Source organism: Aplidium turbinatum, chromosome 9, assembly GCF_918807975.1.
Source record: "Aplidium turbinatum chromosome 9, kaAplTurb1.1, whole genome shotgun sequence".
Classification (NCBI taxonomy): domain Eukaryota; kingdom Metazoa; phylum Chordata; class Ascidiacea; order Aplousobranchia; family Polyclinidae; genus Aplidium; species Aplidium turbinatum.
In genome coordinates, this window is record NC_137480.1 from 10,251,025 (window position 1) to 10,323,113 (window position 72,089).

General features: G+C 38.1%; 2 protein-coding genes and 1 non-coding gene across 3 annotated transcripts in view; 2 read left to right on the forward strand and 1 right to left on the reverse strand.

Moving 5' to 3' along the window:
• Positions 1-606: 606 nt before the first annotated feature.
• LOC145776670 (gamma-aminobutyric acid type B receptor subunit 2-like) lies at positions 607-29,618 on the forward strand. The gene is made up of 18 exons (XM_082587901.1): positions 607-720; positions 1,260-1,397; positions 10,299-10,463; positions 11,463-11,528; positions 12,130-12,315; positions 12,388-12,516; positions 14,014-14,124; positions 14,912-15,047; positions 15,151-15,304; positions 15,684-15,816; positions 16,211-16,318; positions 16,747-16,869; positions 20,545-20,652; positions 24,160-24,296; positions 26,679-26,829; positions 27,168-27,229; positions 27,803-27,902; positions 29,526-29,618. The coding sequence occupies exons 1-18, from the start codon at positions 607-609 to the stop codon at positions 29,616-29,618; spliced, it is 2,214 nt and encodes a 737-aa protein (XP_082444027.1).
• A 10,381-nt stretch (positions 29,619-39,999) lies between these two features.
• On the reverse strand, positions 40,000-40,103 carry LOC145777809 (U6 spliceosomal RNA). The gene has a single exon (XR_014290381.1). It is a non-coding gene; the product is annotated as a U6 spliceosomal RNA (small nuclear RNA).
• A 9,184-nt stretch (positions 40,104-49,287) lies between these two features.
• The window catches only part of LOC145776671 (4-galactosyl-N-acetylglucosaminide 3-alpha-L-fucosyltransferase FUT6-like), a 40,997-nt gene continuing 18,195 nt past the window's right edge, over positions 49,288-72,089 (forward strand). Inside the window, exons 1-3 of the mRNA XM_082587902.1 lie at positions 49,288-49,532; positions 61,889-61,993; positions 64,250-64,323. Of these exons, the coding sequence (XP_082444028.1) occupies positions 49,290-49,532; positions 61,889-61,993; positions 64,250-64,323 (422 nt within the window). The 5' untranslated portion in view covers positions 49,288-49,289. The remainder of the gene's footprint in view (positions 49,533-61,888; positions 61,994-64,249; positions 64,324-72,089) is intronic.

Sequence of the window (72,089 nt, forward strand, 5' to 3'; positions counted from 1 at the left end):
TTTCTTTCAAACGTTAGTGGTAAAGTTGCTTTTATAAATATGCGTATTTGGTCAGATCATAAATCAAACAGCTTGAAATGACAGATAAACACGATGATTTTCCTCTTAGCAAATTGTCGCACCTTTAAGTCACTGTGCGTCATGGTTTGAACACAATTCAGTTAAATGATTGCATTACATTTTTTACATGCAAAGAGTGTGCTAACTTATCTAATATATCACAAGAAAGAACTAACATCATAATCGGAATAGAAGAGAGGTTAAACTAATTTGTGAAAAGTTTGCGCATAAATCAGATGTGTTTGTAGACTAACTGTATCTTTGCTTGGAGATACAACGGGTCGAATGCTTGGATGCTTGATCAAGGGTCGAATGCTTGATCAACGGCCCCGCTTCTTGCTGTATTGCATTACCTTTTGCGCTCCGGTCGACATTTCCGCTCTGTTATTGCAAAACCACGTCTTCTCAACATTTGTTTAGAAAAAAAGTAGACTATATACGGTAAAAAAATGGAAGACAGAGTATGTACAAAGGCGAGATCAATCATCCCAATTTTAAAAGTGTAAAGATAGCAAGCTCATGCGCCAATGAGTGCATCCAGTAAATATGGATCGGTCTTTGGTGTGTACAGAAGATGTATACCTGTTTTGGTTGATGCATTTTCTGACATCTGCTGGCATCGCCCATGACAAATTTTTCAACAACGTACAAATCCCAGAGGTAAAGCTATTTTTAATGTCCACGTCAGTTTAAACTCTCCATAATAATGTTAACCATCTGTGCTTCCTAAGTAATTTTGAAAACCACAAGAGACCTCAAGAAATAAACAAGACAGGGCCCACAATATAAAAACTAAACTTATATTCAGTAAAAGTGTCAAAAACTATACTCTTTGGCTTGATTTACACCAGTCATACAAAACTGAATATAGTCCACAACATGAAAAAAGTCACTTGAAAAATATTTGCTTCATTTTATTATTGACATTAAGAATAGGCCTACAAATTTGTATTTTTTTAGCAAACTTAAACAAATTTGCGTTGTTTTCATACGACGTTGATATATGCTATAGGACTCTAAAATTGTGTGACTGATGTGACCTTGCCGTCTTCAATGCCACCAACCAAATCATTTGATCCCAAAATAATATATATACACAATTAACCCTATTTCAAACGTGAAGCGATATTTTTCTCAATTGAAAACAAAACTACCTTTTAAGAAGAATTTTGATCAAATTATTAATCTTTCAATTCCAGTGTCGGCCAGCAAATGGAATACAAAGTTATTTCGAACAAATCCACAGACGTTCCGAAACTCTTGCTGTGATTGGTCCATCGTGCTATGACGTAGCAAGAACGTTAGCTCAAGCTGTCCAATGGTGGGACCTGGTCCAGGTAAGATTTTCAATCAACACTTTGGAGAATATGGATTGAAGTAACGTTCCAAATTTCTATTAACATAATTTAGTGTATACATAATGTATTTGTAATTTAAAAAAGTAGAGAAGATGTAAAACATAACGAATGAAAATTGACTTGAATCTTATAACAGACGACCTTTTTCTGTAAAGATCGACAAAAATCATCACCTGCAAAGAAGATGGTTCCTGCAAAAAATTGTTTTTATAGAAAGCAACAATATATTTTTTCTTCGCTTAGGTTGGCGAGAATCTGATCATACATTTTTCCTTAGGAATTTCAACCTTGAAAAGATACAAAAATACTCTTTTACCAATTACTTGAATTATGGTTGCTTCTATCTCGTTCCTTAAATTTGCATAATAAGCTTATTGAAAGGAAATGTGAAGAAAGTGTTTTTTTTATTTTAGACTATAGTTAGAACTTCCACTTTCTTGGACGAAAATTTCCTTCAAGGTTTGGAAACAAATTGCTAAGTGGGTTAGTTTAAAATGAGGTTTGCTTGCATTCAGTATACTCCAACTGCAACAGTTAGTTACTGTTGTAGCAAATCAACCGTTTTTCACGTTGATTTAACGTCAGCAGACGTTGAGTCAACACAAACAATGGTTGATTTGCTGTCTGAAATGTTATGTCTCATCAGTACAGCATAGGGAAAGCATCGGCAGATATAAAAAAACGGTTAAAATCCCTGGATTTTCAATTGTAGGTCGATTGCCCTTATTAAGTTTTTATCGATGGGCCTATGTTCTCAGTGGGCCTGAGCGGCAGCCTCGTTGGCCATTTCTCGACATTTGTTGCAGGATTCATGCTTCCAGCTAGCACAGCCACAAAATTCTAAAACAAACACAAAATTCCGATTCCAACAGCGCAGAGATGAATTCAAATAAGACTCAAGGCTTCAATATTTTTACACTTTAATCGCTATCTGCTACATCTGAACGATGATATTATTATAATACACGTAAAAAATACGTCTTTTTTGAATATTTCTTATTTTTATCATAATAACTGTGAGTGACCTGCAAAAAATTTAAAATGCTTTTGTGTCTCACAATGCGGATGCATTTTAAGTTTTCATGTTTTTTAGACCATGAAATTAACGTTGTTGTGACTTGCCAAGAAACCATTACTTATCAAACTCGTGTGACTGATCGGATTTGATGGCCTGAAAACCTTTTGTCGGTAGCAGTTTATCAAACTGATTCATTTGTCTGAGATTTGAAAATCGCTAATGTATATGGAAGCACATGCCGCCATTCATTCGTTATCTCTTTTGTTAAAATAATTTGCGCAGAAGTAAAACGAATTGGTTTTCAAGCAACGCAATTCTTTGATTTCAAATCAACGCTTGACTGCGTTGAATAGTGAATTTATTTCAGGAAAAAATTAATTAAAAACTTCATCAAACGCTGTGCCATGCAAAGACATTAATTATTTACAGGTAGCGTGTTAATCGTGCTAGCATGAGTCGTTCCTAATTAAAAATCATAAATTTACTTGCTCGAGCAATAAAAGCTCAGAAATAAAAACAGTCAGTCCTTTAGATGGTATAACATCGTTCGAGACTCTAGCACGCACAGGATGTCCAGGTCCACAACTTGATGTTGAACACAGGAACGATTTGATGCAATTCTACCAAGAGTGCATATGTTGTATGTTGATAAGATAAAACTTTTCGGTTATTTCTATTACTCAAAACCTTTCCTTCTGTTTTTTTTTTCTGTACCGACATCAATACAATGGATGGAGATGAGAAGCAAACCAACAATTGATACATTTATTTTGTCTGTTCATAACCAGTAGGCTTTCACTAGCGTGTGGTTGGCCCTACTAGATTCACTGAAGCCTCATTAGCCTGCTGACGCACGTCCCAGTGTTTTCAAGTTTGCACCGCGTTGAAGTGAAATTGTTTTTGCAGGGTTGTGGAGTCGGAGTTGGAGAAATTTTGGCATGCCTGCAATCGGAGTCGACCAGTTAAAAGCCGAGTAGTCTTTGTCTTGTAGTCGGAGAGGCTTTAGCGTATCAGGACTCCGGATACGCTAAAATCGCTTTAATTCCGGAGTCGAAGTCGGTTTGTTATAAACCGAGGAGTTGAATATTTTTCGCCCGACCAAAGTCGATAGCCCTTAATTTTTTGACTTCAAATTGTTATCAATTTCTCCTATTGCGTTGAATAGCATAGCTTACTATTCAAATTGATGAATACCTGTTTAAACGATTATGTGAAGAAGTCAGTATCAAACTTAACATAATGCTAAACAATTAAGACAATTGACTTAAAACTGCTTAATAGAGATCTGTATGGAAAGTACTTGACAGACGACTGCTATAAGAAAAAATCCCATTTTTAATATCTTTTTCAGGATCACATTTTTTGCAATTTTGCAACCGAGATGTAGCTTGTAGCCTTTACAAGAGTTTTCCATTGTAGAATGAATTCAAAGTCTAAAAGTCTACGTAAATTCGAATTTGGCAGCCCTTTTACTGCATTTTTTTTACACATATAAATGGTACAGGTCCCTTATTTATATTTTAACATAACATAGCTTGCTATGTTTACCCCGTGAAAGCTATAGATATAAAATTAGCACTTGTAAAAATATATTTTATTAAAAAAAAATCTAAGCTTGTTTGTATCCTGTTCTTCATTGATAGGCATTTCTCTGATGGCAAGTGACTTTACTAATTTCGTTGTCAATATCAATTAGTGTGATGCTATTGTTTAAAAACTGAACGAGATTTTTCTCGAGATATCCAATTAGCAAAGCGATGCGCTCCTCTGATGACATGTTGGCTAGATAAGCATCAGACAATCGCTTTGTATTAAAAGCAAGAAACATGTCCATTCTTAGCCTTCACAAGTCACTCCTTTATTAAGGCAAAAAATTTAGATAGAAATTACCAGTAGTGTAATTTTTAAACGAAGAACAGAACGCAGAAACTACCAAACGAGATAAATGGAAATTGCAGGTGGAGAAAGCAGCATGCACTACAAATAAACCTTCAAAAAATTTTGTCCCAAGTAAAGCTTTGTCAAGGTGGGCCGTTATAAGTTGCTCAAGCGTAGTTCAGCAAACACAAACGAGAGTGTTGTCAATAGTCTCAAAGCAGTTATAAATAACATTGCAAACTGCCAGTGTTGTACGTTGACGCCGTCAACTTTTTGTTGACGCTGAGGCTAGCGCCGTCAATTTATTTTTCAGTTGACGGAAGTGATAGCGCCGTCAACTATTTTGCCGATTTTAAGCGTCAAGCGCTATGCGTCATTTTTTTTCGTGGAAAATCTCGTTACACAATAAGAGTTTCACAATGTATTCTGGCCAACGCGACTCATCCGAATTACCGGCTTTTGCGTTGGTTGGAATGGCTCCCTGGAATACACGCGGAAGAAGTTTGCGAAATGGTGATCACCCATGTATTGAGAACGAGGGATCAGAGACAGAAAGCGAAAAATCCATGAATGGCATCGTGGACGTTGAAGATACTTTATTTCAAGAGCTCTATGCCCCTGAAAAGAGCGATATTGGTGCAGTGGACCTCGTTAAAATATTTATACATGCTAAACTATCACAGCACGCTTGGAACAGTGATACCTTTCCGAGTAGCCTAAACGTTTTCAACTTGTTTTTGAAATACAACACACCAATACCAACCAGCGCTGCTATGGAACGCATGTTTTCACTTGGAAAGGACAATATGCGTCCCAAACGCAGCAGATTGTCAGACAAACGTTTTGAAATGCTTGTTTTTCTGCAAGGAAATAACTAATAAGCAGGGCCCGCAAAAGTCAATAAAGTCAAATTTTTTTAATGACCTCGTTTATCCACAAATCAAAGAATAAAGTTGTTTTCAGCACCTAAGGGACTGTTTCTAAGAAGTTTATAGGTCAAAATTGATAATAAAGTCAAAATTTGTCAAATTATGGCTTTTAACAAACTTAATTCTGTGTTTCTAGAGAGGAATTTTTGTCAAAATCCTCGTTAGAAGCATTGCAAATCAGGAACTGCGACACAATTAAACCATATTAACCCATAAAAGCAAAAAATATGTCACAATGACCACGGATCAGCAGTAACTTTTATCGCAAATTGTCCTTTGTTTATTCATTGTTACGTCGTTATATAATTTTTATAAAACACTCCCTCTTCACAAACATGGTCTTTTCGAAGATCAACAGTTTTGATTCTAGGAATAGCCTCTGACATTCTGTAATACAAAAATGCCTAAGCAAGCTAAATCGTCTTCTGTCTTCAGCAAAAGTTAGATTAGTGGAGATTTTCCTATTGCTATAAAACACAACGAACTTTTTATAATCCATAAAACACCTTGACTTTTCGACAAAGTATTACGTTTGGGTCCGAAATCGACAAAATATTATGTTTTGGTAAGTGGTATCAATTCAAGAAAGAACTGTACCCTCTATAAATAAGCAATTTCGTTAGGTCAAAATAAAGTCAAAATTTGATAAAAAATAAAGTCAACAAATTTTTTTTTTAGGCCAAGTCAAATTAAAATGGCCCTACTAATAAGCTAAGCAGCTAATTACAATACAGTCTCAAAACATAATAGGCCTACCTGCTCTTTATTTATAGCTATTGTTAGCCTAAACTTGGTTGAGCTATTTCCGTTTTATAAGACGCTGGCAAAAAATAGCGCTAGAAATTAGCGCTGACGCTGACGCCGTCAATTTCTTTAAGAGCTTGCGCAGTACTTTACGCCGTCAAGTTTTTAGGCAATTCGCGCTGACGCTGACGCCGTCAATATATTTCAATGACGCGTACAACACTGCAAACTGCTTAATTTGTTTATTTGCGTGGCTGGGTTTGCTGAACAGTTCGTGTCAGTGCCACGTACAGTAATTACGCAGGAAGAACTTTGAAAACAACAGGCATTTCTCCTCGTGAGCGGTATGTGGACTAATGTGCCTATAGGTAGGTTATGAAATTTGGAAATACCGTAATTATGTGATCATAGCCTGTCTATGACTGGTAAGCGCAACAAAAACATTGTAAAATTTGCAACAAGCTTGGGCTTACTGTTTTCATGTTTTGTAAATGCTTTCAACATGAAAACGTATTGTGGTAGCTAGTCCGGTTGAAGGGATAATTCGGGGCCAGTACCTATCAAATTCTCAGGCCCCAAATTTAGACACTTTTAAGAAAAACGCACCCTATATAAAAAATACAAGGTGGTTTATTCAAGTTCCTTTGAAATGGTTGAGGGGCCCCTAAATTATCCTGGGCCTGCTTCCAAAAGTACCCTCTGAACCTCCTCGTCAACGCTACTGGTCGTAATTGAGTTTTAAACATTAAAAAACGTCATTATGGTTGACATAAATGGTATGAAAAATAAAATGAAACTGGCCATGCTGCATAATTGATGGCGTTTGTATGAGCATGTACTTTCTGAGCAAGTGTGTTGTTCATTAATTTTAATTTGGCAATTACCTAATTCTAACATGCTTACTATTCCCATAACATCTGCTATTTTATACGCTAAGGGTCCTGACATCATCAGAGTTAAGCAAAGAAAACTAAAGGTTAATTCTGGAAACCGAAGAGCAATTTATTTTCAAAAAAGTTACATTAAAAAACATGGAATCCATCAGATACTCACTTTGGAATTATAAAATTTCTTCTTAGATTATTATATTAAAAGGCCACTGAACTTAGAGTTGGGTTTACTTATTACAAATATTTCGCAAGCTTAGTTTAAGAACGCCTGTCTGAGTTCCATTTTTTTGCCAATATGAAACTAAAAGTTTTTTTGACAAGCAAACTTTCGAAATGAAAACGAAATTTAATACGATATTTTGTTTTGTGGCTGTCAACAAGAGTAGGCTATTAAACATTATGTTGTCATCTTAGTGGCAGTACCACTAGGCCAAATCAAAATGTAAAACATAAACAAATTAAACTCATTAGTACAATATTCAGAACACAAAAGTGCTAAAAGACACGTAAGTGTGGTGATTTAAGGCAATTTACTTACGACGTAATTGCTCATCTCCACACGTAAAAGCAGAGAAATAAAAAAAAAATATCAGGCTACTTCATATACATAACACTAAAGAGAAACTCGCAACTCGAAGCGAAATCAAGACAATAGGGTGTAGCGCTGAAACGAAACAATAAAGGTATTATTTTGCCAGAAACAATTTGCAAAATAGGCTATTGTTGTTTTGACTATTCGTAAACCCGAACAATTGAACGATCTTCGGAGAATGTGGCTCAAGACCAATGTAGAAACGAAATTGTTTTATTTCCAAATTAAAAACACTTTTTTCTTTGCTGAGGAAATTTTGTGACTGAAATCATACACACACAAGCAATATTTGGTTGAAACCTAATATTTTTAATTTTGAAGTATTTATGTCTCGAACTGTCCCAACCTACTTGTAAGTTGTAAGTTACAAGATGGCGGGCTGTGAAAGTTGCTTTAGCATCAAACATTTGCTTGACCAGGTGAAGCAACCGAGCGATCGATCTTTGAAATTAGTTGTGCTTTGTTTGAGCGCATTAGCTTTTTTTATCTTGAAAAACCAATAAAGCGACTTAATGGATTTTTTTCGACAGTAATGATCAGCCAAGGGCATAAAGCCAAAGCAAACTTGAAGAGTTAATCTTTTTGTTTAGCAAATGTCGTTGTGGGATAACTGGCAAAACCCTAGCCTTAATTTCTCATTAAAATTTAATGTAAGACAGATGTAAATGAAACAAGACTCTTGTTTTCTAATTCGCTAGTGCTGCTACATGACAAATTGTTGTTTCTACAGCTTAACTTAGGTTCTTCTTTCTCCATAATTTAATTTATTCATTGTACCGTACCAGTGATGGACAAAACGGGATAGATTATACCTTGGTGAATGCAAAACTGAAAATTCTGGGATAATTTTTGAGAGTTTTTTTTATGATGCAGGTTTTCTGAGCACACAGAAAAAGTGTTTTCGGAAATACGTTTTATCCAAAAAGTTCTTGCGGTTCTTTTGGATGTGTGTCTGAAGCCAGAGTACACTAGATTGTGCCGCTAAAAGGCACAACTCCTACGGTTGCTAGATTTTTGAATATAGTAACAACGCTTTTTGGATTGAGCAGACTTACTGTAAATCGAAATATATCGCAATCGTTAGATTTTGAAGATGATATTGTATTGTAGCTCCTTCCCCAAAGAACCCAAGTGTCAAACAATTTTGGACAAAATTAAGCAAAAATATTATTCGCAGTGTTGTGATGCAACGTAATATTGAATATTAAATACTTCGTTTGTGGCATCTGACAGAGAAATTCAAACTCATTATCACTATCATTTTAACGTGAAATAGTAATTAAACTCAATAATTTGTATGTTATAGCAGAGTTAATAGTAAATTCAATGCGTGCAAAGTAAATAACTTTGTTCCTTTTCAGATGCAATTATGCGGTACCTTGCGTAGGCTGTAAGTCGTACCCTAAATGTTAGAATGAAAATTTGGGGCAAGATTGTGCGTTTTGTCTTTAAAGGTTTTTAGTAGTAAACTGATGGAGGAGATCTGCCTGACCATCTAAGCTGCTACTATGCTGCGACGATCCTTTGTTCATTACTAGTTGGTCTAACTGTACTGTCTAAGTAGGAGAAGGGAAGGTAATTTGATGCGGAAGGTAATTTGATACACCCCCCCTACAGAAATGTACAAAAAATATTAGACAAAAATATTGTCATTAGGTGGAAGATCTGTGAAAATAATGCCTACAAAAATTGCACCATGCAGCTAACTCGTGCTTTTATGGCATAAAATTGTAAAAGTCTGTTTTTTGAGTATTTTCGTAAAATTTTTAACTCATGATTATTTTCGTCTGGAAAATTAAAGAAAAGCTCCTGAAAGATGAAACCAAACTCATTTGACAGTTCATTGATAAGGCTTCAAGGGCTTGTCACGTTTTTTCTGCAATGTGCATCCAAGCATACAAAAATCAGAACTTTATAACTTTTTTTGAAAAAGGTAAATTGATACATGTGGAGAAGGTAAATTGATACAGTATATTAAACTCTTTTTTGTGACTGTAATAAATGTTGTCATTGATCTAGTTGATTTAAATAAGTTATTCTTTATTAACAAGACCTGCTACTTTGGAAAACAACAATTATATGGGCTTTCGTAGGCTTACACGCTATCTGCTTTCAAAAAATGAGAACAGCGCAAAGCACCCCCCTTGAATAAGAACTCCAGCCAATGATCTTTTCCATGTCCATTCCGCTGCAGAAGCTTCGCCGCACACATGGTCCTCAACAGTCATCCTTGCACCCAAGCACGCCAACCACATATTAAATTTTCATTTATTGCTTTGTTGTCTAAAGGGATTTCTGTATTAGTTTTACTGTATCAAATTACCTTCCGGGTGTATCAATTTACCTTCCGTGGAAGGTAAATTGATACATTTGAGTGACGTTTTTAAAACTTCAATTAAAAAAAAAGTAACAAAAATAGAAAAGTGAAAATGTTTTTAAAAAGTGTGTAAGGGATCAGACTTTCATTTCAGCTTAAAATCAATAGTTTGTGTCACGTAATTTTCAGTTAACAGGCAAAAATGTTAAAAGTGTATCAAATTACCTTCCCTTCCCCTACCAAAGGATCGGTCAACAATCTCAATAGTGCAGACAGACCAATTGTGCGTTTTGTTTTCAAATGAATACAGTAATTAATTGCTACAAAGTATAAAAAATCAAGGCTATGATAAGAACCAACAAATACTTTACGAAATTTTTATCTTGACAACCGACACCTGATCAAGATGTCACTGCGTGTCAGTGAAAATTACTTAGCGTGTCAAGTGTAGACTCTGACTCTGGCCCGATTCCTGGCCTAGACTTCGGTAAATGCTTGCGTTTCCCTTGCAGCTTTCTTTCAACTTAGATGATATTGAGCTTTCCAACCACAACATTTATCCGACATTTGTTCGAACTATACCAGATATGTATTCACAGCTGCTTGCTGTTGCTTCATTCATTCGCCACTACAAATGGAAAGTTGTGGATGTGGTATCAACTCCCGAGTGCTCAGAGGTAGGCTAAATAATAATAGGAAGTGGTAGCTACAATGTGTCATGATTGCATGAGCTAAATCATTTTCTATTTTTTATTATAATCACTGTAGTTAAATCATTGGACAGTTGATCAGGCAGTCACACTCTAATGTGAGGATCCCATTTTCAATTGTCTAACTCCAAATGAACAAGCTCTCAATGTCTATAATAGATTTTCAAATGTTTTTCTACCAGTGATAGCCTAAGTTTAAAGCTTTTGAGGGATTGAACAGCCTGTGATTAATTGTTGTAAACTCCTGTAAACGGACTATTTTTTGACGGTCGACTGATTACAATACAAACTGGGCCTATATGATTGTGTTACATGTGAGATTATTTGATAATAATTTTAAAGAAATAAAAAGGAAAAATTTACAAATTACGTAGTATTTTATTTCCAGAATTACAACACTTTTTTGTCCATAATTGAACAAAATAATATAAAGATCGGTGTTGGCTTTATTTTTCATCACGACTCCGACTTAGCTCAGCTAAACGTGAGTGAATGTTCGAAGTTTGTTATTTTTTAATGTGGAGATATCCTACTTGTCTATATTTCTTCATGCAGGCTCGTTGGCCTTTGTAACGGCATTCATTGCATAGCTTAAGATTAAGACAAGCGGCCAGGACCAGAGTTTGATTTAATGAGTTCAAAAAAGTCTTAATGGAGACTCTTTCATAATAGACAGGCAAGACACAACAGTACCACAGGGTTGAGCATTACAACAGTATATTTTTAATATTTACAAATAGTTTAACAGTCAAACGTTTTCGGCTTGCATTGAATAACAAGACTTATACATTTATGCAATGTATTGTTTTGACAATTGCTTTTTCTCAGCTTGTTTGTTATATGGCGTTATTGAAACGAATAGATTGACTTGAAATGGCTACTCAGTTTATCTACTGCATGTAGGTTGCTCAATAATAATTTTTCTTGTTCATTTTAAATTGTTTCTAAATTATTCGGTTTCAACAGAAATCAAGAAATAATATTAAAGTTTTTCTCGGAACAAGCCAAGAAGCCCGTCAATTGTTCTGCAAGGTACAATTGATTTTTTTTTAACTTAAAAAGAACTTAAATTATGTTTTCATGGAAATGCCTTTAAGTTCCTAAGTCTTTAATGTACGATTGGTAGTCGGATTCCTAGTAAAATGTTTTCAGAAGTGTCGCAAGATAAATAAATGTTGGGTCAAGGACGTAGCCACGGGGGGGAGGGGGGCTTAAAAAAGCAACTCCCAAAATTTGATCTTGTTTCTCCATAAAATGGGTTTTCAGTGCTATTAAAACGTTTTAATGACATTGTATTACATGTTGAATGACGTTTCTTAAATGTTTAGGCTGCATTCATTAGCTATATTTTTAAACACACTCTTTGCTTAAAAATTTTAAAAAGTTCCTTTACATTACCCAAACAGTTACTTTTGCTCCCCCTCCCCTAAAATTTTCCTTCTAGTTACGTCACTGGTTGGAATAATAAACCCTTCATATTTCATAAGGTTGATGTACAATGTTAGCGTGTTCGTACTGGGCCAAACTTTTTTCACCCAAGCGATTTTTCGACTGTAATTAATATAGTCCATGCTCAATATACTGCAACATTGAAATGTTGGCATGTTTTTGTGACGTTAAATTTTGATTTCAGATTCATACATTTTATCCTTCATTGTCTACGAGTTCGAAAGTCTGGATATTTTCTGGAAAATTTCCAGACAAATGGTGGGAAGTTGATCAAGGTTTCAATTGCAGTGCAAGCGAATTGTATTACGCTACGTCGTCTCACATTCTTGTTGACGTGCAAACTTCAGGCCTTCCTGGTAAAAAAGTTCAGGTAGATTGTACATTCTTTTTTAAATTCTAAACCTATTCCAATATTTTAACAGTCACCACCTTATTTTGGCAGAAAAAAAACTTCAAAAGTTTTCTTTCTAAAAATTCGGAAAACTTGCGCAGCAGTTCCAAAAACTCTATCAAATATTTCGCTTACGATACTCTATTGGCTACGGGTATGGCTTTGAAGAAGACCTTGAAGGTAAGAAATATAAAAAAAAACATGCGTTAAAAATATCACTGTAGAATACATGGCGGTTTTAGTAGATCCACAAGAAAGGCTCGCTGTGGAATAGATTGCACAATATTTGTTTGAGCAGGTTTGGTGTTGCTGCTTGGTAATTAGTGAAGATTTAAAAATGTACACAGCTGGTGACGAAATTTGTCTGGGTGAAAGCCGACTTTCAATAAAATGAAAGTTTAACTTAGTCCCTTAAACTTCATCCAGTCTCAAAATATTTAGGCTATCATTTTTACTGTAGAAGCATGGGTTTGGTTAGTTTAGCTTTTAATCTTTATCCTCGGACTGACAAAGCCTTTGATTGGTTATTCCTGGTAGTTTCGCATACTTGTGGAGGCTTTTGACGCGGGGCGAGTTACCGAGATTGGCAGAGTGAAATTTTCGATTGTTGAAATGTTGTTCTTGGAGAATTATTTCATTCACTGGGTGCCGCTGGATGGAAAGCAGTCATGAAGTGTGTTGCTCAAGCGCACACCCCAAGAGCCAAACCAGCGCGGCGTGATCTTGAGTCGAGCGCTTAACTACTGAGCTAACAGAACCGTTCCGCTGTGTGTGTTAGTGTTTTGAAGTATTTTTTTTGTGGTAGTGGGAAATGATTTAAAAAAAAAAATGTAGCTCTTCGTAGGGTTACTGCTTCTACAGTGGAAAAGTAGATTACTCCCATTAAAGCTGCAGATAAAAACCAACACCACCTCAGAACAGTGTCTTACATACTTACCAAATTTTAAAGGGTTGTTTTTGTCAATGCATGAAACTCTGTAGGTCAATATGAGCGTTAGAAAGTCATTAATAATGAAAAAGCGAATTATTTTAGTTGACAGAGTTTTTAATAAAACCAGAACAGCTTCTGCAGCCTCTTTCCAACTAAGAAAAAAGTGAATATTAATTATTAATTGGCAAATTACTTATCGAATAACTCTAGAGAACTCTAATCCGCCTAAATACGAAGTTAGTCTTATCCAACCGCTGTGTTGTATGGAAGACCATGGTCATTAAAAGATGAGAAACCCTAAATACCTCGATTTTATCTTACTGAATATCACGCTTTTATATTGTTGCCAGTAAAAGTGCTATATGGCGCGCTTGGTTATGCACTTATGCAGGTCGCGATATGCATGCATGACATAGCCAACTGCTTCCTTCTCCTTTGTGTATTTCTGAACTGATTGCTATTAAATGAAGTGTTGCATATAGCCTGGTTTTGTTGTTTAACCACAATGGTTTTGTGCTTTCGTTAGTTTTGTACGCAAGATCATAGTGACAATAATAATGTAGCCTAAAACTTTATTTCAATTCCGATTCTGTTTGAATAAGAACCTTCTAATAGTCTCAATAAGGGTGAAGCAGCCTGGGTATTTAATGAATAGTACCTGTATTTGAGACATTAAGTTCTTGTGTGGTAATGAGTTTGAACTAAACTTGCAAAAGATTACAGCCATCTAAGATAGCTTTGTGTAGAAGAATGCGACTTTTCATTGTCGCTCAGCAATCAACCAAACGGATGATGCGACCAGATTCAGAAGAAGATTTCTTTGTGCATTTGATGAAATTTCTTTCCATGGACAAACGGTACTTGAAGTCAAATGATATTTTAAATAAATTTTAAATCCTAGTACTCAAATCAAGATTAAATACTAACAAATTCAAACTTGTTTGGCGAAAGCTCTATAATAAACCTGAATTCTCGTGTGGTCTTACTCTCAAACCTTTACTTTTAATATTGTATTTGTCTTGTCAAATAAAGTTTGATTTTATCACTTCTTCCAATAAAAAAGGGACAGTGGAAGGTTGTTTTCCGGTAAGAAGCAATTGATGTATGGCACGTCTTAAAATGAAAGAAAAACGATCTTTTGTCACTAAACAAATCCACGTGCTAGATCTGCTACTGTGGTTCTTTTGATAGTAACATTCTTTTTGTAATTTACACTAAAATGGTGCATGTTGTAGGTAGGCTATTAAAATTACTACGATATTTGATTCTTCAAAGTAATGAGCAAAATGTACAAAGCTAAACCTACAAACGTTTTAAACCGTGTGTGCTTGGCTATGCGTATACGTCGCAAACAGGTGCAAGTGGTCAGATCTGCTTTTGTTATCTGACAATAACAATCTTTTCGTTTTGTTCACAAAATGAATCTTTTATGGTTTTTCAACGCTGATTAGCGACTTGTTACTTATTAGATTTTTCAAGCTTTTCATAAAAAATTTAGGCGATATCTTATGAGCTACTTTCTGTTAACAAGTAACCTAGCTAGTGCAGGGGCAGCACTCGGGTTTACCTGTAAAAAAAAGCGTTTTGTCTTCATTCGGTAACCTATGCTGACGAAACTTAAATACTTTTTTGATGTTGACATAGGGGACTGTATCTTTCAATCGTGGTGAAAGAAATGGGACTGTTTACTGTCGGCAGCTTGTCAATGGAAGCTACATAGCGGTAGGGCGCTATCTAACGGATAACGTATACAAGTCAGAAGCGAATCCTCTGTGGCCAGGTGAGATCAAATTATCGTAACTATTAACGGTTTTTATAACGAGCATGCTTTTATGCTTTGATTATGTTGAAAAAATGAAACAAGTAAATGATTTTATTTTCAGGTGGCAAAGGTCCCCCACTGGCTACGATTGAAACAATTTTCGAAATGAATTATCTTTCCCCTTTTACATTTTGCTTTGTTGCTTCTATTTCGGCAATTTGGATTTTGGTTGCAGTTTTCTTTCTGGTATTCAATATAACACACAGCAAGAACAAGTAAGAAAATACCTAAGCGCCTATACCATACGCTGATTGTAGCTTAGCTTGCTTGTCTTTCTGTAGGTTTGTAGGCCTACAGCTAGAGCTCATTCATGATTTTGTCGAGTGGATTTTACTTTTTCATTATTGCGCAAGTTCAAATGTAGAAAAAAAAAACAATTTCCAAAACTTATAAACATAAGCCATACCCATGGAAAGTGTATCTTACTAATCCATTGGATATTTTGTTCAGATGTTTTATGAGAAGTTAGAACTTGTTGGATAATATCGATTTTGTCTCAAAGCTAGACCTTACTATACCAGCATTGTTGCATAAGTAGCCTATGAGTATAACTTGCCAAACAAGAACAGCATACTTTCTTTCCACAATTTACAGAGTTATCAAGATTTCAAGTCCAAACCTAAACAACGTAATAGCAATTGGCTGCATCCTTGCCTACATTGCATTATTGCTGCCAGGCTTGGAAAGCAGATATGTATCAATACATGTATATGACGCACTATGCAAGGTACGTACACGCCTTCATGTGAGCAGGTTTATATAACAAGCTCATACAGATATAAGTTGTCGGCTATACTTAACATCAAAACTTTTTAAATATCTTTTAAATAGTAGTGTTTTGATACAAGGGAAGGCCTACCTAGGCTACAACGTAGGCTAAGGTGAAGTTACCCCGACGAGTAACGGATCAAAGGGAAGCACTTGGTCAAGTGCCCTATCTTCAAAACCAAGAAAATATGAAGAAAAAACAAAACTAAAGAATCCCTTGCCAACATTTGGAATTTTCTAATGTTTTGTTTCGGTTAGCTCCACTTAATACTGTACATGTTGCGTTAGATAGCAAAGACTTGAAACCGATCGAAACAGGTTTTGACGTCATTTCACCTGGATCTACTTTTCAGCTACGTCAATGGGTCCCCACCTGTGCTTTCACATTGGCATTTGGAACAATGTTTCTTAAAACCTGGAGAGTTTACGAGATCTTCACCAACGTGTCCGGTAAAAAAAAGGTAGTTAACTTTATCTTTATAGCTCTATCTCCATATAGGGTCTTCTTTTTCATCTTATGACCCTCTGGGGCAGAGGGTTTATTCTGTTACCATCCCAGATTCACGATGTTCCCGAACTACACTGGCTACTACAGAGCAGCCGGTCTTTGGTTTCATCATACACGTTACGCAGACCTTCTACTCCGTTATGTGGGCTAGAGATGGTATAATTGTTGATGATGTGGTCTGTTCCTCGGCACCACATTCACAAGAAGAGGAAGAAGCCATTTTCCGTTGGTGTATGGTTTAGCGGAAAAGCTAAAATTATAATAGTTACCTTTAGTGACTTTTCCTACTCGTAGGCTGCAGTTTTTCTGCAGTACTGAAGTCAAAAATCTCTCACGTAGCCTACTTGCTCTTAATAGTATTGAACTTTTGTTATTGATTAGATCATCAAAGACTTCAAGTTATTTGCAATGCTTGGAATCTTCGTCTTAATCGACATCAGCATTCTAGTCACGTGGTCGGTGGTGGACCCAATGAAGCGGCATGTTGAAAATTCAAGCACAGAAGTAAGATACTTTTAAAGACTTCTTAAACATTTATAAAAATTTAAGCTACACCGCGATGGCGAGCGAATCGCAAATTACTGGTCAACATATTTATACTAAACTTTTTATCAAAGATACAAATAAATCTAGAAGTGAGTGAAGAAAATGTATCTTTAAAGACATGCGACAGCCCATCTCTTTGTAAGCTTTAAGCAAGTTTCCAACTCTCTCCTATAAAGGTAGACTATAACATTCCATTGCTCAAAAAGTCTGCACTCGGCCACACGGTTTCCAAGCACGCAGTTTGAGTGCAGTTAGCGCTTTCTCAAAGTCTGGATTTTTCCAAACTTCTCGAAATTGTTGCCCAACAAAGACGCCTTCTTTAGTTTTGCTTCACTTATTTTGGGAAACTTGTTGCAGAGAAAGGGGAAACCATTGGAATTAGTCTTTCTCAGCTGTTCAACAAACTTCTTTATTAAGCTCAATTTTTTATGAAGTGGTGGCAATAATACATCGTTAAGCTCAACTAAAAGGACACTTTTAATATTTGCTTTTCCTAGAATGTATAAGTCTTTTGCTGAGTAGTCTCTTCTGACATAGTGTTCTGCAGTAGAAAAACTATCCTATAGACCAGTGGTTTCCAACCTGGGGTCCGCGGACCCTTTGTAGGTCCGTGAGAAAGCATTTCGGGGTCCGTGATTACCTTGATGAAATCGCCTGGACGTTGAAGATGACATGCGTGTTGCATTGTCAAAAACTCAACCACAGTTCAGTCGTTTCCTAGTTCAGGAAAGGCAACAACAGCCCTCTCATTAAATTTGCTTAAGTTGAAAAAGTTTTGGCATGGCACTTTGGATCACCTTAATATTCAAATACTGCTGACATTTCTTGAACAATTCATTCATTTTCTTACTTGAGCAACTGTTAAACCTGATATTTGCCGCAGGAGTCATAGCGGCAATGCAATATGGCACAGTAGGCTACAGTAGTTGAGTAGCATAATTATTACAATAGTTAATAGTTTGTTAATTGAATTTCAGGAAAAAATTAGGTAGGAGTCCACAGAATTAATAATTTGTCTAAAGGGGTCCGTGGCAACAAAAAGGTTAGGAACCACTGCTATAGACAGAGAAAGCAGCTGTGTTTATTGAACCCTCCTTACATTCCCATTAAAATGCCAATGACTTTAAGATTTCCACAATTGTTCCATTTGTATACACTGTACTACATCGCACTGAAGAGGATTTCAATATCTTCATAAAATTCTTTCAAATACACAGAGTGTGCAACACGAACGGTTGGTTTTATCTTACCATTGTGGAAAAGAACAGCTCTGAGGCTTCTTTTGAAAGAGTCCAAGAAGAGGATTAGTTAATCTTGGATTATTAACCTAAACCCAAGCTTTCATAAATCAAACTAAAAACAAAAAATGCAGGCTAAATATCTTAAAAACGTGATGTGCTAGAAAAAAAAGTGAAATACTTTTAGGGACGCATGAAGCCATCTCTGATTAAAATTTGCTATTGACCTGTGATAATTACTTACTGTTCTAGCGAGTAGCCTACAGCCTTGTGCTGACTGCCAGGAAGAACTTCTTTCTACAAATACTATACAAATACTTCAAAGGATACTAAATTGCTATATCTTGTCAACTCTGAAGTATTAAGTTATTCAAATTCAGCTAGGTACAAAATTTCTTGCAATTAGACAAAAGAAGAAAAACGAAAATGTTATGGACACAAAAAATGCAACTTTAATACACATATCATTGATCTCTTTCTTTTTAAGGATGTAGGAACGTGGCGAGGAGACCGTCTTCTAGCTCAGGGGTCCGCAAATACTGGGTCGCGACCCAAATTTGGGTCGCGAGACCATTCACAGTGGGTCGCAAACCGGTTTAAAATTACCATAAATATAACTTGTATGGCAAAAATAAATACAATCATATAGTCTTTGATGTGCTGAGTTTCGTACAATTTGGTAGGCTACAAGAAAATTTATACTTTCGATTGTAGTACAGTAGTTAAGCCCACAATTATATATATAGCCTGGAAGACAGCTTAAGCCAGGGCATGAAAACTCTCTCAGCTTAGGCTATCTCCAGAACTGGCGACTGAAACTGAGAGAAAACAAAACTTTGGCGGCAGCTTTCCACCTATAGCCTACAGTCGGGAAGTTGATCGTGAGCTACATGTTCAGAACAATGGAAAACCTCTGACCTTCTGCCCCGAACCAGAATATCTTGGGGTGACACTAGACAAATCGTACACATACCGCCACCATTTGGTGTCACTGCGCAAGAAAATGACATCCCACGCTGCACTACTCAAGCGCCTGGCAGGCCACAGCTGGGGGGCGAGGGCTGACACTTTGCGTATAGCAGCCTTAGCCCTTGTCTACTCTTCAGCAGAGTACTGTGCACCTGTTTGGTGCTGCAGTGCTCACTGCCATAACATCGACACTGCCATAAACAGCGCCCTGCGCACAGTTACCGGATGCATGCGTCCCACACCATTGGATAATTTTGCCATTCTCGCTGGCATCCAACTTTCTGAGCTTCGTCACGAAGAAGCCACTCTGTTTCTTAGCCGACGGGCACTAAAGCCTAACCATCTTCTCCACCACAAGATCTCTGCTTCCCCAAACCAGCACCCCAGTCGACTGAAGTCAAGACAACCATTCGTGCCAGCCGCTCAACTTCTGATCAACGCAGCAGATGAACTTCATCTCTGCGGCTACTTGGGCGGACTATAAATGGAATTCTGAAAGGAAGTCAAGTACCACCGGACTTCATTCGTTCATCCCCAACGCCGACACATGCCCCATCGGCCTGACACTACAAAGACAAGCATAGGTGCGCCTCAACCGTCTTCGTATGGGCGTCGGGCTTTTCCGGTCAACCATGCGCCATTGGGGAATTGGCCTCTTCCTCCTCCTGTGAATGTGATGCCGAGGAACAGACTGCAGACCACATCATCAATAACTGTACCATCTTCAAGCCACCTAACAGAGTGGAAGGTCTGCGTGTCATGGATGATGAAACTAAATACTGGCTGCTCTCTAATAGCCTTCCAGTGTAGTCCGGGAACATGTTGAGTCTGGGCTGGTAAAAGGATACAGTAAACCCTCGGCCCCAGAGGCTTGCACGACGACGAAGCGCACGGTTAATAGGTCCACCCGCTTATTAAGCCCAATTTGGTCCATTCCGGAATTACTGAAGGTATAGAAGTGGTAGAAAATTGTCTCCCGCAGCCAAAATCGTCCGGTCCCGATGTGGCCTTAATAAGTGGGGACGACCGTATTGGAATTGATATTAATTTGCAAAGTGTTTTGCGCAAAATTATATGTTTCCGAAACGTTTGGGTCGCGAAGACTTCGAAGGATTGCTTTTTGGGTCGCACCAAAAAGTATTTGCGGACCCCTGTTCTAGCTGACCGAAGCTTATATACAGTATATTTTACAAAAGTAATGTTGCTCTGACGTTTTAAAGCGAAATGCATTTCTTATCACGAATTTACAAAAATTAAGGCTGATTCTTCCAGAAAATTATAATTTACATGTAAAAGCTTGAGTTCTGAAAAAAAAACAGCAACTTGTCTGTAACAGAAAACTTTATTGAAAACTACTCAATTTACAAAGTGACAAAGCTTTTCAAGCAAAAGATTTTGCCAACTAGTCTATTATAATTATCTTTAGATGTGGCAAGACAATGGAAGCTATGTAATCTATCAAATAGAATATTGCAAAAGCAAACATGAGATGATATGGATGGGTGCAATTTGTGCGTATAAAGGAATATTATTGGTAAGACATAACGTATTTGTTACGTGAAAGCATAAATAATACACATACAACTACACTTAGCCTATACTGACGCAAAAGAAATACTGAAAAATTTGTTAGCTGGTTGCACTCCAAAAATATTTTAAAAGGTGTTAAAAGTCAACGTGGCCAATTATATTTTATCTTGCAGTTAAGTAGAATAGTTTTCAGACATTTTAGCGCTTTGTAATTGTAGCTTATAGCTTAAACATTTGTTTGAGATGAAAGATTTTGTCTAAACCTGTTTGATTTGAAACGTTGCTGCTGGATTATCATATTTGAGGCTGGCATAGAAGACATTTCTGCAACTGATCTGGAAGACAATGAACCAAACAGCAGAATGAAGGCTAGCGACAACCAAACTTCTTCCGCCGTGTTAGCTCAGTGGTTCAACGCCCGACTAAAGATCAAGCGGCGATACTTCGGTTTTCGGGGGTATGCGCTTGAGCAACGCATTTTCATTTACATGTCTACGCTATAGAAAAAACATCAGTGCATTTTATAGTTTACAAAGTAGACATGGACAGGATTGCAAATCTTCTCTTTTGGCAAAAGTGGAAGTATCACACAATGCATTGCTGAGTTTATAATAATAAGCTCATACGGAATTGAGTGCGAGAAAAAGAATGCGATTAAAAACGTCAAGTCTTTTTCTTTCCTCATTTCTTCTCAAGCAAGTGATAATATGCTGCAGTTTGAAATAACTTTCTTAAATGTGCTGTTATTTATCAGCAGTAAAGAATACCCTGTCTAAAAGAATTTGTGAAGTCACATTTAAGCTCACTAATGACGCCAGTCACATCTCGGCGCTTATAAAATATGGGAGCCTACCCCACAAAATTTTGAAAAATACTTTAAAATTGGGCATTTTGAGAGCATTATCAACCTAAATTCATAGTAAAACTCTATCAAAGCTGTAACAGAAGGTAACATGCAGAGATGTACGTATACGCCGTAGACTTGCGGCGTAGACTTTTTGTTTACGCTAACGCTTGCGGCCACATTTTTTTGGATAGTTGTCGCTTGAATTTACGCCGTAAAGTTTTCGCGTTTTTTTTAGCGCATAGCGTCAACCATGGCCACCTGGAGATGCGGCCTGATTTGTTACATTTTGCAGATTTTGATTACAGCTACTGCTAGTGCTTGATTGACATTTTTTGAGATGTTTTTACTTTTTACGGTTTCCTAATGACATAAAACTTTTTTGTTGCTTTGAGGAAGCAGTAGCAAATGAGAAAAAGTAAGTTGAAAAACGCAAATTCAGACTGTTATTGAAAATTAACAGTCTGACCAAAATCTTCGAAATCAAACTTTCTTTGTTTTTCAACATGTGAGGATGTTAAAACCTATTGTGTCATCTGGGGAAAAAAATAAAGAAAGCGTAAAAATCTAATTTTTAGAAAAATTTATTTAAACGTTCGCCCAAAGTTAGAAAAACCTGGAAATTTCTGCAAAATGTGACAAATCAGGCCGTATCTTTAGGTGGCCATGCGTCAACGCATACTTTTTAATGTCTTAGCTGTTGTTTGATTTTTTTTTATCAAACTTTCCAAATTTTGAATAAGTTAAAAGAATGTTTTCAATGGGCAAAGATATATTGAAACCAAAACACAGCAAAAGGTCAGATGAACACTTTCAGATGCTTGTATTTTTTCGTAGAAATTCAAAATAAAACTTGTTTGTTTCGAGTGGTTTATACAGTGTGAATGGTTGGCATCTAGCAAACAAAATGAGTTTACGCTGGTGTATGCGCTGACGCTGACGCCGCCAACTTTTTTTACAAGTTACGTTGACGCATAGGCTACGGCGTATGGTTTTTCGAACGTTTGCGTTTACGCTGACGGCGTCAATATTTTTTTGCATGCGCGTACATCACTGGTAACATGTAGATTCAAAGTATTTCGGGAGGGCTTGCTTCCTTTGCCTCCAGACTACACCCTTAGTCTTGATGCTCATGAGGGCAGCGTATATCTTGATACATGTAGGCAGCCTATTACAAAGAAAAGTATATTAGGCAAAGACAATCTCACATAAAGAAATCCTATTAAGTCAAAGCCATTTCAAAGCGCACTAGTTCTTGAAAGACTTACAAAATAACTCCAGTGTGACAATAGCTTACAAACCAAAACAACTCAAAAACAATATGATCTTGAGTAGGCATCCGATCGTATTCAAGTATTGTTCAACTATTCTTATTTCTTATGTTACATAATTAGTTTGTCTATTTTATTAGGATGGCAATTCAATAACAGAATATTTCAGTGATTAAATAAGTTTAGATTCTGTTGCAAGCGGTTTGTACAAAATAGTAAATAACTAATACCGAACCAGCAGAATGATTGGATGTGAAGTTGTAGACTTGTAGAGAATGATTGTCAATGTGATGAATGTTAAAGAAAACCTTTATTAGTGGACAGTGGACATCAGACAACTTTCACAAACTATTCCGTCAAATACTCTCACAATGCATGGCATCAAGCTGTAGGTAGGAAAGAAGAGTAAGGCAACATTAATAAATTATAGTTGTTCTTTCTTGAACCCCATTTTCCGATTTCTACACGATTTTTGCTGTATCAACTTTTAGAACTGATTTAGAGTAATTTTGGGATACTGAATCCGAATCTGACCTCAGATTTATCCTATCACGTCAGGTTTGTGAGATATGATAACAACAAATTGTCACTTTTGTCAAAAGTGGAAAATTTGACATTGCGTTTATCACACATACACATAGTACTATATCCCGAAATCCAGGTCATGTTTTGCATAAATAGTTGAAATACACCCCCAAACTATAATTTTGATACCAATTTGTTTTCTAAGCAACATTATTAACAAGGCAGTAATAACAAGCTAAAAAGTAGGCTAAAAGTATAACTGACCGCCCGCCCCCCTCCTCCGTCAATGTTTTGCATGAAACCTCAAAGATTTAAGCACGCCTATGGCAATGGTTGTCCAGTAACCTTATTTAGGCTGTTTTGGCCTGTCTAACACTAACCTTTCGCTGTAGCACTGCATATGCTGGTGGTAAACACAACTCCAAATCTTCCACTTTTGGCAAAATAAAGCATTTTTGTTATATCATATCTCAAAAATCTGATGTGATAGCGAAAATCTGAGTTCAGGTTCGGATTCAGCACCCCAAAATTACCTTAAATCAGTTTTCAAAGTCCGAACAGCAGAAAAAAAAGATTTTTTGGTAGATCAGTGTTATTCTTGTCAGTCTTGATATGGAAAGCTATGAGCTTCGGTTTCACAACTTCCACTTAATGCGGAAATATTGCTAGAATAAAGGAATTGCTTGGTGTTGTTGCCATGTTGGTTTATGACCATTTCCAGAAATGTATTGTAAATCCTTATGATTCCCTGTTAAATGGCTGAAACTAGGCCGATAAGTTCACATTTAACATAATAATATGCAGAAGACGGGTACCGTATTTCATAAAAGGTTATGTAAACGTCTTAACATAACTTTTTATTTTATATCAGGTATTTGGATTATTCTTAGCATGGGAAACAAGGCAAGTTGCTTTTTGCGTTTTAAACGAAAGCAAACATATCGGACTCAGCGTCTACGTCACTGTAATTACCAGTGTAATTGCACCAACTGCGTCGTTTGCTTTAAAGTAAGAACAACAAACGGAGTTATTGTTGTATGTATCGTGTTATTTGTGGTTTTAAGTCGTGTCACCTTATAAAGAAGGCTTGTCCAACTAGTCGATCACAGTTTAGCTTTCTGGCACCCTTCAGAGGTGTAAAGGAGCAAGAGTTTCGAAGTATTTAGGAGCCAGAGTGCTAGGTTTCGGTCGGAGTGGAGGAGGAGTTTGATATAATTTGCAAAAACAGAAGCCGGATCGGAGCAGGAGTCTGATTTTTTGCCAGTTGATACTTTTAGCGCACAAATATTTACGCTCTAGGCTACTTGGAGCAGCTGTTATATTTCTGTATTTCTATATTATATTTTTGTGATTATGGGTAGGAGAGGTGTAGGCCTAAGTTATGGTATGAAAAACCTGGATTGTGGTTTATGGTTTACGCTCGGAGTCGAAGTGGAGTTTAGAGTCATAGACGACGGAGTCGGAATGTAGGTGTCCAGAAAACCTGACTCCGTGCACCTCTGGTACACTACCGTACGGTTCAATTCAAGGTTGGCTGCGAAAGCTGTGCGTTGTAGCTTACGAATGAATTAAAAAAGAAAGACTTTTCCTGCATTGGCTTCTATTTGAATAAAAACCAACAGAAGATTTGAATAGAAGATTTATCTGTTCACTTCATCATACGTTTTGTGGGGTGTCAGGAAGATTGTATTACATTTTGTAAACAGGGTCTATTTTCGAAGCGTGCTGTTCAACATGATATTCCCGTGTTTCAGTCAATAAACATTGTTTTCTTGCAGTTCGTCTCGTGGCTAATGATCACAACAGATACGCACTCATAAACGACATGGCTGAGAAAACGAATCAACATCAATAATTTTTGTCCAGTAATATTGCACGAGAAAAAAACTTGTTGCTGCATATGCCAGGCTATTATTTTGCAATAACTAGGTGTCTGAAAAAATGCCAATTTTGTTTATTCTGACAGTTTTCAGTAAGTCTATTAGTTTATAAAGTCTAAGTAAGTAAACTCACGTTGAAGATTTCTGTACTTTTTTAGGATTTCACGGAACTATTAAACAGGGGCGTTGACAGGGGGTTTAGGTGGTACTTTTGGACCCGGGCCCGGAATATTTAAGGGGCCCGGATTTAAAAAATTCCCCGCGACTTCAAACATTATCAAGATCTTAATATAATCAGATCTAAAGGAATTGCCATCAGAGGTTAAAACATCCATTTCAGCCGTCAGATGGTAAAGTACCAAGCCCCCTTCTGGGTACCGGACCCACTTCATCTTTCTGGTGGTGAAATAGCCACTTCAGCCACCAAACAGTAAAATAAAAATTTAGTTTAGTCTAATATAGTGATTTCCCTAACCGCGAATATTACCCAAAACACGAATATTACCCGAAATACGAATTTCAAAATAAACAGGCTAATATTTGTTCAAACTCAAAAACTGAAATGGCACACGTAAGAAGATTGCTATCCCTATCTCTGCACTAAAAATTAGACCAAAACCGCTTTTCAGATTGCAGCTATCAGCAAATGTTTGACCGAGGCCCAAACACCTTTCTCAAATCAAATTGAAAATTTTCTGACTGTCTGCACTACCTTTGCTGTAAATTCTCTTATGGTGAGCCTAGAATGACCAGTGAAACATCAATGGAATCGGGAAGTAATACTCTAGAGCCATGTGACAAATAAAAGTTCAAAAAAGCAACCGCTAGATAGAAATCGTAAGTTCTGCGGTTCAAGAAATTTTAAGATTGCACAAGATTTATTAAATGACCATGCTTAAACGACATCAATAAAAGTTTGTACACAACCTTTATATTCATAACATTGTCGATGAAGGGGGCCCGAAAATAAATTGGAACCGGGCACGAGAAATCCTGTCAACGGCCCTGCTATTAAACTACTTATTTTTATTCTCCAAGTTGCATGTATTTTATAACTTAACTATATGCCTTGCTGTTATCCAAACCAAATATTTAATTAGGCTATAATTATTCAATTAGAATTATTCAACCAGTATTGAATTGCTTTCTGTTCAAAACAGTGATAGAATGGTAACTTGACCAATGAATTGCGAGGCTCTTTTTCCTCAGGCCGAAAAAAAACCTTTGGAGGGCTAATCCTGGCTATTTTACATAGGCCTACTTGTAAAGGTTTGTACCACTACACTGATTCAAGCTCGGTTACCGAAATTGACAGAAAAACGTTTCTTCTTTTAGTTAAACATCGACTTGAATCTTTTTATTTTCATAATGATTCCAGATACAGTGATAAATGTAAAAATGTGTAATGTTTCCAAAAATTGAAACCTTTTATTTAATGGAAGAGGCCAATTGTTTATGTAGCTTACGATTTACTGATTTAATTTTGATAAGCACCGTTTGTGTTGCGCAGATCGTATTTAGATTTGTCTTTTGTTTCGACTTCGTTGGCAATCCTGCTATGCATTTCTGCCATCCTGTGTCTTGTGTTCGTTCCAAAACTTACCGCATTACGGCGTATGCAAAAGCATCCAGAAGAATTTCGGAATTTGCGTTTACAAGGGGTAATTTTTAACTTTGTAACATTTTTGTACGTTTTTTTAAATGTTATTTTTCTAGTGCATTTAATTTTTGTAGCTATCGGTTGAAATTTTATCAGATTGTTAAGTTAAAGCTTTGGTAGAGAGTTTGCTTTGTTGAACCATAGAGAAATAAAACAGAGTAACCTTAGCGAGTTTAACATACTTTTTTTAAACCCGTAAAGTATGTATGTAAAAAAGTATGTTAAACCCTCTAAGGTTACTTTGTTTTATTTCTCTATGTTAAGTTAAAATCGCTTAATTGATAGTTAAAATTTAGCCATTACATAAATCAATTTAGATTAAATTTCTTAACTTTATAGCTTGGACGAAAAAAGCTCATTGCTCTCGAACCAGTACAAAGAATCATATCAATGACACTAAGGTATCTGTTGGTTTACTTAAGTTGTTTGATTTGTAAGAAGGTATTGTATTGGTTCAAACTTAACAAAAGACAAAAAAAGCACCGAACTGAACACATACCGCTCTTTTCCTTACTTTACTTATTTGCTCATCGATTGAAACACGTTCCACAAATCAATGAAATAACTATTTGAATAAGTAAGCACACATGTAACTTATAGACTGTTAAACCAAAGGTTGGGTCTGCGTGAGATGGATTTTCTAAAAGCAATCTTTTGTGCCTTATTTGAAATTTTTAATATCACTAAAAAAAGTTATTCAAGCGTGGCGAAGATGAGATTAATGAAAATTGAAATGTTGTCAAGTAAATTGTTTTGAGAATTATTTTACTGTTTTAAATATTTATGAGTGACGACTCTTCTACATCATCAAATCCTCGCAATATAATTATAAGAGGAGGTGTTTCAAAACAACTTTTACGATCATAATTATTAGCTCCGCAAACCATACAAACATTAGCATTTTTGAAAACGTCTTTATGCTCCCACAAAACTATTTAATTTATTGTTTAGTTTTTGAGTTGTTTTCTTTTTAGCACAAGCGCCCCAGGTTGTCCTCGCAACGAGGTACATGGCATACTCGGAAGTGGGCCGCTTTCACTGCAAAAACGAGAACTCGAAAGGATTTTAGAAACGGTGACAACTAAATTATGGAATTTTGGCTTAATTGTTTCATTTGTTTGCTTTTTGCTTCACTGCCTATGTTTCTATTACGTTGGAGTCAGTAAGTAGCTATTTGGGACGTAGGAGTAAGGCCATTGGATCTCTGGTTTATCAATCGGTAAACCTGTAAAAGTAACCGCACGACTTGTGTGCCATGCTGTGTGGTTAGGAATATTTTAAGACCATCTGGTAGCTGAACGATTTAGCTTCGTGAAATAATGTTTATAAAGTTTGACGAAATAAGAATTAACGTTTATCTGCCACAATGCATTTTCCTTGTTGTAATACAGCCCTTGACAACGACAGTTTTAATGTAACAAACCTTGTTTGACAAAACAGTAGATCATTACCCTTGTTACTGAAACGCTTTCTTCTCGATCGTACACAAGCCCTAGCGGCGCTTGAGGGCTTACATTCATTCAGTTAAAATTATGAAGACATTGCAATGCAAGCTTCCGGCACTTAGAATGGTAATCATTCCCAACTAGCAAAAGAAGCTATTTTTATGAAGTTTTAGCATCACTTCATCATCTGGTTACGTTAAATCGATGTAAAATAACTACCCTACTAGTTGGGTTTGGATATTTGATAGAGTTAAAGTACAACGTGGTGGGATGGCGCAACGGATAAGGTGTTGGCTTTCCAATTATGCAAACCTGGTTCGACTTCCGGCTTAAGCTGGTTGTTGAAAACACCGCTCACCTCTACCTAGGGTGTAATAAATTCGGTGGGCATAATTGCTGCAAGAAAGGCGGCCAATAGAAAGGAACTGGGCACCCTACTCTCTTTTGTGCCGAAGGCTTCGTACAATAAGAACCTTATCTTCTCATACCCGACACTTGAATCAAGTATGGGACTACTTTTGTCTTTTTATAGTACAACCTCATTCAATTCTTATATGAGATTGTTAACAAAATATTTTCAAGCCGCGTTCACGATGGAATTCTCATTTTAATTTTTTGCTTTGTTTCAGTTCTATGAATGCTCTTGCCAACTTGGTGTTCAGCAACAAATGAAACTTGCTGCATCAACTTTTAAAGATTTTTGTCACTATCTGAATCTTAGTTTCTGTCTTAGTTCTAACTGGCTCCATTTATTGATGTTATTTTCTTGCATTGGAAAATCTATGGCTATCGGCAGCTGTGGCCGAGTGTCGGCAGCTGTGGCCGAGTGGTTAGCGCGTTGGGCTCGCAGTCGAGAGCCTGCATGTTCGACTCCAGCCACTCGCACTTGCTGTTGTTTCTCTGGGCAAGAAACTTTACGATAATTGCCTCTACCTAGTGATCGATTTTCGAGTAATGGGTAGTACCAAATTTAAGTCATAAGTAGAGTAGACAACCGGAAACAGACATTGCTGTCGGCTGCAGCGTAGGTCAGGTGTATGTCGGAAGGCGTACACCGATGCATAGCGCTCAAGTCCGCTTTCCCGCAATGCAGGATAAAGATAAACAAACAAACAAACAAACTATTTTGTCTTTCGGAAAGTATTGAATAAAATGAGGGTAAACTCAACACATTTTATAATTTTGATACGTTTGTAGACCGGGTTGGATTATAATGAGTCGAAAAATAGCAATCATGTTTTTTTTATTTCAGAAAAAGCAACTTTATGACAGGATGACTGAACAACCACAGCCGCATGAAAATTCTGAACGCAATTCCTCCGAATATATCACAACCACGACATGAAGACGACATCTTTCATTTTAGTTTTTCTCTTTAACTTGTTGAGAGCAAAAGCAGAATGTGGGACTGTGGGCTACGATCTACCAACACACCAATCATATGAACGGGGAAAGTGGACACCCTGAAGCGTTCAACATCATACATAAAGTTGCTAGGTGGTACACTTAGAATACATTTCCAAACAAAAAATTAACAGTTTTTTGCATTGATTCAACGTCTGCAGACGTAAAGAATCAGTGTAACGGTTGATTTGCTGTCTGGGTTGTTCTCACACGACAAAGGTTATATTCGCAAGTTATACTGCCGATAAATAGATCAATAGTAGTAGCCTATAATATCATATCATGCACACTGTTTAAGAAACTTATTAAAAGTTTTCTTGTAAGATCGCAAAGATCACCATGTTGACAAATTTTGATAGAGATAAAAATAACTCAAGGTTTGATTTCAATGCATGAACTTCCGGAACGCGAGTCAAATATTGCTATGGAATCGTTTCATCAAGTTTAATTTTTCTTTCTGTCAAAAATCTAAGCAAATAAAATACAGTAATTATTATTGCTTAACAGATCACAAACGATAACAGAAATGTGATTGCTGTCAAATCCAGTTTAAAAGTTTCCGTAAAAAAAAATGAAATTGAGCTCTGATTAAAATTAAAGCCAGGGGTAGACTATCACCAACATGTTCAATTTCAACTACATGATACGCTCTTCCGGTGCAAACTATAAACTACATGTCTAGTGAACGTTGAGGATATGCAAACGAAAAACGCAAAACTTGTTCTGATAAAGTTAGGCTACTTGCCAAGCTTTAATGAACAAATCAGGATTAAGTAAGATAAATTCAATGATTTGCGCTTTGCCAGATAACCCAGACAGCAAAATCGCTCATTTTCGCATTGTGCTGTCTGGAAAAGATGTGAAATGGGACAAATACAATACGCTTATTATTTTTTATGTATTTTTCTTCAAATCGTTTTCTCGTTTTTGCATTTATACTATCAAATATTTTTTGTGCAGCATAGACAGGTGAACAAAGTGTGTGTGTAGAGTGATTTTGGACAGAAGTGATCAGCAAACTGCATACCTTTTTTAATTTCATAAAAGATGTTACTTGAATGTGTTGAAATTTCAGCAATTTTCAGAGTATGGTGCCTATTTTCAAGTTTGCCAATTTGAGCCTCCAAACGATATGTTTTGTATAGGAACTCTAAAATGCTGAGGCTAGCTGCTTTCTGGAAGCGTGATTTATATTTTTTGCGCCGTTACATCAAACATTGAGGCGCAGGTAGATTTCACGGTCGATTGCTCTTATCTACAGTGATACTGATCAGGCTCTTTATATACTGTACCGAAGAAGGGTGGTTTGTATAGAAAGCAAACCATTTATTTGACTGGACGTTTGTACATTTCCACAATTTTTAGTAAGGGGAAATTGCCTTCGTGCTGTCTACGCCCCTGATCAGAGCATGCATGAATGCAGTGTCGAGTTTAGCCATAACTGTGAAGGTTTGTCAGCCAATATCAGAAGAAGCCTGTCCGCTAACCAAACGATTTGCTTCAATGGAAACTAACCCTTTGCGGTCGTCTACAAATTTCCCTATGTGCGTTTGTTAGTCGTTTTCGAAATAACTAGCAAATAACTCGATTATTGCATATTTGAAGTACAAAAGTACATAATGACTGTAAGCAAATGATATGAGCCAGGTTTGGAGACTTGTGTAATTTATTCATCAAGTTTTCACCACAATAAAAACGGCTTCTTCAGTTTCTTATTCAAATAGAATTCAAATAACTCGATTATTGCATATTTGAAGTAGCCTATATACAAAAGTACATAATGATTGTGAGCAAACGATATGAGCCAGGTTCGGAAACTTGTGTAATTTATTCATCAAGTTTTCACCACAATAAAAACGGCTTCTTCAGTTTCTTATTCAAATAGAATTTAAATAACTCGATTATTGCATATTTGAAGTAGCTTATATACAAAAGTACATAATGATTGTAAGCAAACGATATGAGCCAGGTTCGGAAACTTGTGTAATTTATTCATCAAGTTTTCACCACAATAAAAACGGCTTCTTCAGTTTCTTATTCAAATAGAATTCAAATAACGCGATTATTGCATATTTGAAGTAGCTTATATACAAAAGTACATAATGATTGTAAGCAAACGATATGAGCCAGGTTCGGAAACTTGTGTAATTTATTGATCAAGATTTCACCACATTAAAAACGGCTTCTTCAGTTTCTTATTCAAATACAATTTATTAGTTTCAAAGAGAGTCATTTGTATTTTTTTCTGTGTGATATTTTTTGAAGCATTTTTCTGGATGTAACCCAGGTTATCTCGAACATGTTTCACAGTGGTAGCCGGTCTGAATTCGTTTCGTCTTTCTATCACTGCACAATCCTTTTGCTCTTCCATTGGGAATTTTTGCAATAAAATGCCGCCCAGAAAGTCGTTCAGTTTCCTGCTCGTCGCAATGCTTTCCGTGTCTTCTTGAATTTTTGTTTCAGACACTTCCTACCAGCTGTGTAACAAGGTTTTTACGGAAAGTCTTGTGTCTTGCAGCATTCAAACCTTGCTGTTCCCTGTTGATGTTGTACAATAAAAAGCCATTGGCAATACCCACTTCAAGTAACCAAAAAACATCTTACGCCACCACTTAGCTGATTTCCTCAAAAACGCATAACTTCCACAGTAGTGATCGGCTCTGTCCACTCTACCCATATATTTTGTGTACTGTGATATTACCACCGGTTTTGAAATTGTTGTTGAATTTTCATTGCCAATTAAAGATTCGTTGCACATTCTGTATTATATACGGATGATAACATTGTCATGAGGATACGCATTGTCATGGTGCGCGAAACGTCGGTGAAGCAGTAAACCATGCTGTTTGTTGTTGCTTTTACTTTCAATTTCATCAGATGAACGTTGCAACTAATGCTAGAAACGAAACGTAATTCAATGAGTAGCTTATATTCCAAGTTGTGCTAAAGCTACAGCGACCGTCTTCAGCCTGAACAAGTAGCCACAATATGTTTGCGAAAGCTTGCAGCAGCCTACCCCAGGCCCGGATTTAGGGGAGGCAGGTGCCCCGGCCCCCCGACTTTTGAAGGGTCCCCCTACGTGGAAAAAATGCGATTTTGTGTTATTTTTTCTTCCTTACATCCTTTGAAGTTTCTGCAAAATGCTGTGCAGCGCTGGATTGATGCTACTGTAGACGCAGAGGTGGTTTTTCTCGCCGTAGGCGCAAAAAAATTTTTTCAGGGGGGCCCCCGATCTAAATGTGCCCCGGGCCCCCCATCAGCTAAATCCGGCCCTGGCCTACCCTACGGTATGCCACTGCCAACTAAGGCACACGTGGTTTCCACTTTGTTCAATTTCGCAGCCTAACAATGCCTTGTTATCACGTGGTATTACGCAACGTGAAATTCTGCACAGTTCACTTTCAACACAACTCAGTTTTCTGACAACTAGATTTGCTTGGTTGACCAACCACAACTACTTTTATTTCGCATGCTTTGATCCTCTAAGAGAAGTAATAGCAACATATTTTCATAGCAAGTATGCTTGTTTGCCGAAAATTTACGTTTGGCAAGAAACGGTCGCCTTACGAGTGTGCAAAGTGGAATTTTAGGAAAAGGCGAGCTATACTCGCCTTACGACTAAATCGGCAATTTTGAAAAGGCGAGCCAGACTCGCCTGTTGACCGCAAAGGGCTAATGTAAACGTGTGACACGTGTCAGCGCAAATCATCGAGAGGAAATAATCTACACGCCAGATAAAAAAAAACGCCCACACGGCGAATGCTGAAGATGAGGCAAGCTAGTGAGAATCACCCATTGAGTGCCGTGCGGCTTATTGCATGCCCACATAGTAGTTGTAAATATGAGCGGATGTAGGATAGAAGAGGCATTAGCAATTTTTGCTATGGTCTGTTGAAGCGCTATTGTGCGGGTAGCAGGGTAGCACGACGGATACTCTCCAGGTTTTCCTGTTTGTGATAGTAAAAAAGATTGGCTAACTCGTTTGTATACAAACATATTTACACATTTTTTGACGATGTAATTCAAAAGTTGCGCATATGCAAGCAAAACAACATCAAGAAAAGAACAAAAATACCCTAACTTTGAAAAAAAAAGCAAAAGCATCTTTGTTTCCTATTCTTGCAATATCTAGTCTAGTGAGACTGATGTAATATATCAGACAGTGGAGTCAGTTCAAATACAAACAATTTTAAGTTTCCCGCGTCTGATTGTAGCCTAACTGTAAATATCTACAATACGGTATCCTAAGACTTTTTATTTGGTTTTTCATAAGCGTGGCCACGTCGCGAATCGCACGCTTCACCGAGTATCATATTATAAAGCATTTTTTGTTAATCCAGGCGTGATGGAACTGTGGTGTTTTCACCTCATACTATTAGGATCTGAAACTAAGTCATATGAGCAGCTAGCCAGCTACCGCACTGGGTCGAATTGAGAAGTGAGTGGTGTGCAGTAAAAACGCAGACTGAACAGCATTAAAAAAGGATAATAAGTGTGAACGCTGGAACACACCTGAACCATAGTGATCAAACTGAAATACAAGTTGAGAGAAGAAAGAAAGTGGCGAATTAACTACATAAATGAAACGTCGCTGAACAAAACAATACAATAGGTAGGCTACTTTCTACGGTTTTTCTTTGTGACCATTCACGTAACGTGATTTTTACGTGGTTTAAACGTCACTATGTTAGCAGGCTATACAATATACCTACGCTCGTCGCCAACAAAGACACGTGAATTTGTGAGAGACAAACAAAGAAAAACGAGCACAAGTAATACTACCCTCTTTTTGTTCTGCTACCTCAATTTTCCTTTCAGTTTACGATAGGTGATTCAAAATTCCTTTTTGATGGTGAACGGAATTCTTTCAGGTACCAATTGCGTTTGAAACTCGCCTACTTAAATTTAGTTAGCTAGTAAGAGTTAGATGTTTAGCCTACCATTACACTGTAGTCAGTTCACAATTGTCTATGCTGGGAGTATTCTATCGCTAGGTATTAGTGGCTGTACGACTAGTCATCATCAGTCGTCATCTCCGCCTGTAGCAGATTGCGCATCAACATAGGTTATTTGCTTCCAAGAGTGGCGATTTTGAGCCAACTCGCCCAGTGTCGCCAAGTTGAGTCCGGTCCATGATTGGATATTGTCTTGCCATCGTTTTGGTTGTCTGCCACGTTTTCTTTTTCCTTCTACCATGCCTTCTGTGCAAACTTTGCTGATTCCGAATTGTGATCTTTTAGTGTGGCCGAACAGTTTTAAAACTTTTGATTTTATTATTGCTGCAATTGGATGTAGTTTTGTCATAGTTAAAAGATCTTCTGTTTTCGTGTGGTCAAGTAGCCTTTTGTTGGTCATGCTTCTCATGATGTGATTTTGGAAGGTGGTGAGTTTTTTCATTGTTGATGATGTCCAATTTACGTATTCTATACTGTACAGCACGACTGGTCAAACGTAGGTGTTTGATTTCAGTTTGATGGGGAGTCTATTGGATGTTAGAATCTTTCTAGTCTTTTCAAATGCTGCCCAGCCTAAGCCAATTCGGTATTGCACTGCAGTCTTTCCATCGTTGGTCTCGGATAGTCGGTGGCCAAGGTATATGAATTCTGGTACTTGTTCTATTTGTTTTCCATAGAGAGTGAGATTGAGTGTGTTGTTAGTTTTGTCGGTTGTCATACATTCAGGGTTGGGACTATCGATTACGAATCGACATTCGATGGCGTTATTCTTTACTTTGTCACTATCGAATCCGTGTTTGCTTTTCTTTTTCAAATAAGTATCGATTAGCTGCTATTCTTTACTTTTTTGCGCGTTGAATCCGATATTCGATATTCGGTACTTTTCTGTAAAGTTTACAAATAAACAACGTAAAATATTAACCGAATTCCACAATTTTATTAGGCAGACTTTGAAATTCTATTGAAAGGAGGAGCAAATTTTTTTTTGCGGGGAAGCCCTGGTTGATCGCATTCAACTCGGAAAAGACTAGAACATCATTCGCTTTACCAGATAAAACTCTTGAGGCGGGCACCGGCTATTCTGAGGGAAACTTCGGAGGGAACCAGCTACTAACTAGACGGTTCGATCACACGCCCAGGGCGAAAGAGAAAATTGAATTGAGTCCTGTCTTTGTCATGATTTACCAAGGGGGGTGGGGGACTTATATACCAGTCCCAGGTATAATCTGTCCCCCCCCACCCCCCATGGTAACTCATGACAAAGAGAGGACTCAATTCAATTTTCTCTTTCGCCCTGGCCGTGTGATGTTCAAGGCGTTACCATTCAACTCGAACCCTGCGTTCTTTTGTTTAGGCCAGGTCCAGGCGCTCATGCAGTTTGTTAGAAAGGATCGTAATTGTTAAAGCATGCCGATGCGGTAGGCTTGCTTGAGTGGGAATAATTTTTCACTTCTTTGAATTTTTTTAAATTTGTTACTGCCTTGAGCATTCAGAAAGAGTGGTGGAATAATATTTTTTTTTCAATATCGATTACTACATTCTTTATTCTTTACCTTTTTTTTCTAGTATCGAAATCGGTTAATTCTTTACTTTTTTTGGCACTATCGAATATCGGAATATTCTTTACTTTTTCACTATCGACTCCCATGCCTGCATACATTTGGATTTGGTTTAGGACACATTTATGTGGAGGCCGAATTTAGCAGCATTTTTTGACAAGGCATCTAGGTATTCCTGCATTTTCAGTTTAAAATTATTCAAAATGGCTATATCGTCTGCGTAGCTTAAGTTGGACATTACATGACCGCCGATGGTGAATCCAATTGTATACTCATTTTCTGTTTCTGAGATTATTGCAGCAGCTACGATGCAAAACAGGATAGCAGACAAGACATCACCTTGCTTAACACCTTTTTTTAATATCGATTCGTCTGGTTGTTCCTATGTTTGTTTTGATTGTTGCTTTCAAGAGGTTGATGCATTTTTTGTTGATGGAAGTTTTATCCAGAAGTTGCCAAAAGCGGGGTAATTTAACACCGTCAAACGCTTTTTTGAAGTCAATGAAGGTGATATGTACGACTAGTGGTCAACCACTTTTATGGATGTAGATTTTTTTTTGCTTAGAATTACAACGAAGAGAAATAAAACAAAGTAACTTTAGCGGGTTTAACATGATGAATTACATACACAAATATAACATTATTAAAAATAAACTGTAACGTTTTCGACACGTACGTGTGTCCTCATCAGGAATTACATATCTGCAATATGTACATAACATGAAAATTGTAAGGTAAATTTGACTTTGCACCATAACTGTAACTGTATACTAACGACTCTCCAGACTGAAAAGCACAAACTGAACGAGTGACACAGGAATGATTACAAGTAAATTATACGATGGAAAACAGATCACATGAGGTGTAAACTACAGGCATTTGACAAACAAATTAGAACACACACAAGAGGAACGATGAGCCACAGGCGAATAACTGCCGGTTGAGAGCGGTTAACCTCAACTCTCAACCGGCAGTTATTCGCCTGTGGCTCATCGTTCCCCTTGTGGGTGTTCTTATTTGTTTGTGTAATTATACACAATTATTAGACCACCCAAACAACTATAGAAAATGAAATATTTTCTGACAGGTGTCAAACCCAAACAATGCTTGATATGAACGACTCGTTACATGTCTTGTAAAACAAACGAATTTATTTTCAATTCAATTCAATTCAATTTATTTTTCTTTGTCGGAAAACAACAGCAATGATAAAGTTACCAACAGTTAACGGCAATAAAACCAACAAAAGGAAAAGGTGGCAAAACTACAAAAGTTTAAAACGTGCATGCGATGCAAATTTAAAGGTTACGTACACGAAAGTAAATTAAGCACGGCCACCAAACCTAACAGTTTAAAGTAGATGAATTAGTTGGAAGAACCAGTTGGCTCCACATACCTAAAGCAACTGGAGATGTGCCAGTTGATGAAACCATGCGGGGACGACTGAACCTTACAACCAATATAAAAAAGAAAAATCAACAACACGAGCATTTAAGAATGAACAATGAACATACGGCATATTATTACATATTAAACATATTACATATTATTTAAAAACAATAAAAACTAAATACTACAAAATTGATGATCCGTTGAATTAATAACACAAGCCAACACACTTTTTGTGTCAGCATAGTAAATGTCATTCAAGGGTATATTTTGGGTGCTGAATTCAAAAATCACATCAGATTTTTTGTATCACATCAGGATTTTATGATATCTGAATGCTGTTTTGATAAAAATTGGTAAAATTGACTCCTGATCTGTATTGGTAGACTATGGCGTTTTATGGAATTTGAACTCTTTTTTGTCAACAAGGTCTGTGATAAAGTCTAAATTCATCACGATCAAGTCTAAAGTCTACACAAGAGATACAAACATAATATTAATGAAAACATTGAGGTATTTCAAGACCTGTTTTTTTTTTGTTTTTTTTAATTTTATTGAAGTGTGGTAACTTGAACCTAATTCTTCAAAGTTTATCTGCTAACACTAAACGTTCAACGTCATTTTTTTTACAAGAGTAGGCTACATTGTTACTTTTTTCGTGTTAAGAAGTAGGTTTGATGGCTGTGCAAATCCCCAATGGCCAATAGCCTACATATTTTAAACCTTTTGGTTTTGCCATTTTTTCCTTTTGTTGGTGCTACAGTTGTGTGTTTGCAATGTCATTCGCTATTATGTTTGCGCCAACAAAGAAAAATAAAATTGAAGAAATTGAATAGAATAGACACTTAAAAATAGGTTCAATTCTACAGAAAAAAGAAAATTCACATGCACATTTGGGAAACGTTACTCTGGACAAACTTTCGCTTGCATGATTTTTGTGAATGTTGTGAGTGGATTTAAGATTTCCATTGATCTATCGTCTTAGGTTTTCCACACAAGCTTTACATGCAGCATGTGTGGAGCCCATGATTTGTCCTGATCACCCAGGCGAATTTTAAAGTATGTAAGATATGCTTGTTTCACAAAACTTGTTATGGTTTGCCTTTGGTTAGGAACAGTAGCCTATAACTGCTACATTATGTAACAAAGAATATCAGGGTCATTTTCACACCTTTTTGAAGATGTCATTCTGCTACTTATTCACACCACAAACAGAATTAACACCTTGCTAATATGAAAAAATCTGAATACATGAAAATTCAAATAAGAATGAGTCATAGACAAGTTTCACATGCGCTTAAATCTCCACCTTCAGCGAAAAAGATAAAACCGATGTTATTTATCAAAAAGTAGAATGGTACTAAGCATTCAGGCGAAAGTGAATGTAACCCTGCCTGTAAGGGGTGGTTTATGGACAGTTCTCAGAAGGTACATAAGTTGGATGGTCTACCATAGACAGATGGTCCACTAGCCAGATGGTCTAGGTGACTCGTTTGACCAGTGGACCATCTAGCTAGGGGGGCTTCTGACTAGTGTACCTTCTGAAGGTAGGTCGGTCACTCCAATGGTCATGGTGTCCTCATACATCTCCAAATGTTACAAAATAAAATCATTTCCATGAATATGACAAATTTTGAAACACTTTTGGCTAATAAGGTCTTTATAAAACGGTAACAGTAAGAGAAAATTCGGCCAAAAAGCCAATATTATGAGAAAAAGTATCATGCAAAAATCTCAAAAACCTGATGTGATGGACAAAATCTGATGTGATTTTTGAAATCAGCTGCCTCAATATACCTCAAATCACATCTTACATTGCAGACACAAAATTTTTTATCTTTTTTGTTGGCCTGTGTAATTGATGATCCGTTAGGTCAGGGGTCACCAACTGGCGGCCCGCGGGCCGCATGCGGCCCGCCACTCGGTATCGCTGCGGCCCGCGGAAGGTATCAGCGTATAAGTATAACCAAAAATACTTTTCTTGAGGAGTTAAAGAGCACGAAGGCAAAAATACTTTCCGGGAAGCATATTTTCGCTTTGCATACGATTCCACTGACCGACCAATCAGATTGTAGTTCTAGGTGGGGGTTGCTTAAAGCTATTCCAATGCGATGTCCAGCCACACTGTTCCAGTGGTTGATTAAAATGTCTGTTTTCGAATTCGAAAATGTCTGTGAGCATAGGGTTGCTTATTTTAAGTTTGTAAATGTCCTGTAAACACTAGTGTGCGTTTCACCCTCATTGTGTTTCACGAGCAGTGTTCTCTTTATGCAAGTTTTTGTTGGCAAAATAGATCGGTGTGCCAACTCAATTTATAATAAATTGGCAAAATATTATATATAAATTTAAAGACTTTTTCTGATTGTATTATGAAAATATTTAGCTTAGTTCTGCAGAATGTTTTTGTTTTTTTTAAGAAATAGCTATGTAACGCTTCACGATTTTGCGTGTCATCCTTGCGCAGGGATCATGCTGATCTTCTCTGTATCGTTCCAATTTTAGTATTGCCAAAGCATGTATTGTGTTTCTCGGCAGTCGAGTGTAGCAGGAACTCAGCGATAGACACGTGTTTCGCCCATTAGGCTGGGCTCATCAGTGGGAGAAACAATGGGCGAAACACGTGTCTATCGCTGAGTTCCTGCTACACTCGACTGCCGAGAAACACATGTTTTTGGAAAAGTCTTGATGGCTAGTGTGGAGGCTACACCGGTATGGTTAGCGAAACACAATGCTCGCTGTTCTATAGTGAGTAGTCAGGTAGTACTGACGCCAGGAAGATCGCTCCTTTTCAACGAAGCATGTATTGCCGAAGCATGTAGGCCTACTGCCGAAGCAAGTACTGCAAAATGTTGTTAATCAACAAATTCTTGCCACGCTGATAAGCACCGCAAGTGACAGTTGTCTATAATAAAAGAAAGGCGGTTTTATAGACTCTCACAAAAAGGATGAAAAACCAACTCATTGCTTTTTTAGAGGGAAGACTGTTCATGAATTACGATAGAATTACGATTTTTCGGTGATTTCCACAAGAGTTTGGTTCATGGTGCCTGGTTTCTTTCTCCTTGTTATTGGAGCCTATGTTTCGCTGATATGTTTGCAAGTCACTATTGTTGCCTGTATTGCGATGTGTCAAACATTTCCTTGTTTACTGAAACTGTTGATTGCAAGATATCTTTTGTGAAGCGAAGTGACAACACCACTCTTGCTTGGCGATGAATATTTTAATGAAACCGTTCGCCTCGCTATAAGTGCGCAAAACAATTGGCTTTGTTTATTAGGCATTGTTAAAAAAGTCAAAAGTGTTGTAAAAGGAGCTTGGTCTGGCAGTAGCGTTGTTCGATTAATTTTGTTGCTGCGGTATTCTAACATAAATATGAACAACATGTAACGCTGGATACTGGGTACGAAATGCGTTCTTTTCTAGCATAGGCTAAGAGTCAACCTACGGTACCTAAAATTTTATTAGTGCGGCCCACCACAGCTCTCCTTAGTGCCAAAGTGGCTCGCATGCAAAAAAGGTTGGTGATCCCTGCGTTAGGTGAAACAATTTGTAAAGGCTTCAGATAGTAATAACTATATTTGATTACATATTATTTACATATTAAACATATTATTTACATATTAAACATATTACATATACAATAAGCTACAGTGCATCGTTTTAAGTAAAATAGAGTGTTCGCAGCAACGACAGTGGTGTGATGTTGAATAGGAATTGATAACTGATGGGTACAGGAATTTAGATTAATTAACTTATTATTTGAGCATGATATATGAAACTGATGATCATGAATGATGAAAAATGTAGTGAAAATGATATGAGAATGGTCATGGTCTAGATGGCATGCGGGTGACTTCGGTATCGGAGCGGGATGGAGTTTCTTTGGAGTTTTTTGAAATGAATTTCCACACAAGTCAGTTCAATCATAAGCAGCTAAAAATCGATTTCGATCATCTGTTCTAGATCTAGCAGCTAAATCATCTTCAGAGACTTCAGTTAAGCTGAAAGCAAACAGCACAAAAAATCAAATGATGAAGGTCAAATGAAAAACATTTCACTCTTGCTACGATAAAGAATTGATGGAAAAGACTAATAACCAAAGGCGAATTAAATGAAAAATGGCACGAAAGAGTATAGTATAAAATTGTAGGCCTACTACCATAAGCCTAACCAGGAAACATCCACAACACGCAAAATAGTCTGCGCTTTAACCCGTAAGGCGCCTGTTCTAGCAAATCAAGGTTTCTTTAACAAAGGGTATGGTCATTTTTTGAATATTAGTTTTTGCTTTGGTAATTGTTTGCCATTTGTTTTCATGTAGGTAGATTTACTCGACGTACATGAAAACAAATGGCTAACAATTAGCAGAACAAAAACTAATATTCAAGTTCCCTGTCAGTATGGAAACTTGTGTAACTTTTGCATTGTGTATATTAATTGCATATTTCAAACATGTACCTATGTTCCTGTTACTGACAAATAAAACAATGATTGATTCTAAAAATGATTACACCTTTTGTTAAATAAACATTGACAACCTTTTCATTTTTCAACTCTGCTTAGTTCAATTACTTATGACGTAACAATTGTTTATTGCCGTTCTCTATCGTTTGAATATATCTTAGACTTAAAGGTACAGTTGCAGGACATTTTGCTATTTTAGACTGTTTTAGTGAGTAAAAAATGTTTTGTGCAGGTGGTGGTCAGGTTACCTCATAGATGTCTGTTGATGCAGTTAAAGCTGTTCGTCGCTACATTTGCGAGAACAGGCGTCTTGCTGGTTAAAGAGAGAGAAAACTTTTATTTCGTCTGCTGTGAGAATAGTACGGTGCAATTATACACACATTCATACATACGTCACACACATACATACGTCACAGAAGGCTATTACGTATCAGCTGGATGGAAAGAAAAACAAATGAATTTGTTTCCCAACAAATAAACGATAAATGGAGTCTGATAAACAACATTAACCTTAGAAAATTGAGATATTTCGGACACATTGCAAGAAGCAACTCGTTGGAAAATTCAATGTTAACTGGGATGGTGCAAGGCAAACGAACAAAAGGACGACAAAAAATAAATTATTTTGACAATATCAAGCAAGTTACAGGAATAAAAAGCATGTCGGAAGCACTAATAAAAATAAAAGACAGAACAAAATGGAGGCAGTTCATATGGGAGATCACAGCTGATCAAACATAATCAATCTGTTGAAGAAAAAGATCCGATAATTTTCTTTCAAAAATTTCAAAAAATCGCCGAATAGAGAACTCGCCGAATAGAGAACTCGCCGCCGAATCGGACTCGCTGAATCGGACTCGCCGAAACGGGCCATTCCGATGGGCCCATTGCCCAATCATTCAATAGCTTATATCAGTGCTTCTCAACCTTTATTTGTTGCGACCTAAATATGAAGGTTAAATTAATAGTGAAAATTTGGCGACCCTATTTCCAAAATCACGTTTCGCACAACGCTTTGTAAGCATGAAAAAATTAGCCACAAACATAACAACAAAATGTCGAATTTAATTATTGTGAGTTTTGACTTTGTATTGTTTCTACAACTTTATCAAAGTTTGGAGCTATCTTGCTCAGTGTCAGTCTCATGTCATCTTCAGGCTGAAGACAATTTCTCTCCTTTGTTTTGATGTTTTGAACAACAATCTTTTCTTTGACTTTTGTCCAAAAAATTGACCAAGGGTTTCTTTCTTAAAAACACTTCATCAATACACTGTCACACTGAATGTCAATAAACTCCTCATGAAACCGAAAAATGCTTTGGTAGTTGTCCAGCAGGATATCAACATCAACAGCAAATAAATTGCGCACCCATTCCGAATCCTTTGCATTTTTAGGGATAATCAAATCAAATTCTCATATCAATGAACCCAAATGTCTTTCTATTTCAAGCTGGACATCGTCAAAGCCGAACTCCGTATCTTCCAGTAACTGATTTAAAAGGAAAAGGGCAAGTTTTTCAGTAAAAGGAAAAGGGCAGGAAAAATTTAGGCCAGTTTGAAAATATTTAACTCAGCAAGATTAAAGACGAGCTTTGTTTATGGTTTACTGCCTTGTGGCTATCATTTTTAACATCTTTGTAAGCTTAGCCCGCAGTCACCAGAAAAAAGTCCAGAAAATATTCTATACTTTGGTTTTGACTAGAGATGTAAAATTGTAAATGCAAAAAAACGTGTTTTTTTTCAAAAAAAACTTGGGCCAAAAAAAACAAGCGTGTTTTTTTTCATATTTTTCTTGTAAAGTTGCAAAGTTTTTACAATTTGCAGCTTATAGTTTCATTATAGTGCTCTTGAAAAACATTAAACTAGTAAAAATGGTTTTATTGGTTTGCTGAAATTCCTAAGTGTTTGTGCTTGGCAGCACATGTTTTTTGCATAGTCCTACGTTGTTTCACTTTCTTCTTCATTCTCAGGCATGTTTGCGGCAGTACACCTGACAAACATTGAATTAATGCAATTTGATACAGGACATAGCCTAATGTACATGAGTTAATTTATTTTTCCTTTTATGGAAGTTACCCTACGATGTTAGTATACCGGTACCGGTTATTCTTGTACACACTCAATGGGTTGACGAAATTTTGGCAAAAACAAGATGGCAGTATTCAGAACACACCTTAGGGAACGTTCAAATATTACGTAACGCTGTTTTTCCGAATTTTTGACCCCCCCTCCCCCATGTGACGCCAACGTAACGTTTTTGTCAACCCCCCCCTCCCCCACGTGACGCTTTTCCATTACAAAGCCCGTTTTGCCAGTGTATATCAAAATTATGACGTGGAAACACGTGCTGATAAAATATCTTGGTTTGTAGCCTATGCACCTAAAGCTTACGTTTGAGACATGAAATTTTAGCTATACTCTTTTTTTGGATTAAAACGTTATGTACCTATTGAAAACGTTTAGTAGCCCACCGTCCAAAATGTTTCGATCCAAACCTTTCATTGTTTGGTTATGTATTGAAAGAAACATCACAAAAGCGCAAAAGAAACCGCAAGGAAAGCTAAGCATCTTCGAATTGGGTCACCAATGCTTCAAAAATGTTTCTATATATTGGAACAGCAGCCTACTCTCACTTGTGTGGTTCGAACTTGATGCATAACTGTGTTCTTCAGACTCGCACGTATGAATGTCTTCTACCTGTTGAGAGGTTTGTGTCAAAGTCATTTGGTTCTTTAATGAACATATGTAGGCCTAGGCTATGTAGCCTAACAGTCATAGGCAGTGGCGTACGCAGGATTTTCTGAAGGGAGGGCATTGACGGTAGCGTAGCCAGGAATTTTGAAAGGGGGGAGAGTTTGACGACCGGTGGGCTTAGCCTAACGGCAGGACATCCATCGGCGGGGGGCCTCCGCCAGAAAATTTAAAAAATTACTTTGAATTTGGTGCATTCTGAGAACATTTTCAACAAAAATGTGGGTATAAATATTCCTGTAAAATGGTGCTGTCAGGTTGCATAGCAAAAGGATAAGATCATGTTTTCTTCGGCATTTTTCGGAAATAAAGCTAAGTCTCTATGTTTTCTTGTTGCTAATTCCTGGCTGAGATGTTTGAATGTTTGGTATTGGCAAAACTCGCTCTTGCAGTTTTGTTTAAAATTAGGCAAGTTTTTTTTAGACTGAAAGCATCATTCCCAAGCATAAAGAGACTGAAAGCATCATTCTCAATATGGCCCAATGCCCCCCCCCCCCCCCCCCTGCGTACGCTAGTGGTCATAGGTACACCTGCATACCTGTTCATCACCATGTGTCGCTTTTTTGCTGCTTGACTCGGAAAGTATGCACAAATAAACTACCGTACCGTACTCGTAAGCGTTACGTAACGTTTTGCTTGAACCCCCTCCCCCCCGATGTGAAGCTAACGTAACGCTTTTCATAACCCCCCCCTCCCCCTCGATAGCGTTACGTAATATTTGAACGGTCCCTTACCTTGTTTGTGGTAATTTTCTAATGCAAGCTATTGCCAATAGCTTGTTTAAACATGTTTTTTAACTGATAGCTTAGCATTAGCAACGATGTATACGCTTTATAAATGTTGAAACAAAAGTATTCCTTTCGTGTGTTTTGTCATTTTGTCATTGATGCTTCTTGCAGATCATTTGTGATCTTATCACTGATATTTGTAGCTGTCAAAAGTAAGTGCATTTGTCAGAAAATGTTTAGGTTAATGTTCCTTTCAAATGCCCACCACCCGTGTTGACTATTGCTAGTAACTACTAACCTGAATGAAGATATTTTCCCTTTAAAGTGGAGTTTTTCATAACTGCTCAGTGTTCACATAGTGAATAAATGCTTCATAATACTTTTCCTGACAAGTATAAAGTTTTACCTATATTCCCGCAATGCAGGATATAGATACAAAACAAACATCAAAGATGAAAACTTATTTTATTTGGGAACAAGAAAAAATTTAATGAAACTAACAAAAATCTGATGTAGTAAGATTCAATATTATTTGAGACATTTGAATGCCCACCATTGGGAAACAAGGAAACAGGACACTGACCAGTGACCACCTGGTCCTCCCATGCCCATTAACCAAAATCCCAGGTGGCTTCGAAACTGTACACGAGTGTGGTACTGCATTTAACAACTGGCTGGACCAAATTACAGACAATCCTTGAGATGTGCCAACCATAGGACACTGTTAATACTATTTGAGACGATGAGAAATTTTTATGGCTCGTGTGTTGAAACGAGATCTACAAAACTGCAACGAAAAAATATATCAGACAAATTCTGATTTGAAGTAAGGTATACAAGTTATGAACTTACGAGACTGTTTGTTTGTTGAAAGAGACCAGTGGTGGATTTCCAGAAGATTAGCTTCCGGAACGTTAGTTTTTTACTTTCCAAATGCGCTAGGTGCCGTAGAAGAGATTCAGAAATATGCCCTTATGAGATTTTGAAACAACACACTTGATGTAGCCTACGAAAAACGTTGCTAAAGTAAGTAGGCTATCATGGTCCATAGATGATAAGCGTTGTTCAACGCAAATATTCGTATTTTAGTGAAACAAAAACACAAAAAAATACAAGTTACAGCCTACAATTTTTAAGACATTTATCGAATTCAAAACCATAAATCCTCTGGCGACTTCGGGTCTCAAATGCCGAGTTACGTCCCTGGCGCAACCAGGATCCAACACACTTTACTGATTAAAACTTTCTCAGTGAAGGACCGACCATTCGTATAAAGAGTAAACTTGAAACAGTTACAGTGTGTAGAAAAGCCCGGTCAGATGTCAGTATGAGGTTCATTTGTGAAAATCCGCGTTCACACTTGGTTGATGAAATTGGAAGGGATTTTAGTGATGTTATCAAATTTTGAAGACACTGGGATCTTCTTTTCGTAGTTTTATATTCGCGAAGTCCTCTCACAGCTTCGCGTTCGTCTACTGTTAGCGCAATCTCTTTGCCACTTCAATGATTTCGTTTTCTCCGTGTGTCATTACTGTGTCCTCTGGCCAAGTAGTTGAAAGTATTTGCAGCTGTTAATAAATGACGAGTCTGTTGAATTCAACAAGCGATCTTGGATGGAATTTTCTAAGTGATGATAGAAGATGCGGGAATTGATTGGCGGGCTATTTCTGCAATATTTACATGCAATTCCACATCTTTGAACTCTAAGTTTTCTTCAGCAACTATGGCAATGCAATAATGTCGTCCGGGTTCGTTCCTACGTGTTTCAAATAATTTTGCAAGATTATTAATTTTGTTATCTGTATCCCAAATAGTACATATGCTCTGTTTTGGAGTTCGAGGCTTATGCTACTTCGGATAATTTTTGCAAGGATTCGTACATCAAAGCCAAGTCCGACACGAAATCCGTGGATGTTATCTTCGACAAGAGTCCTTGATATTTCGCACGTTTCCGAGAATCTCTTGTGTCGCTACTAGCTCCCTTCTTGGAGTGTTCGACAAGTGCTGGTAAATCATTCCAGGCGGCATTAACTGTGCTGACACTCAAGGCTACCCAACGTGTGTCCAGTACCCTTCCGATTTTCAACAACTGCACTTTAACAGCCGCTGCACATTCACTCAATTCCCTGCTATTTAGGAGAAGCGTGGTAAAGGCTGTAGCGCTTGTTTATAAAGATCGAAATCGATACGCATTACTGACTGATTGTACAACATCACGAACCGATAGTTCTAACCTACAGTATGGTTTGCACAATACCACACCACAATGTCTGGAAATTCATCACGAGGCAATTTTTCCACACCATTTTCGCGACCTAACATCACAGCGCGCCATCACATACAGCACCAATCAAACAAGATAAAAAAGTTATAGACATGCCATATTATTTTAGGCAGCTCTTCAAGAAATCAAAGATGCCATTCGCCGTAAGACTAGCGAGCTCAACAAGATCTAAGCTACAAATACATTCACAGGTTCGCTTTCCGTCAAGACTGGTACGAAGATATATTATCAGAGTAAATACCCGATTTAACGTGTTCGACTCATCAAGAATTATACTAGATATACTTTTACTGAACAGGGCAAAGCATAATAAGAGTATAAAATATTTGAGTTTCCGGAACGCCGTTCCGGACAAGTCAACGTTTTGATCGAGCTTCCGGAGCGGCGCTCCGGACCGTTCCGGCTGAAATCCAGCCCTGAAAGAGACGCTATTGCAATGAGTTTACCCTAATTGCTGCATATTGTGACAGTTAATGCCAAAATAGATAGAAAAAAAAAACGAATAAAAAGAAACGATAAAAAACAAAACAACGAGCTCGTTTTATAAAAAAAACAAAAAAAAAACTTTTTTTACATCTCTAGTTTTGACTAGACACTGTTACATCCTACACGTAAGTTAGTTAGGAGTTCAGGGCATAATCATGTACTGTACATACAGACCTGCTGTAATAAACGAGTAGCCTACCAGGCATCTAGGCTTATTTGTTACTTACAATTTATGAGTTTTGGTGGATTTGACATGTTGTAGGCTACTGCACCCAGACAGCCACTTTATCTGGTCCAGATCTGGCACGGATCTGACTAGATGTTTACCAGATCGGCTAGTGGCTGTCTGGTTATCAGCTTGAGGTTTAATTAGGTGATTTCTGGGACAGAACTTAAAGGTTATTGTGATTCTTTAGCTCAGTGATTATGCGCATCGTTAGCTCAATGGTTTCGCGCCCGGCTCAAAATCACGTGGCGCTGGTTCGACTCTCGGAGTGTGCGCTTGAGCAATACATTTCATGATTGCTCTCCATTCAGCGGCACCTAGTGAATGGAATAATTCCCCGGCAACAACATTTCAACAATCGGAAACTTCACTCTGTTAATCTCGATAACCAGCCCTGCGTTAAGAGTCTCTACAAGTATGCGAAACTACCAGGAATAACTCATCAAGGCTTTGTCAGTCCGAGGATAAAGATTTAAAACCAACCATTCTAATCAATAAATTTGTGGCAGAATACGGTGCGATACTGATGAGCCCAGCCTCATGGGCGAAACACGTGTCTATCGCTGTCAATTCTTGCTACAAATCGGCTGCCGAGAAACATATTGTTGATTGGAAAGTCTGAATGGCTAGCGTGGAAGCTACACCGTTATGGTTGGTGAATCGCAGTTGCTCGCTGTACTAGTGAGTGCTCAGCCTTGTGCTGATAGCCGGGAAGAACGCCCCTTTCTTCACAATTCTAATCATCTATTACTTCAATTCAGCAAATAAGAATGCCTTTATATAAAAATTATATTCTTGGACTTACCTATCTTCTGTTCTGGAGCATCTTAGTAATGGTGTTATGGATCGTAATAGCCATGTGGAACTTTGATAGAGAAACAAAACCATACCATACCATCTATGCTCACAAACCTTACCTCAAACATTCAAGGTTCACTGGACCCCGCCCTATGCATAATCTTACTGTTTTGGAAAAAAAGTTGGATGAGGCGCTAAAAGCTGCTAATAAGAAGGTAATTGATTTGCTTGTGTTTGATTAAGAAATTTATCTTCTTTTTTAAATTTTCATTGCTCATACAAAGATGAAGCTTGATTCACTGCTGCATAAAGCTTCATCTTTGTATGAGCAATCATCTTCATTTTTGTTTTATTGGCTTTTTTTGACACCTAACGCACCTGGGGTGATTTTACCTCCATCAGGGATGTCGCCACAAAAACACCTTTTTGTTCGTTGAGATTTCCGTGTCTAAATGTTTAGCTCATTGATTCCCCAAACTTTTCCATTGTTTCCAAGGTGACCTTGCAGTTTTTGGTGCCTTAGCCTACGTCCCCTTTAGAATCAATCGTAAACTTCTAAAACAGGGGTGTGCAACGTGCGGGCCGCGAGCCAAATGCGGCCCGCGAAGAAAAATTGTGCGGCCCGCGAAAATGTGCCAATTTTGAATTGTGTGCGGCCCGCGAAACGTGTTTATAATTTAATTTAGTCTGGTACGTGTGAACAATTCATTGTGGAGTGGATAATCGTAGATTTCGCACCTTCTGTTAACCATTTTAGAAATCTCCCACCGGCCACCGCTAATCCGGTTGTATTTAATTATTTGGAACATCAGTAGATCAGAGGCACAGAATTGCACAGAGAATAGCTGAACTATGAAACCGTAATCTGACGGTAATTTTGTGAAGCAGTGTCTTATCGATGTCGCAGAAGAAATGTGTCCTAAAATGAAGAGTGAGCGAAAAAATAAGTCTGTCACGGTGGACGATAGCGAGGCGTATCGATGATCTTGCTTGTGATACTAGTGACACACTCAGGGATAAGGTGAAGAACTTTGTTTTATGGAGTTTTGCGATCGATGAAAGTACGGACCAGAAGGACACAGCACAGTTGGCCATATTTGTAAAAGAAGTGGACAAAGACTTGAACGAAACGGAAGAGCTTCTGTCACTACAGTCAATGAAGGGCACGACAACTGGTGCTGACATCTTCACTGAAGTAATTGATGCTTTTGACATGTTCGAACTGGACTTGTCCAGCTTATGCGGAATCGCAACTGATGGTGCTCGATCCGTCTCCGGAACTGGCATTGGATTCATAGGTCTCTTGAAGTCTGCCTTGAGGGAGAGAAAAATCGATGATGACATAGCAATTTTTCATTGTATTATTCACCAGCAAAACCTGTGCGCAAAATCCTTGAAGTTCAAACACATCTTGAGTCCGGTTATTAAAGCATTAATTTCATTCGAGCACGAGGGCTCAACCATCGTCAGTTTCAAAAGTTTCTGGATGATCTCAACACCACACATAAAGATCTACTTTACTTTTCCGAGGTGGGTTGGTTAAGCAAGGGCTGTATGTTGCAACAATTTTGCGAACTGCGGAATGAAGTAGTGAATTTTTTGATTTTTACCAAAAACATCTCAACCAAGATGACTTTCCACATTTGAAAAAATTCATGGCAAATGGCTCTTTTTGGCTCAACGTATTTGTCCGAACAAATTTTTCCTAAAATATGCGTCATTAAATCTTCCTATCGATCGGTTCTGACAGACGAACACTTGGAATGTGGACTTCGAATTGCGAGCACTGCCATTAAAGTAAATTTGGAAAAAGTCGTCGGGAAAAGAAACCAGCTGCAAATTTCTCACTGAACTCTTAGTCGGTGTGACAATAAATTTGAATAGCAGTTTTCTTCAAAAATTTATGCGTCTTAAACTTATTATTTCTGCAAGGAGATAACTTCAAATAATGTCATAAGAATAACATGAATAACAAAAAAACAATACTTTTTGTGCCTGCAACTACTAGTAAGCATATGTTAAATAAACGTGCGGCCCGCGGTTTCACACAGATATTTATATGTGGCCCTCCTGTAATAAATGTTGCACAAGGGCGCGGGAAGTAGGGGTGCTCAAGGGGCTGCAGCCCCCCCCTAGAACTAATTCAGCCTCCCCTGGAGTTTTCAATAATTGCTTCAGCCCCCCTAGAAAATTCTGACAATTTAAGGTAAATAACAGTAGTACGGTATAATAACAGTAAATAACGTCTTCAAGGCTACTGTTTTGACGGTGCAACAAATATGTCTGGTTGGGTTATAGGCGAATATTCGTAAACAATTCTTCGTAAAGCAATTCTTCGTAAGCAATTCTTCGTAAAACAATTGTTCGTAAACAGTTGTTGGTGAAATGAAATCCGTAAAAGAATTTTTCGTAAAGCATTTCTTCTTATACATCAAATCTCCATTGCATGCACGAATAAATGCTTTGGGAAGAATTGTTTTACAAAGAATTAAGTTTACGAAGAATTGTTTTACGAAAAATTGCTTACGAAGAATTGCTTTACGAAGAACTGTTTACGAAGAAAACGTCGGACACCGTCTGGTTGCTATAACGGATTGCGAGCCAAACTTAAAGCATTATGCCCTGGATCGTTATACATTCACTGCAGTAATCATACTCTCGATTTGATTTTGCAAGACGTTGTAAAGGAAGTGAGGCTTATTGCCGATGCCTTAAACTTCCTTCAAAGTTTTGCAGTTGTAATTCGTGAATCGTCTAAACGTAAATCTTTATTTATGTCGCTTTTTGGTTTCGATAAAATTGCCTGCAATTTGCTGGGTTTGTGTCCTAGCCTACTCGTTGGTGCGTTCGTGCTTCTGCCCTCGCTCTTGTTGTTAAGTGCTACCCTACCCTGTTGCAATGTCTGACCGACATGACAGAAGATAGTGCAATGAGAGGAGACGCACGAGCAAAGATATTTGGCTTGGTAAAACAAGCACGCACGGTGCGGCTTTATTTTGCGATTAGGCTACCTGCAGCGGTGAAGTTTTTCAGCCTGCAGAAGCTGTCGCAAGACAGCTCCAAAACCAGAAGATCTCTGCTTCTTCAGCTTTGGAATCCATCACCATTCTCCGCGAACGGATCAAGAATCTCAGAAAAGATGAATCCGTTTCCAAGCTTATGGAAGCAGCGAACGTCTTTGCGTCTGCCAATAACCTAAATACCGTACGCCAAATGATCCCCAAGTGAGCACAACTCCAGCAAGACTTCGAAACACAGAGAAATCGGATGCTTTGTCGTCTGCGGGAGAAGGAGGGCAATACATCGAAGCCCTTGATTTGGTGCAAGCTGAGCTTGATCGAAGATTCGACCAGGCGGATCTGCTTAGCCTACAGCAGCCAACAGAGAGAAGGCCCTTCTGAGCTGTGTAAACCAACCAATCAATCAATGTATTTTTTGGCATTAACGCGTCCAGGACGAAAAAGATAGGCTACTAACTACAAAAATCGATATAGACCTACCAGCACGTTAATGAACAGGAAAAGGTGATAAAACCTTGAAAGGGTTAAAACGTGCCCGAATGGAAAATCGTCAGTAGTTAGCACGGCCACAAAACCCAAAAAACAAATAGCAAAAAATAAATCTAAAACAGAGAGAAGTACACATGTAGTAATGAATGACAGCCTAATCAAAATGGTTGTGGATTGAATTTGCCAATGCCAATATTGATGTGCATGAGCAGTCATAATAATAGGGTGGAGAAAGAAAACCGGACCTAAAAGAAACCCATCCTCAGGCAAAAACCCGTTTCGATGTGGCCCAGGAGAGCAGGTGTTGAGCTGTTTCTATGGTCAGACTGCGCACATCACACACGGTGAGGAAAGATCCGATACTAAGATCAGCTTACCCGATGCCATCAGAAAAGATCGCCTATAGAAACGGAACTTACCTTGCTTGCAGTGATGTTCTAAGTGGAAAAACCGCAAACTCCGTTCAAAAGGTTGCTGAGATACTATCGCAACTAAACCTTCAAACACTAGATCTTTTCAAAGACTCGAAAATTCGTGGAGCTCTGCCTTTGCCTCCCGGTTTCAGCTGCGTCATTACAACGTTCTTTTTCTGCTCTAAAACGCCTGAAAACGTGGTTGAGAAGCTCATGACACAAAAAACTTAGGCTACTCATCTTGCGTTGATGCATGTCCACCAAAACATTTTGGACACTGTCGATTTCAAAGAACTCATGACACAGTTCATAGAGAAAACACCTGAGCGAAAAGCAATCTTCGGAATCGTGTGAGAACTCATTTCCACAAACTGTCGTTTTCATATCACTTTCTAATTTGTTCGTTTTCACTCTAATTTCCTGAACAGCTGCTTTGTTGTTGTTGTTCTTCATTTGTTACAATTTACAAAGTGAAAATTTTTGGCGTCGTCCTTGTACACAGGAGAGGGGACCGAATGCATACTACCAGTTTTAAATGTTCTCCTACAGAAGGGGGTCTGGGGGGCAAAGCCCCCCAAAAGCTGACAAAACAACGGCAGCTTCAGCCCCCCCTAGAGTAAAATACTTCCCGCGCCACTGATGTTGCACACCCCTGTTCTAAAATGTTGTTACCCTATTTTTTTCGTGTTAAATTTTCAATTTTTTTAGTACTGCAGTAACAAAATGCAGCTGACGTACCGGTACTGTTAAACATAGATACTTTGGTTTATAAAACTATTTTCCATATAAAAGATTGCGTCTACTTACATGTTGACGTTACTAGCCTATCAGTGGGCTATATTTTTTGATTCTTTTGATCTCAAGAAAATTCTGTACTGTATTATTACATACTATTTTGGTAGAGAGGTTAATTTTTTAAGCCATAAACAGACATAACTGATCAACAACACAACATGTGTCTGGATACTTCTTTGAACAAATGATTTTTTCTCAGTGATCATTTCGTATGTGAGCAAGATATCAGTTTCTCAAATATTTAGATTAAACCATATTTGTTGTTACATAGTATGTTTCTCTAGAATTTCTCATGATTCGAATTCGAATTTCTTTGTTTTTGTTTTTCTAATGTTAAATGTTGTGTTGTTGCTCAATGCTCAGTTATGTAGGCTACTATTTAACTTTAAGAGCAATTTTTATCTTGTCTACTTGTCGTTTTTTTTCTAGTCAAGCTTTTGTTATCACCTTATTTATCTTCTTTCGCACTCCTTTTATTTGTTTGGAGACCATTCAACATCAAGGCGCGTTGTAACGGGCTATGTATAATATATTGTACAATTAGATCTACTAGGAATATGAACTGGGATAGAGGGGCAGAAACCTAATTGTACCAGATACCAAACTGCAAGTAGGCTACAATACACGTGCTCCGAGCTGGTGGAGATGATGTTGCAAAACAAATAAATGTAGGCCTACATACGGATGTGTCGCAGCCTGACGTCATGAGTACTTTGGCACTCTTTTGGCTTTATCCTGTGAACAGTTTCCGCACAGGTCGAAGTTCGTTTTAACGCAGTCAATATTGATAGCTAAACTTGAGTGTTCACAATTCACTCTATATTTAAATTCGTCACCATTTCAGAGGTGCCAAATCACCAACCATACATGAAAAAGTGGTCCATTGGTGTTTTTGACCAAGAGTGCTAAAGCAAGCTGTAGCCGTGATTGTAGAGTAGCCGTTGCGTGATCGAGTTTGTTAAAAAAAATCCACGTTCGATTTCAGCATAACTAATTAAAATAGTATTTGATCTCTTAACCGTACTGTTGAGCAGTTTCACTGTCTAGTATGTGATCATTTAACTTTACTGTATGTTCATCATGGAATTAATATTTGAACCATAGAGAAATAAAACATAGTAACTTTAGCGGGTTTAACATACTTTACTTCACACAAAATATAACATAATTAAAATAAAATAAACTCAAACGTTTTCGACACGTACGTGTGTCCTCATCAGGAATTAAATCTGCAATACATAAAATGAAAAATCGTAAGATAAATTTGACTATGCACTGTAACGACACTCTGGACTGAAAGCACAAACTGAACAAACGATACGAGAATGATTGCGAGTAAATTATGCGGTGGGAAACAGATCACATGAGGTGTAGACTACAGGTGATCTCATGTGATCTGTTTCCCACCGCATAATTTGCTCGCAATCATTCTGGTATCATTTGTTCAGTTTGTGCTTTCAGTCCAGAGTGTCGTTACAGTTACAGTGCATAGTCAAATTTATCTTACGATTTTTCATTTTATGTATTGCAGTTTTAATTCCTGATGAAGACATACGTACGTGTCGAAAACGTTTGAGTTTATTTTATTTTAATTATGTTATATTTTGTGTGAAATAAAGTATGTTAAACCCGCTAAAGTTACTATGTTTTATTTCTCTATGGTTCAACAAAGCAAACTCTCTACCAAAGCTTTAGAATTAATATTTCTGTTTGAAGAGATTCGGGCAAAAGAACCAACAACTGCTGAAGAAAATCTTTTCAGGGCGCTATGTAGCCTAGGCTACTCTTTAAATTCTTTGTGGTCATTTTGGTGGAAACATCTTCGAAAATGATCCCATTTGTTGCTTTAGCATTTTTTTCTTACTGTAAGGTTCGTAAACTGTTCATGACAATGCTGAGAATTTTTTCACAGCACATTAGCAGCGCGATGTGAACACAATGTACACTCGTCGTCGTCGTCGTGTGAGCGTCTGGGATCTATCCTTTTACCACCCCAGATTCACGATATTCCCGGACTACACTGGAAGGCCAGTAGAGAGCAGCCAGTCTTTGGTTTCATCATCCATGACACACTTCCACTCCGTTAGGTGGCTTGAAGATGGAGCAGTCATTGATGATGTGGTCTGCGGTCTGTTCTTCGGCACCACATTCACAGGAGGAGGAAGAGGCCATTCCCCATTGGTGCATGGTTGAGCAGAAAAGCCCGACGCCGTACGGAGACGGTTGAGGCGCACCCATGCCTATCTTGGTAGTGTTGGACGGATGGGGCGTGTGTCGGCGTCGGGGATGAACGAATAGAGTCTGGTGGCGGTTGACTTCCATTCAGAACTCCATTTATGGTCCGCTCAAGCAGCCGCAGAGATGTCTTGTACATCAGCTTCGTTGATCAGAAGTTGAGCGGCTGGCACGAATGGGTGTCTTGATTTCAGTCGACGGGGGTGCTCGTTTGGGAGAGCAGAGATCTTGTGGTGGAGAAGATGGTTAGGCTCCAGTGCCCGTCTACCGAGGGACGAAGTGGCTTTTTCGCGACGAAGCTCAGCTGGTTGGATGCCAGCGAGAATGGGGAGATTGTCCAATGGTGTTGGACGCAGGCATCCGGTCACTGTGCGCAGGGCGCTGTTTATGGCAGTGTCGATGTTATGGCAGTGAGCACTGCGGCACCAAACAGGTGCACAGTACTCTGCTGAAGAGTAGACAAGGGCTAAGCCTGCTATACGCAAAGTGTCAGCCCTCGCCCCCCAGCTAGAGCCTGCCAGGCGCTTGAGTAACGCAGCGCGGAATGTGAGTTTCTTACGCAGTGACACCAAATGGTGGCGGTATGTGAGCGATCTGTCCAATGTCACCCCAAGATATCTTGGTTCGGGGCAGAAGAACAGAGATTTTCCGTTGTTCTGGACGTGTAGCTCACGATCAGCTTCCCGATTATGGAGGTGGAAAGCTGCTGCCACAGTTTTGGTTTCGCTGAGTTTCAGTCACCAGTTCTGGAGATAGGCTGAGAAAGTTTTTATGTCCTGGCTCAAGGTGTCTTCTAGATTTTCTCACGACGTTGTGGTGTGGAGAATTGCCAGGTCGTCCGCATAAGCATATTTTGCGGAGACCGTAGTTGGCAGGTCGTGGGTGTAGATGTTGAAAAGAAGTGGAGCCAGGACCGATCCCTGTGGGACGCCGTTTTTCAGGCGTCTTAGTTTGCTTCGCCGTGAGCTACCGGTGGTGAGGGTGAAACTTCGATTCCTGACAAGTTCCATAATCATATGAACTATATGTCGGTCAGGAAGCAGGCGAAGCAGCTTGCAAGTAAGGCCGCGATGCCATACAGTGTCATAGGCAGCTGTTAGATCTAGAAAGACAGCGCCGGTCTTCTTTTTTGTCTCAAAGCAATCCTCGATGTCTTGGGTTAAGAGTGTGACCTGATCTAAGGTGGATTTTCCGCACCGAAACCCAGCTTGCTCTTTTGGAAGGAGCGGGTCGATGATTGGGTTGACGCGTGCGTAGATCAGTCTTTCGAGGATCTTGAAAGGAACACAGAGGAGGGATATCGGACGATAACTCCTTGGGTCCTCTGGTGGCTTGTGAGGCTTAGAGATTGCAACTTCTAAAGCTCTTCTCCAGATTTTTGGGATTGTGAGGTGGTGCAGGCAGGAAGAGAGGAATCTACGTAACCAGGACTTTAGGGCATGGCCAGCATGGAGCACAAGCTCAGGGCAGATCTTATCCGGCCCTAAAGACTTGTGTAGTTTCACTAGGCGGAAGGCGGTGGCGAATTTCTCTGGGGTGAAATCTCCAGAGATTGCTTCCTCTTGCGGTGTTTCCACTCGCCACAGGGCACTGGGCAGATACTTCCTTAGCAACAAGGCGGATGTCTTGCGGTCCTTTGTCTTGTAGACCCCGTTCTGCACTAGCTGGGAAGCGATGGCATTGGCAGAAACGGGGCACTGACGAGGCGAGTTTGCTGAGCGCCCAGTGAGGTTGTTGATAATGCTCCATGCTTTGCGGCTTGAGTGTGAGAAATTCGATGGTTTAGACTGCTTCGTTCCATCGCTCAAGCTTCTTTGTGTCCAGCCGCTCAAGTAGTCTGGTGGCGGCGGTGTTAGAAGCCGCACCACTTGTGGCGCCTAGGTATGAGCGTTAGAGAGCTTCACACTCAGAGTCCCATCATGGTGTATAGCTGGTTCGATGGCCACGTGGTATTGTGGCCTTTGCCGCAGTTATTATGGCATTGCAGAAGTCCTGGTATGCCTCGTCTGCCTTGCATGTTGCAGGTGATGGTAACTTTGCAGCAGACTCATTGGTCAGGAGGCTGTATTGATTCCAATCGGCTTTTTTGAAGTTCCATCGCTTCACCGGTGAACTCGGGACAGGAGCCACAAGTTTTGGGGCGATGATGAGGGACGGCCGGTGTTGGGACCGCGGGAACTTCTCAAGCACACGTCTGTCTCGAAGAGAGCTGTCGACACTCGCGAAGGCCAAGTCAGGGTTTGTCCCTGTTCCCCAGCGGCCGGAGTGGAAACTGGCTGATTCCTTTGGGTTGAATAGGAGGGCAAGATGGCTTGTAGAGGCCCAGTCAGCCAGCAATTCTCCGCCGCTGCTTGTGTTGTTGTAGCTCCAGTCGATGTGGTGGCAGTTGAAATCGCCAGCGTAGAGACTGGGGGAAGGGAACGTTGGAAGGGATGTTGGCAACATTCGCGAGGATGGGGGCTTGTAGATGTTGACAATGTTGTAGTCTGAGATACAAATGCACACCCACTCAATCTCAGCATCAATTGGAGATTGGTTGACAAAGGTCCACTTCAGGCTCTCATGCACAAACGTGGCAATGCCGTGCTTCCTGCTTAAGGTAGACCCGGCTACGGTGTAGTTGGGAATAGCTATCCTATCTACAGAGGTACAGTGGGTCTCTTGGAGGAGGATGACGAGTGCCCGGTTGGTATGGGCAAGCTGGTCCACAACTTTGATCTTGCTTGTTGTGTAGCCTTCTATGTTGAGCTGCAGAATGGTGGGGCGTCTGAACTTGTCCATTGCCCCTACACTGAAAAATGTAGACTACTTAATTCTCTTGATATTGTGGAATTTTGATCCAAGAATCAGTCTTTTCTAGTTTGCCTTGCTTTTGCTTCACATAGCCTTCGTAGGCGTCTTATGAGTTTCAGAGTTCTTGAGTTTGTAATTTCTTTTCCAAAGATTTTGTTCAATCGGATTTGCGAAAACCCAAAACCACTGCGCTCCCAAAAATCCATTCCTACTCACCATGACCCCTTTAGATTTATACATCTTTGTCGGGGTTTAGTGAACTCCGGATGCGAAAGGTGAAAGAGTTGTTTTCCTCAATCGCCCTGTTTTTAACAACGTCTGAAATCACTTTCACGTCTCCTTCCTCATTATGTCTCTGATCTTTGTCAATATTTGTCTCTGCTGCTTGGTCTAGTCACTCTATTGGTAAGAGCAGTGGTACGACGTTCGAAAGGGCACATACTTTATTCTAAAAAATTTTTATCACTGCACGTTTTCTTAGAAAACAGTTCCATAATGCCGTCATATATGGCATTAAAAATGAAATTACAAACTTAAGCAAAAGCGGCTTTTCCGGTTACCTCGCTCTTGGTTTTGTTTGTTATGCATCACAGTTTCATTTAGGTACTGTGCAAAATCCTATTTTTTGTGATCTTGAAGGAGGCGACTCCAAAGTTGCATTTTGTTAAGTAAAAGTAAAACAGATGAAAAATATTTCAATTTTTTTAAGCCGGTCAAAGCGCTTGATTAGCTTAATTAAAATTGCTTTTGATGTGATATCACATCAAGAACAACTTTAAAAACACAAAAGAAGTTTAAAAGAGGAGAACTATAGGTTAGTTATCAAGAAACCAATGTAATGCAAGTGTATATTGTAGGCTATATATCTTACGCAGGAAAAAAAAAATTAACTTACTTAATAAAATTTGCGATAAAGTGTTTCTGTTTCGTCTGAAATCGCACCTTTGTCATTATTATGGAAAACTTTTGCAAACCACTCTTGCTTTCCTGCTTTCGGCGTTTCTTAACTTTGCGATCTTTATCGTCCATCTACCACAGCAGGTCTTGGGTTACTGTATATTAAGAGAGCGATGGCATAATCATGTTGATGTACAAGTATAGTCACTGATAGGTTGACGTAAGGTACTAGTGATTGTCTACAAGTGGTCTCTTGTCTCATAGCGAACAGCCGAACACCCTTGTTCACTGCTTGAATGACCTGATAAAAGACCAGACTGATATTATTACATCATAGCTCAGACAACTTCAAACAAAATTTATTTTACACTGATTAGTTTTTTGAAATCTGCTTTGTGTTTTGTATGTCTTGTTTATTATTCTGCCAAAAACCATTTTGCAGTTTATCCCTGCACACTTTTGGTTTATCACTGCACAAAATGGTCCTCACTGCGCCTTAGAATTAGGTATGAAAGAGCACCACTTCCATATACCTATCGTGAGCATAAAAAGAGTTGTTTGCTACAATCGCCCTTCTTTCAACAACGCCTAAAATCGCTTTCACATCCCCTTACTATGCATAGATCTTTGTCAATGTATTTTCTCTGCTGCTTGGTCTGGTGGTGAGAGCGGTGGTACGACGTTCCGAAGGACATTACTTTCACACAACTATTGTGAGCACGCGACCTTGTCTTTGGCAAGACATTCAGAGACATGCTTGAAAGTGGACGCGTAGATTAGCTTCCTTTCTTCCAATCAATGCAGCCTAATTCTTTACCTACCTGACATCAACCTTTATGTTTATAGCCTATATGCCAAATCATCACTTCTTTAAATGCTGCACAAAATATGCCTTTTATCTCATTATAAAACTAAAATAAATTTGAGATAAAATATCTTTTCTGCTTAGTGGTCCAAATATTTTCAAGAGAAATAATTTCCGCTAAAAACCTATTTGTAGCATGAGCATATAGCCATTGGCCTAGAATTTCATTGTTGTACAGTTTCGCATACAGAACGAAATCATCACTCTTGTCTTTCTATGGGAACAGCTGCTTTTGCATATTTTTTAATTTTTATACAGTTGAGTTGACCGTATACCAGTTACTGCCGACCCCCTTTATTGGACTTGTTTCCACTTTGGGAGCTGTACAATCACTATTATTAAAATACACCGTAAAACATCGTATAGAAGCTTAATTTATCGATGTGGTATGCAGAAAAAGAAAAACAATATTTGAGCGACATAGCTGCCTTTGTTTTTGTAACAGACTACGCTGCTTATGACAGAGGTATAATTTACAAATATCTAGAAAAACCTCTCCTAATTCTGTAATCCTCCACCAAGCTAGATCTAAACCTGCATTCTATTTGCTTACTTTATGTCATAAATACAAAACATTTAATAAAATCTTACCTAATTTAACCATTTAAATCAGTGACAGAGGATGACAGTTCAAAAAGATGGAAGCAAGACAGACTAAGCAAAAAGATCATATGCAAAACACTGTACAAGAGAAATAGCCAAGAAAACTTGGTTTTATCCACACGATATGATCTAAATTTGCGCTTTTTAAATCCAAAACAATTATTTTAGTTATGCATAAAATGCATTTTTTTATATGTTGCTGTCATTCTATTACTAGAGGTTTTCGATTTCCTACTAATAATCTTCAGTTTACGTCTGATGATTTTTATGTCGTCACCTTTGCTCCTGCTATTATCTGTTTAGGTTACAGTTAGACCTATGCGTGCATGAGCTTGTTTTCCCAATTGTTCAGTATTGCTACAATGTTACACGACAACTTCATTAATTTGTTGTAGTTTTTCGATATTGGCAAGTTATCTTATCGAAAACCTACCTTAATGATAAAAGTCAGTTTTATTTAGGCCAACATCGTGGTGTGGTCGGAACCGCATCATAAACCATCTCCCTCAAAGTCGTTAAACTGGTCGGAATGTGGTGCATGCGAAGTAACCACAGACAAGGAAAAGGTAACTTCAGTAATTAAGTATAGGCCTATTTTACGTAAAAGTGGGGATTATTATGTGTAAGCAAATGGCATACTTCGAGTAAAATTGTACCCTACTTGTGAGTTTAATTGGTGGTTAGAGCCTAATTTACGATCCAAAGTGAGTTTAAAACCCAAAGTAGGCTATGTACAGAATTGCCTAGAAGCACAAATAATACAAAATAAAATACAACAGCTTCAGAAGATGACGGATTTTATTAACTGTTAAAAATACTAAAAATCTTATTAACTTTCTGTGTGATCGACGGTCTCATTAACCGTTGGGTGATTTAAAAGTCTTTAAAATGTGATCACAAGAGGTTCTTGTAAACGATAATAATGTTTACCTTTATCAAGCATTGTGCTGTGTAACATCAAGTTCATATCGGCACTGTCGATTTGACTGAACTTAATAGTTTGAAATTGAACAAAGCATAACATTTGCTTCACCTTTTCTGATACAAGGTAGCAACGTGTTTATTAAGATTCATCGAATGCATTGTTTATAATTTTTATATGTCGTTTTAAACACATACTTAAAACAGTGTAGGATTGAAATTGCTATAAGTAAATGTTTTCTTGTTGATTGATTGAATCTTTATCCTCGGACTGGGAAAGCTTCTTGTAGTGTTTAGTCCTGGCAGTTTTGCATACTTGTGGAGGCTTTGAATCACTGATGCAGGCCCGGTCACCGAGATTGACGGAGTAAAGTTTCCGATTGTTGAAGTCCTGTTGCTGGGGAATTATTCCATCCATTAGATGCCGCTGAATGGAGAGCAGTCCTTAGAATGCGTTGCTCAAGCGCACACCCCGAGCGCCAGCGCCGCTAGATTTTGAAGCTTCTTCGTTCCAGAAGTCACGCGCTAACCCAGTGGTTCCCAACCTTTTTTGTTACGTTCCTCCCTTTGCCCATTTTGGAACTATTCATTCCTCCCTATATTACTAAAAACAAAAAAGAGAGTCCTAAATTTTAGAAACTCTAGAATTTTAACTACAATGGTTTCTCTACAATTCCCCCAGTTTGTAGTAGAAACTATTATGCTATTGTTCGTAGACTCCTTCCTCATTCCAATCGGAAGTAAAAGCTGGATCGGGGACCGCACCGCCGGCGGTCTATAAAAATTACCGCCTAAGCCAGTTTTTGGTTTGGCTTATCAAGACCATCACTCGAGTCGAAGTCACAATTGGCCGACTTAAATATAGCCTACCAAACTACAAGTGAAACCGTCCATCATGTTGATCATCCTCATTCTGCGCAAGCGGATCCCATGGTGTTTGAAGGTTTTACAATAGCGTGTAGGCAGCCCACATAACCCACTTCGGTGGGTATCAGTCTCAAGGATTTTTTTGCCTTCACACGTAACTAAAAAAACAAAGAATCTACTAAAAAAATATCAAAGAAAATCAACTTCAATTTTTAGGACACGTGGTGCGAAAAGATAAATTAGAACATCTCTCTCTCACAGGTAAAATTGAAGGGAAGCGTGCCCAAGGTAGACAAAGATTAACCTACTTAAACCAACAAACCGACAAAACCAGCATACACCTAATACACAAAGCAAACAACAGAGAACCTTGGAAACTTTTCATGCAAGAGGCAGTCAATGCTTGGAATCAAGTGCGACAATAAAAGATGAAGTCACTTAACATCATTAAAAAAACAAAAAGAATATAAAAAATTACAGTCATTTGACATATCAAATTCTTTCACAGTACAACTCAATGCGAAATTGCTCTTGTTCGCGCTCTGAAAGTAGTACATACAGCACAGTTCATGACAGTGCACAACGCAGGTTATCTTCAACATTAATTGTTTCTTTGTTTGCTCTTAATTTGCAACACAGCAGAAAATCCTGACTCACATAGTTAAGTCGGCACAAAAGGAATTAGAATGCGAAAAGCTCTTTCTGTTGTTATCATAACAGCGAACTAATTTTGTAGCTACAAAATAAGAAACAGTACTCCATCGCAGCTACAACACTTCACGCTTATTCCAGCATGTGCGCGCTTGTCTTAATCTTTGCTAAATATTTTGCACCGATCTGAAGAAGATATTTAGTGCGGTGACATTTTCAATGTAAAATTTTTTGAAGTTTAATGAAATTCCTCCCCTGAACTCATGAAATTCCTCCCTAGGGAGGAATTCCTCCCCGGTTGGGAACCACTGCGCTAACCAATTGAGCTATCGATATTTTACTTCGATATGGTGACTTCATCTAAATGAATCTTTGATTTCAAGGTGAATGACCCCGATACAAAGGCAGTAGTGATTTACATGATAGATTCGCAACTCGAAGACTTGCCTAAACCAAGGTGAGTTTTTGCTACAAATATTGATATGCTGAACCATAGAGAAATAAAACATAGTAACAAAGCAAACTCTCTACCAAAGCTTTATATTGATATGCATATCAGGCAGAAATATTGACAGAGACAGTCGTTTTAGCCTGCTGAGACTCGTTGATGTCTCGCCACACTACGGTAGCGTCCCAAACAGCAAAATCTGCCATTTTTATATTGATTCAACGCTTGCAGACGTTCTTAAGTTCAAAAGTTGAGGCGTTGTGCTCTGGTTTTTAAAGTTCTCACTAACTAAAGTTGGGTTGCCAGTTTTTTTCTCGGCCGCTTCTTCAGATAGGCCGCTTCTGGGCAGCTTCTTCTTCAACTGCGCCCAGTCAATTTATTACACTCTGAGTAGAGATAAGCGGTATTTTTCAACAACCAACGCTGAGAGTCGAACCAGGATCGCATGATTGTATATAAGGTAAACGTTAGGCTACTATACACAGAAATACACAATAACCTTTGAGGATTGTGTTGTGCAACATACAAAGGCACCAAAGCGGTAAACTCATCACTATAGACTTACTCTTTTATTATCCAACGCCAAATTTTATCCAGATATGACGTTGATAGAAAAGTCTTGGTTAGCCATTCAGCTACTTTCCGGCTATTCCCTACTTCATTTTCACAGTAGATGCTTGATAAAAGCACTTCTGTTTGTAGACTACGTATATTGAAGAGAAAGACAACACTGCACAAACTGTTTACTCTTTTATTATCCAACGCCAAATTTTATCCAGATATGACGTTGATAGAAAAGTCTTGGTTAGCCATTCAGCTACTTTCCGGCTATTCCCTACTTCATTTTCACAGTAGATGCTTGATAAAAGCACTTCTGTTTGTAGACTACGTATATTGAAGAGAAAGACAACACTGCACAAACTGACACACAGAATGGTAGTTGCTGTCTTCTGTAGTACGTGAGCTTTGATGGATCCTATCTGTCGAGCCGTGGTTTCAAATAAAAATATGTTTTGGACAGACTAAGGGAATTTTCTTACTTACCGTACGCTAAACGCTTTCTAAATAGCCTACATCCACATTAGGGTGGCTCAAAATGATCGACTTTTCAAATGTTTATGGGTCACCCTCCCAAGAGCTTCCATTTTATACAAAAACACCTTGTGTAGAATAATTTGAAAAATATTAATGTTTAGGGGTGGTTAGGCCTACAAAAATTTGTAGATTTTTGACCGAACACCGCAGATTTAAAATGGTCATATTTTGAAAACCCTTGATGCAAACATATAAGTGTTGGGGTTCATTTTCATCAGCATGGTGAGCACTGTCATTTGGTGCACAGCAACAGTTCAAAAGATGCTATTTTAAAATATCTGATTTCTTTAATTTGATGAAAATTCTTGATAATGCGGTTATTTTAGAACTCAACTCTAGCAGTAGGAGTACATGCTATTTTGCTTCAGTGGCGCCGGTACAAGAATTGTAATTGAATGACTGGAATGCTCAAAATAAAGAAAACCACAAAGAAAATAAATTGTAACACCTACTTTTTCAGTAAGTCTTGACCACGCCAATGTTTCAGATAAATTGATTGATTGTTTGAATCTTTATCCTCGGACTTGGAAAGCTTCTTGCAGAGCTTAATCCTGGCAGTTTCGCATACTTGTAGAGGTTTGAATTACTGACGCAGGCCCGGTCACCGAGATTGGCAGAGTACAGTTTCCGATTGTTGAAGTCTTGTTGCCGCGGAGCTATTCCATTCATTAGATGCCGCTGAATGGAGAGCAGTCCTTAACATGCGTTGCTCAAGCGCAAACCCTGAGAGTCGAACCAGCGCCACTTGATCTTGAAGCTTCTTCGGTCCAGACGTCACGCGCTAACCAACTGAGCTATCGGGGCGGACGGATAAAGCTCCTATATGTATAATTGTACATAGTCAGTAAAACTGTAAAAAGCCTTGGGCACAACATTCAAGAGTTTACCTTGAGTACATCAAGCATAACGCGTAGCAGGTGTAGCCATCATGAGCAGTTTGCAACAGAAATCTTGAACAACTTTACTCCTAATGCACCTTTAACTGTCCATTGGGATGGAAAACTTCTTCCGAATTTAACAGGAAAAAATAATGTTGATCGCCTTCCCATACTAGTGTCTTATCAAGGAAAAACGCAACTACTGTCAGTGTCAAAGCTTCCACACGCGAAGCTCAAGCTCTAGCAGTTTTTCAAGCGCTTAAAGCATGGAACATCGAAGAAAATGTTGAGGTATACTGTGTTTTGATACCACAAGCTCAAACACTGGTCGAATAAATTGAGCCTACAGCCTTATATGTCATCATTGAACAGTTACTGGGTCGACATCTGTTATGTTTGACATGTCGTCACCAGCCCAACCACATACTTGAATTGATTGCAGCTGCTGCTTTTAAAAAAGTAATGCCATCATCATCTGCACCAGATATCCAGATTTTCAAACGTTTTAAGGAGTCCTGGGAGTTTATTGATTAAGGTTAGTTTGAAGATGCCTCCACATATGAGGTAGCAGCAAGTGATATTGAGGATGTTAGGGAAGGATTGGTCGAGTTAATTAGCACAGCGTTGACCACGAAAACACAACTCCGTGATGATTATCGGGAAGTTATGGAATTGACGTTGCTGTTTCTCGGAACTCCACCATCTCATAAAATCCGATTTCGACCCCCCCGGGGTTAACCAGCATGCGCGTTGGATGGCTAAGGTCATCTACACAGTCAAAGTGTGGAATGTGAATGTTCGGAAGTCAGTTTCTTCTCAGTCTCCGTGAGCAGAAAAGAGTTCGAGATCTATGTAAGTTCTGTTCATGTGTTTCTGTTAAAGCATGAATTAACGCTCCACTTGCTGTGAAAGCTCCTAACAGTGATTTGTGTTTTCTGAAACGTTTAAAGGAGTATGCAACCATCAACGATGCAATTTCTGGAGTTACAACTGAGAAGATGGCCCGCCATTTATGGTACCTCTCTGAAGAGTTGGTAGGTCTTTCACTCTTTGATGATGATGTCATGCCAAACATTAAAGACCAGATGGCAAAAGCAATGTTACAGACCGAGGAAAAAGAGGTTTCACCAAAGAAAGATAATGTATCATTGGAAAACAGTGTGGGTATGATATTGCCAAATGCCAACATTTGCTAATTCCAACACGAGGTTGCTGTTTCAAAAACTGAAGATTTCAGATTTCTTTCTTTACCTTCCAGTAACTCAGTGTGAAGCAAACGAAGATTTCTAGATTGCCAGAGCATTCTGCAGGTCATTAGCTTTAACAAATGACCATGCAGAAAGAAGCGTTGCCCTTGTGCAAACCTTTTCTGGGCGCTCAACAAAAGAGGAGGACCAACTACAGTATCTTTTGCAAGCTGTTTTTCAGCACCGCAAGAACTTTCCTCGGCCGCTCAAGAACACTTTAATTGGGTAACAATGCGTGGTTGGTCGCCATGACACCTCTGTTTAAAACAGCTATAATACCCACCTGGCCATGATGGGAGACCCAAAATAATCTTGTGTGGATTGTGCAATTAGCTGATTCACTTTGGACATAACTACAGTATTCATCTTTCAAAATATAACCTTACTGTGAGAGATTATATGACTATAAAATTCATACCGAAAATACATGAAATACAAATTTTGAATTGTTTGACTTTTTCGAACAACAGTGCTCACCATGCTGATGAAAATGAACCCCAACACTGATATGTTTGCTTCAAGGGTTTTCAAAATACGGCCGTTTTAAATCTGCGGTATTTCGTCACAAACGTCAACATTTCGGGGGCTTTGGGCCACCCCTAAATATTAATATTTTCAAAAATATTTTACACAAGGTGTTTTTGTAGTAAATGAAATCTTTTGGGAGGGTGGCCCATAAATATTTCTAAAAAAAAATATTTACCCTTGTTTTGAATCACGCTAATCCACATGCTATATTGCAGTCTACATTTTTGCAGGCGATTAGATCAGTATTATGTTTGGTGGGCAGATGAATGTATCGTCACAACGTTTAGAGAAAAACTGCCAACAAAAAAGTATGACCATCTGTTCAACCTTACGATGTCATACAGGTAGGATATACTGAATTAATTAATTTTTATCAAATGGCATTAGAATACACAAATTACAATGAAATTTGGGCCAAACGTGAGTTTTGTTAAACCTTGCATTTAGTTTTGGCTTGCATATGCAGCAACATCTGTTATAACTAAAGTAACAGAATGAATTTGTACAAAATAATTGAAAATACTAAAAAATACAGGAGTTAAAAATCAAAGAGTTGCTTTTTTGCTTTTTGTGGTTGATAAAGTCTTTGAACAACAAACGAAAATATTTCAAATGTGTTACTTTAATTTTGCGGGTCACGAGTCAAATCCTAGAGAGTTTGGCTCAAAACCGTGGCAACATAGGCTGCAGTAAAGCTGATATTATTTTTCGATTCAACGACCAAAACTCAATTAAAAACGATCGTTGGATCCAAGCCAAGAAAATGTTCTCCGGGGTAATACTTCAAAAATAAATTCTTTACGTAAATGCAAATATATCTTATTTCAGACAGGACTCGGATATTTTTAGTCCTTACGGAACGACGTCATCAATTCTTTCAAAGCTGGCAAAAAATCATCCAGAAAGTCGACTTGAATCAATTGATGCATTGATGAAAAAGAAGAAGAAACTTGCTCTGTGGGTTGTCTCGAATTGCGATTTCACAGCTGGAGCACGTCTCAGAATGAAATATGTAAAGCAACTCATTCTTGCTGGACTGGAAATCGATTTAGGTGGAAAATGTTTCCCAAATGGAGTAAAGGAATGGAAGTTTGAGGAATATAAGTTTTATTTTGCCTTTGAAAACAGCCTTCACTGCAGAGATTATATAACTGAAAAATTTTATCACAACTCTCTAGAAAAAGGAGTTGTACCAGTCGTTTTTGGACCTGATAAAGTTGATTACAATGAACCTGCAGCTTTTAATAATTCTTACATTTATGCAGCAAACTATTCCGTCGAAGGATTAGTTGAATATTTGAATTATCTCGATAAAAACGATACAGCTTACATGAAATATTTAGAATGGAGAAACATTCCTATAAGTAGCACGCCTGAGCACAGAAGAGCGACTGGGTATTGCCATCTCTGCCGAATGATACATGGGATATATTTTGATAACATATTTAACCCAAAAAATGACACTTCTATCACAAAGTATCCTTTGTTTAGTGAGAAACAAGAATTAAGACATGTAAAATCTTTGATTGAGTGGTGGTATGGAACAGAAAATCTTAATTGCTTGTCTCCGTCAATCCTGAAATCATTCAAATTGATGTTAGTCATATATATCGAAGAAATAGCATGTCGCATCTATTGCATATTAGTTTTCATTTATAGTTTGTACTTTTTTAAACCAAACATTGCGCAATTTTTATTTAATAGGTTAAATTGAGTTGAAATAGTTCAATTGTAGAAATAATGTGCAAGATCACAGTCGTTTTTTAAGCGTAAAATGAAAGAATTTTTTATGATTTTATACCAGTTTTTTAAAATGCGTATCTTTAAAATATTTTATCAAAAGCGTTAAATAAGAAAAAAAAATCACTTTCATAAATTTATTTTAACTGGCCAGCAATCAACACTGTGTTTTTTTTTATTTTGTATCAATATTGTTCTGTTTATTTTTTTCTTACATCATGTTTTATGTAGGCTACTATATATATATATATATCGAAAGCTTTGAAATTTATGAAATGTTTTTTAAATTGATTCACTGATGTCTTCTTTTTTGCATACAATTTTGAAAGTCTAAAATGAGTTTTTGTACGCATGTGTTGGTGTTTAAAGTTGGTACTAGCGTATTGAGATGGCCCTGGCGAGTGGGATGGCGCTGCGGGTAATGCGCTCGCTTTCCAATCATGCAATCCTGGTTCGACTCACCGCTTATGCTGGTTGTTAACAAAACACCGCTCACCTCTACCCAGGGTATAATAAATTGGGTGGGGGTAGTTGCTAAAGAAAAAGCGGCCGAGAGAAAGGAACTGGCCACCCTACTCCCGTTAGTGCCGGAGGCTTAGTATAATGGGAACCTTATCTTCTCATTCCCTAATGCTTGGATTCAAGTGTGGGACCCACCTTTTTTACTAGCGTATTTGTTTATTTTTGAGATGTAGGCTGCCTCGATGACTTGTTATTTTTGTTGTCTTCTTTACATTTAATAACAATCAGTGGTTAACCAACCAAACCATATATATCGAAATAATTGTTTATTCCCACATGGCCAGTAGTTTTATTGACTCTGCTGGTTGGAAAAATAAACATGATTGCTTTAAATTGTATGGAACTAACACAGAAGTTCGTAACCAGGAAGTACTCACACCACCAAAGGGTGCGAGGCATATTCCTAGGGATACGTGGACATTGATACCTTATGGATAGCTACAAAACACCGCTAAAAGCTGTGATTTCTAATGGATTTTTAATCCACATTCTGCATTGTAAATGATTATTCGTTTTCAACCATTTTAGAGGGTGCAAGAAAAAAAGGTTAGTAACCATTGTAACAACCGAATTTTGCTGGGTCTTTAACGGACCCTGCATCCAACAGTTGTGCTTTATTTTGTCCGACAAGAACGGCTACCAGGTTAGGCCTCAATTGATTACGATACTGACTCAAGTTGACTAAAAAGATTATTCAGGTACACACGAAGACACTTACTTGCAATCCACACGCGATTAGTCAACCGTCATCAGTAAGAGTTATGATAAATGTGACTGTCCACCGCTCAAGTCGAAACACAAAAAAATGCTTTACGATAAATGAAACACAAAGATTCAAACTCATGCAGCTGGAGGTCACTAAAGCGTGAGCGCAAAACAAGAACATTAAAAATAAAAAAAGGGGTCTCATAAATCGTTTCTACAACCATTGAGTACCAGGATACCCAGTAAAGGCTGCGTAGTGCCTATCAATAACATAGCAAATGTGCGAGCATTCAGGCAAAGCTTTCAATCGTGCCAGTTTGTATGCAAACTGCAACTCTCAATTGCTCGGGTATTTTTTATTTGTATAAAAGCTTTTTTGAAACTAAAAGATGAAACTACTGCTGTATTTACAAGAAATTCGAGTAACAAACTGCAGAATGTAATAAAGTGAAAGTTACGTTTGCCCTGCAGCCTGCAAAGCCAAGCTGTTATGTTTATTTGTGGCATTCAAACATTTTTTTTGCAAACATACTTTTCGTCAAAAACGTGACATAAAATGTGGAAATCGTTATTTTTTTCTGCTAGGTTTTATAAATAACAACACTGTACACTAAAGCTGGCGAGATATGGAGAAATTTCAACAACGGCCAGGCTGGGCTCTTTTTTGTTTATTGATTTTATTTAATCCACAACAATGTCATTTTCTGTGGAATTTCAATTACAAACCCCTGTTTGCACGACATCTCCAGATGGTTTGTGTTATGATTGTTCGCTGTCAAGCTGCTAAAACCGTCGTCAGTCCCAAAATTGCTTTCGTTGACATATCTCATCAGTATATTATAGCTGTTTATTAATTTCATTAACTGGTTGCCATACGATATTCATCTATTCCACAGTTCAAGATTTTCTCGGAATTATTGCACAACGCAGGCTATATCTGTGAATTTGGTTTTGTAGTATCTAAGACGGTATTTTGGTTGTAATGTAGATTCAGTCTTATCTCCCAGGAAAGACCTTTCTATCCTTGTTCTTTGTGTGCATCACTATCATTTCTGAGCAC

Coding starts and splice junctions, on each gene's coding strand:
- LOC145776670 (XM_082587901.1), top strand. CDS start 607: ATGGATCGGTCTTTGGTGTGTACAGAAGATGTATACCTGTTTTGGTTG. Junction 15,048..15,150: donor AGCGAATCCTCTGTGGCCAG/GTGAGATCAAAT, acceptor TTTTATTTTCAG/GTGGCAAAGGTCCCCCACTG. Junction 20,653..24,159: donor CGTATAAAGGAATATTATTG/GTAAGACATAAC, acceptor ATTTTATATCAG/GTATTTGGATTATTCTTAGC.